This window comes from Leuciscus leuciscus (assembly GCF_965113295.1).
Source record: "Leuciscus leuciscus genome assembly, chromosome: 10".
Classification (NCBI taxonomy): domain Eukaryota; kingdom Metazoa; phylum Chordata; class Actinopteri; order Cypriniformes; family Leuciscidae; genus Leuciscus; species Leuciscus leuciscus.
Genome location: NC_138734.1, coordinates 18,371,839 through 18,443,927, shown reverse-complemented (window position 1 = coordinate 18,443,927; position 72,089 = coordinate 18,371,839). Strand labels below are relative to the sequence as shown.

Here is a 72,089-nt window from a genome sequence, read left to right as displayed (position 1 = left end):
TTTCGCTGGAAGAGATCGTTGAATATACATTAACAGTACAGGAGTGTATTTCATGGAGGAAATTGGTGTAGGAAGTCGAACTGTACTCACCGCTGGTCGTGGGGGACGGACTGGACAGGTGACAAGATGATGACCTGCTGTTCCACAGAGACAGAGATTGTTGTGGATGTGGCGTTGACGTTCAGTTGATGATAGATAGGCAGAGTCAATTTGCATGAGTTGATGATGCTGGAGGGCTGGTGGTGGGATTGAGTAACGACTCCATTCGCATCTCATAGCGCCCGAGCCCAGAGAAGTGCTCGTCCGGTGAGAAGGGATATGACAAACGCAATTTTCGCTCTTTCAGATGCGTGCGAAGTGTGAAGCTTGCATCTCCATAAAGAGTTTGCACTGAAGAAGAAAACCACTGCACTCCCCCTCCTCACCAGAGTAGGTTGCTGGTCAGGCCATGGGACTGACAGAGGCAGACGAGGAAGAACTGATGACGGGTGAATGAATAGCGCGCTGAATTTCTTGCAATACTTCAGCGACTGTGACCAGGGTTGAATCGTCCTCTTCGCCATAATCTGTTGGTTCGTGCATGTTGGTCTGGTCTTCTGTCATGAAACAGAATGACACAAACAGGTAAAGTAAAAGATGGTTTATTTAAAGCACTTAGGAACAGACACAGCAGGTGAGTAGATGAATTGAAGAACGATTTAGATAACAGATGCAGATGTTGGAATTGACAGAGTCTCTTATCTGGTGCAGGTTTGATGATGTCGTGATGGGAAGATGATGGACGACAGGCAGAAGACTGGAGGATCAGAGTGGCTGAAGGATGTCTCATGGACACCAGGTGAGAATACACGATGCAGGTAAGTCTGAAATAACAAGCTGGAGAGGTCCCGAAGGAGAGTCAGGTTGTCGATGTAATAGCGACGAGACCAGACAGTGAACTGAGGGAACTGGGGTGTCTTTATGGTGCTGGTGATGAGAGTGATGATTGCAGACAGGTGGTGATGACAGGTGAAGGTGATTAATACTCAGGAGACATGGAACGAGTGGGTGGAGTGTTGAGGTCTGGTGCTGTTGATGGTGTTTCCGTGACACCAAACTCTGTCAACCACCAAATGAAAACAAATTGGGGACACAAGAAAACCAAAGCAGAGCTCAACTAACATTATCAACTGTTCTGGTCAAATGTCTAAAGACCTGTGTCTGTTAAGTAAATACCTGTCCAGCACTTTGTGCTTGCAGTCCTTAACGTCTTCACTGCCCTGTCTTCACTGCTGTATCTGCTGGTTTTGACCTTTGCCTGTTTGACTACTCTGCTCAAATAAATTAAGCTGCAAATGGATCTCTCTGACTCAGATGCTTCACAACACGAGCCTTCTTAGTGTTTTAAAAATAGTGATTTTGATGCTATCATAGAAGTGCCCCTAGCACTCCCATTCAAAAGGCCATTTGACCGAAAATGAAAATACAGTGAATCTTAAAAGTGGCGCTTCCATCCTAATTATGCTTTTAAACAAAAGTTTGACTTGGGTACATTCCCAAAAAGATCCTAGGTTGCATTTTGGCTTTAACCACCAAGCATTAGCATTAACGTTAACTACTTGTCAACCAGGTTTACAGACTCTGTTTCGAGGTGGCGAGGCCCTTGGCGTGCCCACCTAACGAAATGAAGAGCTGCTCCGAGCGCCTAAAGGCGGCGGAGCGCGTGACGTAAACCCTTAACGCCCTAACAGGGCAAAGGAGGTTAACATCGACTATGTAATAAACCTGCGCTCTGAAGGGAGTGCCAAGCACATTGGGGACAAAACCATGTCTCGGCTCGAGGATGACTTTAGAGTCATTAGGTCCAAACTCGAGACACGCGGTGTTAACAGATAACGCGTGTAAGTCACCCACACGCTTGACTGATGACAGGGCCATCAGAAAAGCGGTTTTGAGCGAAAGGTATGTCAGATCCACGGTCTGTAAAGGTTCAAAGGGATGTGCTTTCATAGCCTCCAGGACTATAGAAAGATCCCAAATAGGAACCGACGGGTGTCGCGGGGGATTCATCCTCCTGGCTCCTCTAAGGAAGCGGATGACGAACTCGTTCCTTCCTATTGACTGGCCGCGCGTCGACTCTGCGAACGCCGCAATGCCCGCAACATACACTTTGAGCGTGGAGGGGGTCCTGCCCTTATCCAGTAGCTCTTGAAGGAAACAAAGCACCCCAGAGACCCCACAGGTTTGTGGGTCTAGGTTTTTGTCGGCGCACCAGCTAGTAAACACAGACGCGTAGAGCCTTCTCGTAGAAGGAGCTCTAGACTGCGTGAGCGTGTTCACAACCCCTTCTGGCAGGACAACGGGTATCCGTTGATTATCCATGCATGCAGAGACCAGCGCTCTGGATGAGGATGCCAAATCGAGCCGCCGGCTTGAGAGAGGAGATCCCTTCTCACCGGAATCGGCCATGGGGCTAAGTCCGTCAGCCGCATCAGCTCCGGGAACCAAATTTGGTTCTCCCATCGCGGGGCTATGAGGAGCACCGAGTGGCCAGTCTCCCTGATTCTCCTGATTACCTGTGGTAACAGCGAGATCGGGGGAAAAGCGTACAGTGGGCAGCTGTGCCATGCTTGGGCCAGCGCGTCCTCGTTCTTCGAAAAGAACATTGGGCAATGAGCGTTGTCTTTTGACGCAAATAGGTCGACTTTCGCTTTGCCGAAAAGGCGCCAAGCAGCTGGACTGTTTGAGAATGCAGGGACCATTCTCCCGGAGGAACGTTGTCCCTGGACAGTCTGTCTGGACCGTCGTTCAGGCGACCAGGCACATGCGCCTGGTCAGCGAGAGCAGGGAGTGCTGAGCCCAAACGAGGAGGCGTTCCGCCAGAGCATTGAGATTTTTGGATCTGATACCGCCCAGGCGATTCACGTAGGCCACCACTGACATATTGTCCGTGCGAACCAGTACATGGTGGCCCCGCAGACATGGGAGGAAGTGCCTCAGCGCATGTGAAGGCACTTTTCCTGGTCTGACCACTGGCCAAAGACCGGCCTGCCCTCGAAGAGGGCGCCCCAACCTAGGTTGGAGGCGTCTGTCGAGATAACCTTCCGGTACGAGATAGCTCCCATTGTCACTCCCAACTGGTATCCAAGGCTCCAGAGCTGAAACGCAGCTCTGAGTCACGCTGATACGCAGACTGCCGGAAGCCCAAGCTCAATGTGGTACTCGTGCATTCAGCCAGCGTTGTAGCGGGCGCATACGTAGCAAGCCCAGCTGAAGCACTGCTGCAGCTGAGGCCATGCAGCCTAACATTCTCTGAAAAGTTTTCAGGGGAACAAGGCTGCCCGTCCAGAATGAAGCGGCCAGGTGTCGAACACGGCGCGCGCGCTGTGTCGACAGGCGGGCCGTCATAGACACGGAGTCCAGTTCTATCCTCAGAAAAGAGGCTGTCTGACTGGGCAGTAATGAGCTCTTGGTCCAGTTGACCGTGAGACCCAAGTTTTCCAGATGGCTGAGAAGCAACGTTCTGTGAGATATTAATTATATCTCGGACTGTGCTAGAATCAACCAATCGTCCAAATAGTTCAATATTTGCATGCCCTGACTTCTGAGGGGAGCGAGAGCCGCGTCCATGCACTTCGTAATTGTACGGGGTGCTAGGGACAGGCCAAACGGGAGGACGGTGTATTGATATACCAGTCCGTCGAAGGCGAATCTCAAGAATGGCCTGTGACGGGGTATTATCTGACGGCGTATAGCGTAGCAGGCACGGATGGCTGAAGGCGGCGAGAAATCGTCCTTCCTCAGGCGCTGTACTAAGCTTGTTCTGTCGCTTGCTTCAACGGCGGCGGCTTCTCTCAAAGATCCAGCGATGCAGAGAGCTTCGCTGAAGAGATGAAAATCAGGTAAGCAGCTCCAGAGCCCGTCTTTTATACGCTAAGCCACGCTCATTCTGGCTCTATGACGCGTGGGGGCGCGAAGCGTGACGTCACACAGGGCTCAGTGGTAGGCTTCTGCAGTTGCCGCAGAGCAGCCAATGAGCGCGCTAGTTAGCTCGCTCTAGGTCTGCTAGCTGCTGCAACGCGTTGACAATAAATACAAAATTAAGGATAAAAGAACCTCTCGTAAGAGAACAACACTATTATCCAAAAAACATCTATGCTTATATCACTTTTTTAATAACATTTTACTAAGCAGCATACAATAATACAATTAACAAGGTAATAAAACACAAACAAATAACAACAAAACAATAGGCTATAAAATAAATTGACAAATTTACCTAAAATTAAAAAGGCTGACATTATTTGGAGGAGTATAATTGTTATGGGTGAAATTGATTTTAAACATTTCACACATATTTGGGCTTGGTCCCATGTCTATTGCTGAAGAGGTCAAGGTGTCAGATGCTCTTTTGGAACCCCAGGCCTTCAGAGAGCACTTAAGGCCCAATATATAAGTGGAAATAGTTACTCGCGGTAAGTTTAAAGGTTCTACTTAAAGTTAAAGTTGCCGGCGAAGCTCACTTCACTGAACGTAGGAAACGTCCAAAGACGAAAATAAAGACAAAGATTAAAGAAAAGAAAAGAAAAACGTAGGAACTCCTTAGGGAGTTGTGGAGCCGGGAACCTCTCTCTGACGAAGTGCAAGGTGTGTCTTCTGGATCGATCTTTTATGTAAAAGATGGGTTCACCCTCTGGTTGCGCGAACAACCAATTAACGTCCAAAGATCTGAAGCGGGAAAAGTTCCTTTGTCTCTTGAGAGACACCCACTCGAATAAGTTATGGTGTTGTCAGAATTTGAGCCTTCCGACTCTAGAAAGATGATTCATATAGTAATAATCATATCATTGCAATCTATTATCGAGATTCAACTCCGTTAAGTCTCAAGATTTAAAATGATATAAAACATGCCATATGAAAGATTATAGGAATACACAATATATAAGATATGCATGTTATAAGCATTTAAAGTTCACTTACATGACTAGAAAAATCATGGCTATGCTATTGTAACATGGGAAACATGCAACACATCACAAAATATATCATATACCTTTAGAAATGACTTTATGATGAGTTTAATGTTCAAAGTTTGGGTGTGTGTGTGTTGGACTGTCTGTGTCAGGAGAAAGTCCTTATCTCTTCTGTGGGTCTCTTTGAAGCTCACCACAGGGGAAGAAAAATGTTGGTTTTAGGTTCTGGAGTGTCTCTGAGAGGATCGCATAGTCGTAAAAGGGTGTCAGAGAGCAATCTAAACCCAGACCTGGTGACACCAGGCCGGTCATTTAGTTTGCAGAGAGTCCTGATTTACCATGCATGAGTTCGGGGGCTAAAAGCTTTGGATTTCAAGAGGAATGTGCATTTGTGTGCAGAAATAGACAGAATCATGATTCTAGCCCATTCGTTACACCAAACAGAGTATTTATGAGCTTTAATAAGTCATGAAGTTGTGTCCCTGTTATATTATGCCTTGCTGCATGACTCATTACCATGAGGAGTGCCTCAGCCTTTGTCGTTGTACCTGCTGACATTAGTACTGAATCCATGTCTGTATCAAAATCTGTCTGAATGGATCATCTTCTTGAATATCTGGAATTTCCGAATCAACTCCAGAAACACTGCCTTCAGATGATGAATCTCAACTAAACTGCTGGTCCATGTCACACATCCAGAAAGCGACCAGATGAAGACATGAGCTACAAAATTACAAAGAAAACACATTTCTGAGTGCATGTGTCTACATACAATGACAGTAAACTAACAAATGTATGACTGACCGGTAGGGCTGTGCGATATGATGGTATATGGTGTTTGAGAGAGCCCAACCGATTAATTGGCCGTCCGATATTATTGGCCAATCTGAGCTAATTGCATTCAAATAATTTAAATCATCAATTAAGCAGTTAAATGATTAGTTCACCTCAAAATGAAAATTTCCTAATAATTTACTCACCCAAATGCCATCCAAGATATCCATGTCTTTCTTTCCTCAGTGGAAGAGAAATATTTTTTTTTTTAACTCATGATATTTTATTAATTTACAGAAAATGTTCTATATTGGGATATGTATCGTTATCGGGATATGAAATGGGATATGACATTTTGGTCATATTGCACAGCCCTACTGACCGGTGTCACAGAACGGGTTGTGCCCTGCCCTGACCTCAAGATTTGCGCAGCTTGAACCTGGTCTGACTTCACTTTCATTTTCACCGCAGTTGGCAGCAAGAGGAAGTACCTGAAAGCACAAAGAAACATTTAGAAAAAAGAATTCAACAAAACATGCACCAAAAATGAAGGCTCATAAAAGCAGGATTAAGCTGTTTAATGAACTAACTATATGATCAGACTAATTCAAGCTTGATTTAAAAGGGTACCTGGTGGAGTTTGACATATAATTGTAATAAGGAATATTTTTATGAGTGGGACCCTGTTTTGTTCTGTTATTCACATGCATGAGGATGCATGTGCCTCTGCCCTCTGGGAGAAACTACATGTCTTTGTCCACCATAACAATCAAGTTTAAGAAACAGCTTTTTATTCCTGCTGCTATAAGGATTCTGAATTCTGCTTCTTACTTTTAAATGCTTGCACTTTGCATTGTGATACATGCAACTTCTCATTATCTAGGAATATTGTGATTATTATTTGTGTGATATTTTACATCTGCCTAGGGCTGTGCGATATGGCGATATATATCGTTTTACGATAGAAAAAACTTTGAGATAGATGTTCTAAAGAATACGTTACAATAGGAAATTAAACCAAGCCATGGTATAAATCAGTTTATACTACAGGGCCGTTGAATGCTTGAATCTGATTGGTTGACGAACGTTCTAAGGTGTGCATTATTTTCAGGGAAACGCACGGCTAAAGTAGTTCCAGGCAGGTCTTGACCGCATTACAGATCCATATCACTTCGCGTAGTTAACTGTAATAATGGAAAATTGTCATGGAAGAGTTGGACACATACAGGTTATTCACAAAATCGGAGAGACGGGGCGCTGACAGGCAAGACGAGGAACCAGGCAGACGAGACGAGACGATATGGGGACCAGACTGGAACGGGAATCCGAATGGTAGGTATCAACACTGGTGAGTAGCACATACTAGAAGTCAGGTAGGTCGAGGTAGTCGCGACGAGACCGGACAGTGAACTGCAGTGAATGAGGAACCTAAATAGTGCTGGGTGAGTGATCTTGCAGAGTGTGAACAGGTGATGAAGGCAGTCGAAGATGATTAGAATTCTGGTGATTGTGAACGAGAGGGGTGGAGTGAACGTGTCTGGTGCTGGTGCGGACGAGGGTGTGTCCATGACAAAAATAGGACATAACAAAAGAGGCCGGTTATGGATGTAATTTGATACTTCTGACTGATCATGGCCAAGCGCGTGTTCAGCACGCTCAGTCTGTGTTCAAAGTCGGTATTTAACCCTCTGAGGTCTGAGCTGTTTTCTGGCCCTGGAGGTGTTCTGACATGCTCTGACATTTGTGCTTATTTCTGTTACTTGTGACATTGTCATGGCTAAAGTCTTATTACACTGTATTTAGCACAAACTCTGCTACAATAATATATCAGCAGCATGTATGTAAAAGTTTGTAGTTTTGAGATAATGACATTTATGCGTGGTTTGTGATAATACCAAAAAAAATTGTCACTGAAATAAGGCCATGAAACCCATACTGATTATTTCTTCACAAGACTTTTGAAAATTGTATCACGTAGCCTAGAATATTTGCTCCAAAACTATGTGAAAATCACCCTGACTGCTCATTTCAGATAAGACAATATATTGATTTAAAATTTCTAAGACGTGTTTTGTGTGAAGAGCCATATGCGAAGAGGCGTGATCATCTCATGAATATGTAAGCCTTCAACACCTGAGAAAGACAAAGACACTCCCCTAACTGCCCTATTAGGAGCGATCAGGCCCTGTCATTCAGAGCAACCTTGCACAAAGAATGAGGAGATTTAAAAAAGAATGGCTTTTAGATTGTTTGGATTTATTTACAACACAACATAATCCAAAAATACACAACAAATGACAAAAGAGCACATTGAAAACAATGATCCAAAGACAGAGACCTTTGTGCCATTCCTAAAAACATTGCACATACCTTTCATTTCCAAGGTGTTTGATTTTCACTTTACCATGTTCATGTACAGAGACTCATGTGAATGTTGAAGTCAGCAGGACTCAGTTGCATATGGTCCCTGAAAGAAAAGAAAAAAAGTGAACATACTGGTATCAAGAGAAACTAGGCCTGCACAATTTTGGGAATACATTTTAGATTTTTCTGGTTAAAATTGCTTTTTAAAATTCACAGAATACACACACACAAATGTTTCCAACAATATATAATATAATGAACACCATGTTTGTTGTGCCTTGTAGGCATACGCTATGTGCAGTACTGCATAAAATAATTATAACAATAACCTGTAGCAGCCTATAAATCTTCCAAAAGATTTCAGTAACAATGCTAGAGAAAAATATATTGATTATCTTATGTTACTTCAAATGTTTCCATTCGTTATGATGATATGAAATGAGATAATAGTAAAAACATAAAGCCTAATGTTTGGTGCATTTTTCCTTTCAAACGCAATCGCCCCAAAATATGATACATTCAAACCCACAGCGCGCTCCAAAATATGATACATTCAAACCCACAGCGCGCTCCAAAATATGATACATTCAAACGCACAGCGCGCTCCAAAATATGATACATTCAAACGCACAGCGCGCTCCAAAATATGATACATTCAAACCCACAGCGTGCTCCAAAATATGATACATTCAAACGCCATCGCGCTCCAAAATATTAAACATTATGGTTATACATATCTATGTTTGAGCAGATATCCACAAACAGTATTTAACAGTAAACACGGGTCTAAATAGTATAATATTCACCATATATCTAGCAACAGTTCAACTGCAATGTGAAGTTTATGCAACAATAGGCTACCATAAACTAATAAGTAAGAATTTCTTACCTTACATCTTTCTTGTCTTCAAATCGCGTTCTTCTTCTGGGGGTAAATCCAATGTAAGCTCAGACGTGTCTTCCAAACTCGACGAAAAGCAGAGACTTGTGAAGTGTTTTGGTGTTTTGTGTTTGAGGTAACGAGGGCGTTCGCATTCCATGTGGAGATTTGCATGTGAATCACTTTTGCGCGAGTGGGCGTGGTCGAATTAAAAGTAATTAGCAAGCGTTTGAGATACTGGACATCCTGTTGGTTTTATACAAATTACTTAAACAGAGAATATTTGTTTTCAGTTTGAATCCGATCATTTAAAAGTACACACTTAAATGTGTATAAAGGTATATGGCTCATAAATGTGTGACAAGTATTCGCTGAGTTTTGTTTCAGTTTATAGACGTGCTCAAGAAAAAAAAGTTCACCGCGACGGAGAGGCAGAACGCACACCCTGTTTATTTTCTTTATTTTACAAAAGCACAATGTTTTGATTTGATTGTAAGTGGACACATACAAAAGTAGAAATATCACAGATTCTTTTTTTTATATTTCTTTTTTCTGTATAACCATAAACGACGGAGTAATTTAAGTTTATTGTACTACAATGTGAAGAAAATCCAGCAAAACGCGGGGGCGCGTTTGCCGACCTCAGAGGGTTCAAATCTGCTGCAGTCGATGGAAACAGTCAGTCTAAAATGTGTCATCTGGTCGTTAAGTGTGTCCCTCTGCTTCGCGTCGTGACCGCATTACCACCTCGGGTGTGCATTATTTTTCTAATAATTCAACGGCCTGTCGTCAATTATTCCTTACTTATCTCACCATATGTTAGACCCTTTAGTAACAAAGCTAATCAAAACCCACTGGTCACTGGTCAAAGCCAAAGCCTGAACAACCAGGGGTAACTTTTAGACAACAACTTCAACAGCAACGTGCCACAAGCCTGCAGGTGTGGTTGGTAAAAGAGCTCACCATGTTGGCCGTTTCATCTGGATCCAGCTGAAGATCGCCAGATGGAGACATGGTCTGCACAGGATCAAGAAGAACAGTATGTAACAATAACGACTCGGGGTAAATGTGAATTAGCTCAAGAATATAGGGAATTTTGGAAATATTAATAAATATGACTCATGGTCATAATTCATAAGTCGCATGTACATTTATTTTATCAATTATCGAGATTACCTTGTTCTGTACTGTCTGATCATTACAGTTAAGAAGGGGGTATCCCTTTTCAAACTCCAAGAAAGTTTTATCTTCTGGCCACGAATATCAAACTTACTGAGTTTCTGAATTAAGAACTACTAAATGTAGTTTATATCGAGCTTGTAGCTTAGATCTTTAAAATTTCATTGACTTTATAAAGTGGGTTTTCAAACACAGAGACAATTAAAAGTATAAATGGATTTATTAATAAAATGGCACACACTAGAGATTATATAAACTACAAACATAAACGTACGTAAAAATGCAAACAAACAAATAAACATTTAACCGAACAAAAACATAAACATGGCGTGATCAGAATGAAAATGAAATGAAAGAAAGAAAGATATAGAGGGAAGATAGAGGGTAACTTAGTTCACAGACCTAAGACCTAGACACCTGGAACAGCTTTTATAGGAATCAATATACTTGCGAGTGCTCTTTCTGGTCAGGCTGAAGCTGATGCAAGAAGCGAGGATGGTGTCCTGTTTCTGCTGCGTCTTCCGGTGTCGCGGGAAGCTTGAAAGGCTCACTGAATGTGATGTTACCGGAAAATAAAGTTCATCTCCTGGGATGGGAGAGGTTTAAGGTCTTTGTTGCAAGGGACGCAGCTACGACTCGAACATGTGCTCGCTCGATGGAGAAGGCCAGGGCCTCCTCCAGATGTTCCTTGGAGAAGCGCTGCGCCGGGGAGAAGGAGGTCCGAAGAGAGGATGAGTTGAGAGGAAGAGAAGAGAGAGGGAAGAGAGAAGATTTTGGACTTTTATCAGTGTCCCATGTGCCGTCCCCTCCTTCGTGTAGGACGAATCAGCTGTCGAGATTTTTCGAGCGGGAAGATTCCTTTGTCCGGTTAGACACGCCCACTCGAATGAGTCATGATTGACTTTAACTTGAGAGGATTTTCTCCAGACATATGAACTTATAAAACAATGCGCATCACTGAATTCTGCTATCGGAATTCAACTCCGTTAGCTGGAGAGGATTACAGAGATATCAAAAATAGAATATAGGCTTTGTAGCGATGCAGAGATACATTATTATGCATTTGTATAGGCATTTGCAGTTCTATTAATGTTACAAATAGGACATGTATGCTTTCCTATGGTTTACACACACCTCTTAACACACAAATTTATATATTTAGTACATTTAAGAGTGACTTTATGGGTAAAAGTCCTTTTCTGTAGGGGGTTTCTGTTTCAAAGTCCAGAGTGTGTTTGTGTGTGTGTGTGTGTTGGAATGTTGCGACCCTGTTATCTCATGCATAGGGCTGGATAGCTCTGTGGTCAAATTTTATGACCTGCCAATGAGATCGGATTACGGGATGCGATTCTACTGGGAGAACATTCTTCAGAAATACATTTCAGAGCCAAACACTCGAAGATCATAACTATATGATCAAAACAACATTAATCACACATACATACAGGAAGTTCAGATACAAGTCTGAGTTACACACATTTAAAAGAATGTTAAGTTAAACACAACATATGTTTGTGTGTGTGTGTGTGTGTGTGTCATGAGGCTGTAAAAGTCACAGGGAGTCCGCGCTGAACTGGGGGGCGACAGACACCCCGGCGCTGGTAAATTGTTCCGTGGGGAATTATTAACCAGCGCTGTTTGGACAAAGAAGATGTGTTCGACATCACATGATTCACTTAATGTGAAAAGCAGATGTCATTGTTGCTACATAATTCCCCCTTTTTGTTAGATGAAGACCGGGGATGGACTTCATCGAACAACAAATTAGCACAATGGATGACAGGTGAATCCTGATGGTCGTGTAGCAGGTGGATCATGATGGTAGGATAGCAGGTGGTCCTTAGAAGCTGAGGATTCAGCTCGATGAGGTTCGGCGTGGTCTCTGACTTGGCACCCCCTTTTCGGGGATTCCCTCTGAGACCTTGGACACGGCTTTCGTGAGCTTGGCTGCAGATGTTCACATCTCGTTGAGTCCTGTACAGGATGAAAGCCAAGACGAGTGTCGGGGTGTGGTCGGTGACCGTGGAGAGACACAGCACAGTGTCAGCTGCGGTCCAGATTTGGACACAGGTGAGGTATTCAGGCTGGGCGGTTGCCCATGCTTGGAGGGCTGTGTTGACAGGAGCCATGTTCATGAGTTGGGACCCCCCCCCCTTTCCTCAAACCAGAGGTCCAGTTCTGGATCTAAGGTGAAGTTGTAGTTCTTGGAGGCTGGGAGTTCCAGTGCTGTCTGGCTCAGGGTGTTTTCGTAAGATGGTACCATGACAGGTCACCAAGGTGTGGGATGGCACCTGTTGGTACTTGAATTGACATACTCTGGTTGAGCATGTTGACACGTGTGGCAGTGTCATGCTGGTCGTGAGTTACAGTGGCTGTGGAAGTTCGGTCTGAATTTCGGCCACAGGCCGTCTTACTGTGACTATGTTTGCTGGTGTTGAGGTAGTGTGCTCTTTCGACGTTGCTGGGTTTGAGTCGAACGTACACTTTCTGAGTGTGGGTCCTGCCTTGGTAGTAAGGAGTCGGGGCTGCTCTCTCTCCATGCGATGCCGGATGCCGGACCTGGTGAGGTGATGTCCGATCGTGGCTGCTTTCTCGCGAACCACCACAGCATCCTGTTCGAGGCAAAAGGGAGAGAGAGAGAGAAAGGGAGGAAAAATTTCAGCAAGGGTCGTCCTTGGTTGGCTTAGGACAGTCTTTTTGGTTCGCTGAGGTTGGTATGCCACATGCTTTGATGTCCCATGCATGGCTTTTTGGCACATGTGGCGTCATTGTTACGCCTGACCCCCCTTGTGCTTTGTGGCTTTACAAGCTGTGGCGCTGTGATGGCAACAGGTGCACAATGCGTATTGAAGTCCTGTGAACGCAACATGTGCGTGGTGGCAGACAGCTGTCTGAGGCACTGGTTGTCAGTGAGCTCAGATGGCCTGCGAGGGCGGTGGAGGGGTAAGTGGTGGCATAGGAAAAGTCTGTTCATCAGAGGCCCGCATGACTTTCTTTGTACACAGCGGAGGTAGCATAAGCGGCTCTGGGGCGTGCAGTGTAGTTGGTAAAGTTCGTTTGTGCTGTGTAATCACTGCAATCATTAGGGTGGGTGGGTGGGTTGTCTGTATGTGGCGCAGACATTGGTCTGGTTACTCAGCTGCGGTTCAGTCATGACCTTGAAGCAGTCGGTGTTAGTGTTCGTTTTCTGTGTCTGTGTCAGACGTGGCTGCACTGTCTTCATCTGTTGTGTAAGAAGACTCGGGCTCACCAGTGTTCTGGGGAGAGTGGTTCCAGTTTCGACGGTCTGGGCTTGGAGTTCTGGACGGCGGGTGGTGCTGGTTCCAGAATCTTTCCGAGCGCTCGGTCCGATGCTTTGGATGAGCACCGTCACCGTCGTGCTGCCATCTGCTGGCCTGGAACGGTGTTGATTCTCTGTGGTAAGGTCTGTGACTGAGGGGTTGTTGGACAATTTCTGTGTCTAACTCTGAGCAGTGCTCAGAGACGGAGTAGATTGTGTGTGTTTTTACAGTCTTTTCATCCATAGCCCTTTGCTTGGTGTAAGCCTTGTGGGCTAAGTCTCTGAGTTTTCGAATAGACATGGTTCGTGGGCAGACGAGCACACCGAGATGTTTACTCACGGTGCTATGCAGATTCCGCAGAAACAAAGTTCTAAAAGGTTATATCATCTTCCATATGTGGTGTGTTGGTTGCTGCGAAGAACGTTTGTCGGAGTCGGCCATAGTAGGAGTGTGGGTGTTAAAGTCGGGCCTGTTTGACGTCAAATGCCGTGATAAACCCTTGGTCTGATTCTGGGTCAGAGAATTCACGGACCAAAGCTTGTCGCAGTTGCTTGTAATCTGCTTTGACAGTCTCTGGTTGGCGATCCAGAAAACTACGCACATCTCTGCTTGAGGTGATTCTTACCAGGTACAATTTGTCCCAAGCTGTCGCGTTGGCGATAGTTTGCAGGTGAAAGTCAATGTCTTGAAGGTACGCATGAACACTGCAGTCTCCGGCAAACGTAGGAATGTTTCTGGCCAGCTTGTCAAGGCTTGTTGGAGGAGAGCTGTTGCTGGGGGCCCAATCCGTCTGGAGAGGATTCTGACCCTTTTAAGCTCCGCACCCTTTAGCTTTTGGTGTTTGGCTGACAGGCGCGGACTCGCTGGAAGGGGGAAACGGTGTGAGATGTTCTTCCCCTTCCCGGTCACTGTTAAGTCTGTAAGAATGTCTCAGTTCTCTGCGAACAATGTCAAGTTCGTCTCTGAGATCGTGTCTCTGCTGAATGAGCTGATGGATTTTAGTCTCTGCTCTCTCAAGGAGAGCTTCAGCCCGTTGGAGCCTTTCGTCGAGTTCCTTCCGGGTGTTTTCCTCCGACTGCTGTCTTTGGTCTGTGTGCCGACGAAGATCGTCCAGGGCATTTTGAAGTCTTTCAACTTCCTGTTGTAGCGTTGTGTCCGTCTCGTCCTCCTCCTCGGTCAGGAAGAGTAGCTGGTCTAGACGACTCTGTGTGTGGGCTCGGTCCTTCCGGGCTTCCGTGGCCTGGAGCTGTAGTGCGGCTGCCTTCTGTTCCATGTCGAGGCTGAGTCTTTCGCTGGCCCGGGCCTTGGTGACGAGGTTGAGTGCGAGTTTTCCGAAGATTTTGGCCAGCTTTTCGTGGTCGTACTTCTGGGTTGGATCGTAGGTCTCAAACTGGTCCAGGTACTGTGGGTCAGCGGCATCCTGGGGCAGAATGGTTGCCATCATTTCTCGCAGCCACGTCTCGAGGTCGTGCCAGCGGACTGCGGGACTGGGTGGGCTTGACATCTCGGCTTACTGTGAGCGAGAGAAGCACAGCACACACACAAAAAGAGACACAATGCAAGTTTGTTTTAGGGTTAATGAGCTATACTCATACGGGCTATGCCGTTTATGAGAATTTCGGGGCTAACTGATGTCGACAGTTAGCTGAGCCAATTTCGTGGGTATGGATGAAACCCACAATAGAGATTTGGACAGGCGGTAGCCTGGGGGTCGTTTTAGCGACGCCCGCTTTGATCGTCACTCTATTATTCAGCTTTCCTGGGGTCTCTCTTAGGTTCTGTGTCTAAGTGAACTGAAAGAAACAAATCACAACAGAATGGAGAAAGAGACAAGGTTGAAGGTAGGGAAGATCAGAGGGAAACACAACACAAGGAAGTGAATTGGTCTGCAATGAAATGTCACAAACAATAACACGGGGAGCGTTATTTAAGGAAAATAAATAAAATGAGATAAAATAAAATAAAATAAAGAGGCCTAAGCCTTATTAACACTGCGAGAGTTCCTGATCGGGCCAGGAGATGCGTGGGTTATCGGGACAGGACCTCGAAAGAAGGTGTGTCTTAGAGAGAGAAAGGTGAGTCCAAGCACTTAAAATACACCCGAAGGAATAGCTAGTATTCTGTGGTTCCTAATAAGTGGATGGGTTCTATCAAATTTTAGTTTACCTGGGGTGAATAGAGGTCATCCAGGCGGAAACCAGCGGGCGCGGTCAGACTCTCCGACGGTCCCAACACCAGACAGAGCGCAGTGTCAGTAACGCCGGACAGATGATCCCCGCCCACCGGAAACCACCAAAGATGACTTTCGGATCACCACAGTGCACTGACTGAGTCCTGCCAATAGATACACAATAAGGGATTAAGAGGTTAGACTTAAAGTGAATTAAGGCTCTCTGTTTTCATCAAATTGAGTAAATATGTATGCAGGGGTCAGAGGCAAAGGCTTTACTAAAATAATGATACAATGCAAAGGAATTATGATAACCGATGGTAATAATTATCCGAATAAGCATGCAAGGAGAGGTCCCGATAATAATAAAGAAGAAAAGAAAATTAGAATGATAACAGTGGAGTATCAATACTAATTATACAATAATTAAACTAAAAACAAAATCAGAATGACTTCCTATAATCCTTACAATAACACTGAAGTTATTAGTATTGATTATAAAATAATCAAATGAGAAGGGTAGCAATGTTGAGACACTTCAATGCAGACTGGGGGTGAAACAGATATTGATACGTCGACCCAAGGTGGCCACACGGTGGCGTGCTTCCTCCTAGGTGGACTATCAATTAACTGAGTGAATCAAATCTAAGTTTTTTAATTCGAAAAGTTTTTTTTTTTCGAACTTCACTTTAAAGTGTGACAGTCAAAAACAGAAAAGAAGAATTGTCTAACTCCAAATAATATCAGCATAAGCTAAGCTTTGAATGCAGGTGAATATTTGAGAGTCAAACCATTCATTCTATCCTCGGGGGAGAGAAAAATGAAAATTGTTAGCAGAAAAATGAAAGCCGGTATTATCTGAGAGCGTCCACCAGATGGCGTAATTGCGCTCGTGCAGGCTGACGTCAGTGGGAGGTGACGCTCACGCAGGATGACGTCGGTTGGGGGCGCGTAATTTGAGAACTGCCACACACCTAAAGGCTGCCCTCTAGTGTTGGTCAGTGGCGTGATTCAGCAGTTTTTTTATTTTTTTTTATCTGTGGAATCACGAGCATTTTGCGCTCTGTTGCATGCGGAAAATGACGCGAGTTTCACAACATGTGACTAACAGGAATTACACATTATACATTATACACATGAGACGGTTTAAAGAAGAAGAACAGGGATTATCATCTGTTTTCTTAATTCATAAAACTGGTCTCCAATTACACATTATATATGGTTTACAATAAAAACAGGAATTAAAACTTCTTGTTTTAATTAATAGAGCTGTGCGCAAGACAGGAATTGAACATCTGTGAACAGGAATTATTTCTTCTGTTTTAATTTATAGAGCTGTGAGCAGGACAGGAATTAAACATCTGTGAACAGGAATTATTTCTTCTGTTTTAATTTATAGAGCTGTGCGCAAGACAGGAATTAAACATCTGTGAACAGGAATTATTTCTTCTGTTTTAATTTATAGAGCTGTGCGCAAGACAGGAATTAAACATCTGTGAACAGGAATTATTTCTTCTGTTTTACTTAATAGAGCTGTGAGCAAACAGGCATTAGACTTCTGTTTAATTACTACAGCTGTGAACAGGAATTATTGCATCTGTTCCACCTCCCATAAACATTAATCAAAATAGCACTTTATTATAATGCATAGGTTTTCAAAATTGGATTGCGAGACCAATTTCTGACCAGGAGTTTATCGTTAACGTATTAATAAGGCCTATTACGACTGAAACTGAGGGTCGGCTCAGTTCAGATTTACGTCCTCGCACTAAAAAAGATTCCTTCGTCTTTATTTAGTCGGTTTAAATCATGTTACATGTATCAACTGCAAAGAGTTTTGCTTCGTCTTTACAGAGACAGATGTAATGTCATGAACTGCAGTTTTAGCAGAGCTGAGCTGGCTTTGTGCCCGCCATCAGCTGGGTGAGTTCGCCTTAGCGACTTATCTCACAATTCAAAACGCGCGTACAATTATTAAATAGCCATAATACACATTCAACTGAAACTGAATTTGTCCACCAAATAAAGTTTGAAACTGCCCGCATCCTCCACCATACTGTAACAATAACGACTCGGGGTAAATGTGAATTAGCTCAAGAATATAGGGAATTTTGGAAATATTAATAAATATGACTCATGGTCATAATTCATAAGTCGCATGTACATTTATTTTATCAATTATCGAGATTACCTTGTTCTGTACTGTCTGATCATTACAGTTAAGAAGGGGGTATCCCTTTTCAAACTCCAAGAAAGTTTTATCTTCTGGCCACGAATATCAAACTTACTGAGTTTCTGAATTAAGAACTACTAAATGTAGTTTATATCGAGCTTGTAGCTTAGATCTTTAAAATTTCATTGACTTTATAAAGTGGGTTTTCAAACACAGAGACAATTAAAAGTATAAATGGATTTATTAATAAAATGGCACACACTAGAGATTATATAAACTACAAACATAAACGTACGTAAAAATGCAAACAAACAAATAAACATTTAACCGAACAAAAACATAAACATAGCGTGATCAGAATGAAAATGAAATGAAAGAAAGAAAGATATAGAGGGAAGATAGAGGGTAACTTAGTTCACAGACCTAAGACCTAGACACCTGGAACAGCTTTTATAGGAATCAATATACTTGTGAGTGCTCTTTCTGGTCAGGCTGAAGCTGATGCAAGAAGCGAGGATGGTGTCCTGTTTCTGCTGCGTCTTCCGGTGTCGCGGGAAGCTTGAAAGGCTCACTGAATGTAATGTTACCGGAAAATAAAGTTCATCTCCTGGGATGGGAGAGGTTTAAGGTCTTTGTTGCAAGGGACGCAGCTACGACTCGAACATGTGCTCGCTCGATGGAGAAGGCCAGGGCCTCCTCCAGATGTTCCTTGGAGAAGCGCTGCGCCGGGGAGAAGGAGGTCCGAAGAGAGGATGAGTTGAGAGGAAGAGAAGAGAGAGGGAAGAGAGAAGATTTTGGACTTTTATCAGTGTCCCATGTGCCGTCCCCTCCTTCGTGTAGGACGAATCAGCTGTCAAGATTTTTTGAGCGGGAAGATTCCTTTGTCCGGTTAGACACGCCCACTCGAATGAGTCATGATTGACTTTAACTTTAGAGGATTTTCTCCAGACATATGAACTTATAAAACAATGCGCATCACTGAATTCTGCTATCGGAATTAAACTCCGTTAGCTGGAGAGGATTACAGAGATATAAAAAATAGAATATAGGCTTTGTAGCGATGGAGAGATACATTATTATGCATTTGTATAGGCATTTGCAGTTCTATTAATGTTACAAATAGGACATGCATGCTTTCCTATGGTTTACACACACCTCTTAACACACAAATTTATATATTTAGTACATTTAAGAGTGACTTTATGGGTAAAAGTCCTTTTCTGTAGGGGGTTTCTGTTTCAAAGTCCAGAGTGTGTTTGTGTGTGTGTGTGTTGGAATGTTGCGACCCTGTTATCTCATGCATAGGGCTGGATAGCTCTGTGGTCAAATTTTATGACCTGCCAATGAGATCGGATTACAGGATGCGATTCTACTGGGAGAACATTCTTCAGAAATACATTTCAGAGCCAAACACTCGAAGATCATAACTATATGATCAAAACAACATTAATCACACACACATACAGGAAGTTCAGATACAAGTCTGAGTTACACACATTTAAAAGAATGTTAAGTTAAACACAACAGATGTTTGTGTGTGTGTGTGTATGTGTGTGTGTGTCATGAGGCTGTAAAAGTCACAGGGAGTCCGCGCTGAACTGGGGGGCGACAGACACCCCGGCGCTGGTAAATTGTTCCGTGGGGAATTATTAACCAGCGCTGTTTGGACAAAGAAGATGTGTTCGACATCACATGATTCACTTAATGTGAAAAGCAGATGTCATTGTTGCTACAAGTACTAAATGTAGTAAAGCCCAATTACATCATTCCCTAATTAAAAAAAAGTAGATAAATCCCTCACCTCAACATCTGCAGTACTCAGGTGTGGACTGATTCTGTCCCCTTGATCTGTGTGGTCACCGGTGAAAGCCAAAGCCTGAAAAACCAGGAGTAACTTTTAGACAACAACTTCAACAGCAACGTGCCACAAGCCTGCAGGTGTGGTTGGTAGAAGAGCTCACCATGTTGGCCGTTTCATCTGGATCCAGCTGAAGATCGCCAGATGGAGACATGGTCTGCACAGGATCAAGAAGAGATGGCACAAGCACAGAGTAAAAAAACTGTACTAAATGTAGCAAAGGCCAATGGGAAATTATGTATTTTTAATTATAAAAAGATATATAATTACTCTCTCACCTCAACATCAGCAGTGTGTGATCCTGAGCCATCTGCCACCTTTAAAGAACATCTTCAGGTAAGACTGAAGTCATACATTCTTTGAATACAATATAATTATATAATATTGATACACTGTAACAGGATTACAACATATTTCTCATGAACTGACTCACATCCAAATGTCTTCTTTTCAGTTTTGCACAGGGAAATGTAACTCTGCTCTTAGGCTCTAAGTACAATTTGTACTTGCGTTTTGACATTCTGTTATGAAGATGCAAGGAGATGAACCCAAATGCAGACAGGGTACAATGAACACAAGGTTTATTGGTACAAAAACAGGAAAACAAAACCCACGAGGGGGCAAAACAAGGACGGGACAAGGAATCTTAGGCTGACAAGACTAAACAATAAACAAACAATACTTCTAATAAATGCTCTCACAATGACAAGACTTTCCACAAGGTACTCACAGGTATGATTAGCACAATGTTTGACAATGAACCGACACAAGACAGCAGACATGAGGGGATTAAATAGGGAACAAATGAAGAGGGCAACAGGTGATAATGGGGAAACAATAATGACTAAACAAGGATAACAAGGAGGGCGGGGCTAGATGACGAGACAACACAAGCACATGGCCCAGCAAAAGGCCATGTGTGTGCACATAAAACATGGGTCTGTCATGTTCCTGCCTCAAGACCAGGGAAAATCAAAGACTAGATGGCAGAATCATGACAGAAGTATTGGAGTACTTAGTACCTAGTTTGGAACTAGATGACTTGACAGGGACTTCAAGGATCTTGACAAGACGGGATAAGTACTCTGACAGGGTTCTTGCAGCAATGACGATCGGCATCTCTTGACTAGCTGAAACTGAGCGCAAAACAGCCTCAGCAGCTGAATCGGCCGCTGCCCTCTCTGCAGCACTCACGACTGCAGGCTCGGAAACAGCCCTCACTGCTGCAGACTCTGGAACCACGCCTTCAGCAGCCGGTTCAGGAACAGTACCTTCGGTTGCAGCGGGCTCTGAGACAGTGCTTTCAGTTGCTGCGGGCTCTTGGACAGCGCCCTCAGCAGCAGCGGGCTCCGGGACAGCGCCATCCATAGCAGCAGGCTCTAGGACAGCGCTTTCTGATGCAGCGGGCTCTTGGACAGCGCTATCCGTAGCAGTAGACTCTGGGACAGCGCTTTCAGTTGGAGCGAGCTCAGGGACAGACAGAGACAGAGGATTGGAGGCTCCCTTCCTCCTCTTCTTTCTCCTTGGCCGCGGAGCAGATGCCATTGTTGGACTAGCGACTGGTTGGGGAAACTCAACAGGAGCTGTGACTGGGGCATGGAGGACAGTCTCAGACAGGGCTGATTCCGTCCCAGAGGACTCTGACGCCGACTCCCATGAGGTCCGTCTCCCTCGCTTGCCGAGGAGACTTTCGGGTACGGCTGATGCCTCGGGAGTGGAAGTGGAGCCAGCTTGATTCCCCTGGGTAACCACAGCCAGGACACGACCCTCCGGGATCACTGACAGCTTGGGTGATGGTGACGACAAGGTGGAACCCCGCGACTCCCTCCGCGACAAACAATCCACCATCTCACCAAACGGGCAGCAGACCAGCTTCTCCCGTTCTGCCAGGGGTGGAGGAGCATTGAGACCCGCAATGAGGTAGCGGTTGAGGAGGATATCAGGTAGGAACAGCCTCCTCTCGTTCGCGACCCGGGCGTACTCCTTCAGGGACCGCTCTCCCTGGGGAGGAATCGGCAGCTTGCCATTCCTTGCATCGGAAATAGTCCTCAGCCACCATTGTGCAAGGTCGTCCGGGTTATGCTCGACAAAAGAGGACACACAGTCTGCTGGGTTCTTTGGTGGTCGGTTCATTCTGTTATGAAAATGCAAGGAGATGAACCCAAATGCAGACAGGGTACAATGAACACAAGGTTTATTGGTACAAAAACAGGAAAACAAAACCCACGAGGGGGCAAAACAAGGACGGGACAAGGAATCTTAGGCTGACAAGACTAAACAATAAACAAACAATACTTCTAATAAATGCTCTCACAATGACAAGACTTTCCACAAGGTACTCACAGGTATGATTAGCACAATGTTTGACAATGAACCGACACAAGACAGCAGACATGAGGGGATTAAATAGGGAACAAATGATGAGGGCAACAGGTGATAATGGGGAAACAATAATGACTAAACAAGGATAACAAGGAGGGCGGGGCTAGATGACGAGACAACACAAGCACATGGCCCAGCAAAAGGCCATGTGTGTGCACATAAAACATGGGTCTGTCATGATCCTGCCTCAAGACCAGGGAAAATCAAAGACTAGATGGCAGAATCATGACAGCTCAGACATTGTAGAGTTCCACTACTACTGCAAAACCTGTAAAGTCTACATTGGCACACAAGAAGACATACAAGACAAAAACATTGCACAGTGTGCAATCTGTAGTGCTCCCATTGAAATCAGTTCCTTGAACAGTGCAAGCTTTTTTTATCAACATACCAATTGCGCCTCAAATCCAGACGCTGCTTGAAAATCCTGAGATTTAAAACTTCCTGAGCTACAGACACCAACGGCCACAGAATGAACATGTTATCTCTGAAATACATGATGGTGAAATGTATCGAAACTTGTCAAGACCAGGTGGAATTCTGCCAGATCCAAACAATTTGTCATATAATTTCAATTCTGATGGCTCACCTGTGTACAAGTCTTCCAAATTTTCTATATGGCCCATACACCTGCATTTAAACGAGCTCCCTCCCAAAATGAGATTTCAGAATGTAGTGCTTGCAGGTCTTTGGTGTGGTACTCAAGAGCCAGTTATGTCTATTTTTCTCAGACCCTTTGTTGATCAGGCCAAAACACTGGCATCCAAAGGCATGTCTTGGAGAAAAAATGGCACATGTGTGTACAGCAAAATTGTTGGAATATGTTGTTATGTAGACTCAAAGGCAAGACCAACCATGCAGAATACCACACAGTTTAATGGGTACTTTGGTTGTGGCTTCTGTTTACATCCTGGTACTCTAGTAGAGAAACAGGTGAAGTACACTGTGACTGACACAGAATATCCTGACAGAGAAGCAAAGAAAATTCTGGCAGATATGGAGCAAGCAGTAACACAAAACAGAAGTGTCAGAGAAGTGAAAGGTCCATCACCACTCATAAGCATGCCCTATTTTGATATAGTGTGGGGCTTTGTTCCAGACTATATGCATGCTGTCTTACTGGGTGTCATTAGACAGCTCACAGAGCTTATTTTGAACAACAGTGATCAACCCTATTACACTGGGAGTCCCAACACTATGAGGGTGCTAGAAAACAGGATCAAGGACATAAAGCCACCACACCTAATAACACGACTACCCAGACCCCTTGCAGAATTCAAGTACTGGAAAGCCTCAGAGTGGCGAGCATGGCTCCTGGTTTACAGCTTGCCAGTCCTGAATGGTGTACTTCAACCACGTTATGTGAAGCACCTAGGCCTTCTGGTATCAGCAGTATTTCTACTTCTGAAAGAGAACATTACCTTCCAAGACATCAACAAAGCAGATAACATGCTTTTCGAGTTTGTGGCAAGGTTTCAGTTGCTGTATGGCGAGGCATCTATGACATTTAATGTACACCTGCTAACTCACCTTGCAAAACCAGTGAAATTGTGGGGGCCACTCTGGGCACACTCAGCATTTGTGTTTGAAAATGCAAATGGTGGTCTGTTGAAACTGGTGCATGGAACAAAGTGTGTAGCTCTGCAGATTGTGAACAAATTCCTGTTGCACAGAGCAATACCACTCTTTACCACAAGGTATGCAGTTAGTGAGCAAGTTAAGGAGTTCTGTATGGAAATGACAAATGACCGAAGAGTAAAGAGTTTCACAAAATGTCAAGACACAACTGTTCTGGATAGTGGCAGAGTGACAGAGACAACTGATGATGAAAAAAGAGCCTTCATTTCTGCACAAAAACATGCACCAGATGAAATGGTAGTGCACAGGAGAATGGTGCATAAAGGACTAGTTTATACAAGCAAAAGCTATAGCCTTAGTAAGAGACGCAGAGACTGTTTTGCAAAGATGAGTGATGGTGTTTATGGAGAAATCCAGAATATCATATCCTTTCCTTCAGAAGGGGGTACATAAATTGCTGTTCTTTTTAAAAAGCTTTATACAAATGCCTCCTTTCCTTTATCACAAGGTTATGGGTTTGTCTCACATATCCGACTTGTAAGTGGAAGCCTTTTTTCGCCAGTGTGTCTGATTTCAGTAGACAGGTTAGAGCAGAAATGCATGGTTTTAAAAATGGGTGATCAGACGTACATTTGTGACTTTCCAAATGAATATGAGAGAGATTAGTCTTGAACATGGTCGTTGGTGATAAGCCCTTTCTGTTCAAAGATGAAGGGGGGGGTTATAGTTTCATGGTGATTATAGTTTCAGCATGGAAGTTCACTGACCTTAGGGATCAGTATTGTCACAGAATAATCTAAATGTATAGGTCCACTCACTAGCCCATGGCAAACCCACACTTGTGATTTCGCAGGGCCTTTCCATGAATGGAACTGGTTAAAGTGTCATTAAATTAATGCCTAAATGTGAACTTGGGTCATGTGATAACAGGAAGCGGTGGTGGAGTGGTGTTTGATAGTGATGATAAGCCCTGTCTGTTTTTTCTTTTCTGTTTTTTTTTTTTCTGTTTTTTTTTTTTTTCTGGCCTTGAGTCCTCCTAGGAATGTCCTCCTAGATATTTATTCGGCCTTTGTACTTCTTTTTTCTTTGGCAATGTATTTTTTGATTAAACATCCTCCACAATACATTGTCAGTGGATGCTTGTAGGAACACTGTTAATGTAATCTCTTATATTATAGTCATACAATGTTTGTTAACTGACTGTTACAGGCCATATTGCCACAAAGGTTAAAGAGGCATAATGTGCCTCTTTAATCAAAAATGTAGATGGTTAAAGAGGCATGTATTCATCTCACACATTAAGTATCAAGGGAGATGAAGCATGATCATTTATTAATGTGCATACTGAATGCACTGTATATATTGTCATGGTATCAAGTAATTCCTACAAATGTGAATGTAACGTGCAAATATTCTGTTGCAATAAAACTTATTTCAAACAGATGTTAATGTTCAAGAATCTTTATTTAATTTTTTTGTTTATTTATTGTAATGAATTTGTATGAAAATGTATATAGTGGTATGTGTTGTATTGCAGGCCAAGTTTTTACAATATATTAATGTACTGCCCATAAAGAACACCTTGATACCTTGGCTAGCCTAATTTCTATTTAATCTATTAATAGATTACATCATTTAAACGTAGAAATAAACAAGTAACTTATTAAATGGCCATTGTAAGTACTGGCTGAATAAATGTTTACAAAATAATGAGCTAAATTAAATCAAACAAAGACCATGCTGTTAGACCAGCATCATTAACCCTCTGGAGTCTGAGCGGTTTTTTGGGCCCTGGGGGTGTTCTGACATGCTCTGACATTTGTGCTTTTTTCAGTTGCTTATAAACATATTAATGGCAAAGGTGTAAATTCACTCTATATAGCACAAACAGGACTACAATAATATGTGAGCCACATGTATGTACATGTTTTCATTTTTGAGAGAATAATGTTTATGCGTGGTTATCGAAAAAACTAAAAATTAAAGTTTTTGAAATAAGGCCACAAAACACATAGTAAATATGTGGCAATAAGACTTTTGACTAATGGATGTCCTCGCCTAGAGTTTTTTCTTCAAAATTATGTGAAAATAGTCTTGCTTTATCGTTCACATAAAACCATACATTGATTTAAATTGATGTAAAACAGGTTTTGCTTGGAAAGCCAATATGCGAGGGGGCGTGAACGAGGAGTGGTTTACACCTTAGAATACACCCACTCTGCATAATGATGAGCCATTCACTCAGGTGTGACACTGACTGAGCCACAATGCAAGGACAAAAGATATATTTAGAAGAAGACTTATATTGACCATTTAAGATTTTGCTTACATCTATCTTGTAAATATGTTTTGCTATTTTATTAAAACGGTTACAATTACAACAATAATTACAATTTCAACAATATTTCAAGTGTACTCTTTCTTTGTAAAAAAAAAAATGATTATAGGCCTACATTTTATCTATGTATTCATTAGTTTGAATATAGCCAACATTGGAACAGCTAACATCTTAGTTGATGACTTTATTTTTGACAAAAATAGTATTTTATATATAGAAATTGCTAAACAAAAGCTTATTTGATGTGGCAGTATATTCTACAGTAAAAACTGTACCCAAATCTAGTCAACAAAATGTTGTCTTTCATATTTCGTCTGACTGTAACGTTGTTTTCATGAAATATTAGGGCATATTGTTAATTTGCAGTTTAATACGTTGCTTATACAAATAGCCTACATTTTATTCCAACATTCAGTCGATTTTTTACTCATCTCAGTATAGCAATACAGTTTGCTAAAACATCATCATTCATTCACACACGCGATTTAAATTTAAACTGTCTTTGCCAGCTGTGGTAAACAGCGCGCATCTCTGCCGTTTATTCATTCATAAACAGAAACCCACGTGAAGAAATTCACGTGAGAAGGAAAAAACTTACTAGTATTCCGCAGCTCGCTCCTCGATATACCCGCACTTCTGAGGGACATTTTCCATTTGTAGCCTATTATTCCTCACAGCGCTGCAAGACGGTGTAAACAAGTAATGATCTAAATAAACTTTTCTCGAGCTGATGGGGGCGTTCACAGGATTGCCTCAGCCATTTGCGTTTGAATAGCGCGCGCTCTCCGTGGGCGGAGTCACATTACATCTGAATTAGCTGTAATTAGGTCGACTGGAATCGCTCTCTTTTAATACAGATTTCACAAGATGAGAATATTTGTTTTTTATATAAATTACTTCATTTAAAAGAAGAGAATTCAAGCTTCATGCCTGTGTGTCTGTATGCCTGTTTGACTGAGTATTCGCTCAGTTATTGTTCATTTTCGGACGCGTTTCAGAATGGACTACACTGGCAGAGAGAAGGCAGAACTCGCTTCGTGTTTATTTTTCTTTATTTGGCAAAAAGCACAACACTTTGTTTTTATTGTGAGTATACACAAAAATAATACACATTTAACAGAATCGATTGATGTATGAAACTCCTATGGAAAATCAAAGTCAACAGAGTATTTATGAGTTTCTTTTACACTAATAAAAAAAAAGCGAGCTGGTATCGCCGGCGATACCGTAGACCTCAGGGGGTTAATGAGACCTTGCTGGTTGACCAGCATCACCAGCAAGACCATGCTGGTAGACCAACATCATTAATGAGACCTTGCTGGTTGACCAGCATGACCAGCATCACCATGCTGGTTGACCAGCATCACCAGCAAGACCATGCTGGTCGACCAGCATGGTCTTGCTGGTCCACCAGCTAAACCAGCACCAAACCAGCATAGACCAGCATAAACCAGCACCAAACCAGCATAGACCAGCATAAACCATCATAAACCAGCATGGAAATGATGCTGGTCTATGCTGGTTTTTCCAGCAGGGATAAACACTGCACATTAATGCGTGCACGCAATATGATCGCTCAACTGGAGTAACTTAGTGAATAGGCATACACCAAGTCCGTACGTGCTGAGAATGCTGCACTACGTTATTTGCGTACAACATATGTATAGTCTAAACAAAATTCAGTGAAGATTGGCAAAAATGGTTTCCTGAGAATGACCCAGCCATGCACATGTATTAATTTATTTTCATTTTCATTTAAAGAAACTTTCATTTAAAATTTTATTTATTTATTTTTTATTTTTTATTCTTATCTTTTATTGTTTCTGAATGTCACAAACCCTCTGTTTAAGGGACTTTCCCTTCTTGTTCTCTTATTGAATATTATAATGGAAATATACTGTTTTGAAGAGATTGGAGATTCTACCAAAGGCTCTTTGTTATTTTATTGGGTATCATTTATTATGAATAGGTTGGATTGATGCCGATATTAGGCTAACACACTGTATATTGTGTGTACGCATGGCTTTGTCCACATTTGTGTATGTGTGTGTGCCTACATTTTATGTCCCTGTAGAGAGCATCTTCACTACATTACCTCTATAAAGTCCTTCACCCAGATCCCCAGTTTCCAGTTGTGGTTTAGAAGAACACTGTGCAGAGATCGAGATGAAGATGTCATTTCTCCAGGTTGTACATTTGGTATTTTCTTTTCTCTACCCTGTTCAAAGCAATTCAGAGGCAGACTGTGAACTCTGGAAGGACCTAGACTCAACTGTGGTCTATAAGGAGGGCCATGTAGTTCTAGCTGGTATGTTTCCCATCCACTCCAAAGGCATCGACCAGGAGCTGAACTTTAGAAGTCAGCCAGACCAGAGGAAATGTACGGGGTAATGAAAAAATCTGAAGTAGTTCCTATTTATATCAGACAGCAAAACTGATTGTTGCTTATTTTAGTTTGTGTCAAATATACATTTTGTTTAGACTAAATGCTCTGTTTTTGTATTAGCCTGTGATTGAATAATCTATTTTTGAGTTTTGAAATTAACTGAAGGTTGATCTTTCTTTCAGGTTTAACATGCGAGTGTTCCGCTGGTCTCAGTCAATGATCTTTTTCATTGAGGAGATCAACCGAAACCCTACCCTTCTGCCAAACATCACACTGGGCTATAGGCTGTATGACACATGTGGGCTGACTGCTCTGTCTCTGAGGACTGCATTGTCTGTAGTCTCTCAACCCATGAAGAGAAGCAGTTTGGGGGAATGCTCCTCCCCAAGAATCCCCATCATTATTGGGGACTCTGGATCCACCCTGTCAATGGCCATTTCCAGAATACTCAACCTGTTCCGTATTCCGCTGGTGAGGGCAGATCAGCAAGACAAAATTATTTGAAATTAAGGAATTCTGTATTTGTGTACTCTTTGCCACAGAAAATCTTTATGTGTTCACTCCTCTTTCAATCTTTTTCTAAACCTCTGTCCACATCTCTGCTTCAGGTGAGTTATTTTGCCTCATGTGCTTGCCTGAGTGATAAGCACCAGTTCCCTTATTTCTTTCGCACAATTCCCAGTGATGTTAATCAGGCCAGCGCTCTTGCTCGTCTGGTAAAGCACTTCGGATGGACTTGGGTGGGCACAATAGGAGCCGATGACGCTTATGGGCGCACCGGCATAGATCTGTTCACCACTGCAGTGGCAAAGTTGGGTGTGTGTGTGGCTTATCGAGTGATCATACCCAAACTGCCAACTCAGCAACAGCTGCAGGATATCGTCAAGACCATTCGAGATTCTACAGCACGTGTTTTGGTGGTTTTTGCCATCGAGGAGGACATCAAGCCAGTAGTGGATGAAATAGTTAGGCAAAATGTGACCGGGAAGCAGTGGGTGGCCAGTGAAGCCTGGGTGACTTCCACTCTCATCTCCACTAAAAAGAACTACCTCTCACTAAGTGGAACCATCGGCTTTGCAATCCGCCGAGCTGAGATACCCGGCTTAAAACAATTCCTTGAAAGCATACAGCCCCTGGCTGAGCCTTACAATGCATTTGCAAGGGAGTTCTGGGAAACACAGTTCCAGTGCTTATTAAACACAAGTCTTCCTGCTCCCTCCACAACTGAACAAGTGCACTACACCCATAGCTGTACTGGCATGGAGAGGGTCCAGGACATTCACAGTATCTATAATGATGTGTCAGAGCTCAGGGTGACATACAACATTCACAAGGCTGTTTACACGGTGGCACATGCACTGCATAACCTGCTTCTGTGTCAAAAAGAGATTGGGTCTGCCTTGACACAGCAGTGCCCTGATATTCATAATCTACTGCCCTGGCAGGTGTGCATTTCAATAAATCAGTGTTAATGTAACCTTAAGAGAAACATTTATGTGGCATAATATTGTTATTGTTATTATTATTACTATTATATTTTAACTTTTCTGTAATATATATATATATATATATATATATATATATATATATATATATATATATATATATATATATATATATATTAAAAGAAAAGTTAAAATATAATCATTCATAATATATATATATATATATATATATATATATATATATATAAACTATATTATTATACATTATGCCAAGGGTAATATTTTCTGTGCATTAATCTTCTCCAGGTTGTTGAGGTCCTGAGGAAATTGAACTACACAAACATGTTTGGAGATTTGATCCACTTTGATAAGAATGGAGACCCCGTCGGGTCATATGACATTGTGAACTGGCAGATAGGGTCGGATGAGGGTCTGGTACAGTATGTTAAAGTGGGTCGCTTTGACTCCTCTCTTTCGACAGCACAGCAGTTACTGCTGAACCAGGACAAAATCATCTGGCATGGAGGAACTAAGGAGGTAAAATTATGGAGTCTCATACTCTGTTACTAATAATCAGAATTATTATTTTTTTTGAATGGACTATTCTACTTATTTTAAATAGTGTCTGATAATAATTGTTTTCATTATTACATTTATTTCATTTGGCAGACATTTTATCAAAGGTGATATATATTTTTTTATCAGTTCTTCAATTGCTTAGAACTTGGGAATTTATTTTTATCAGTTTTTTTATTTTATAATTTTTTTGTAGGTTGTGGCTATCTAGTCTCTATAATCACACAGATATTTTGATTATAATGTCTTGTCTCTCTCTCTTATAGATACCAGTATCTGTGTGCTCTGCTAGTTGTCCACAGGGATACAGAAAGGTTACACGAGAGGGTCAGCCTGTATGCTGCTATGACTGTGTGCTTTGTGCAGAGGGCAGCATCAGCAATATTACCGGTATTATCAGACTGATACACATATACATACAATGACTGGTACTACTCACGGATGACATCACGGTTTTCTCCAGAGTTGCTATATATATATATATATATGAACTAAATTAATAACTCTTTTACAGCAAAATGAAACATCACTGAACATCACTGACTGTGACGCTATTTTCTTCTGGAAACAAACTTTGTTGCATTTTCCTGTTATCTCTGTAAAGCTGCTTTGAAACAACCTGTATTGTAAAAAGCGCTAAATAAATAAATGTGACTTGACTTGACTTGACTTGACTTGACTTGACTGGACTGTCTGTTTGCATCAATTAACCTTTTTTTAAACAATTCATTACAAATTACCAATTAAAGTTCTTTCCCTTGAATTAATTTTAGGTGAATGTCCCTTTCTGTGTGTTTATGCGTCCATTTTTAGATCAACCTGAATGCATGCTTTGCCCTGAAGACTTCTGGTCCAATCAACATCGAAACCTTTGTGTTCCCAAGCAGATTGAGTTCCTATCCTACTCTGAGACTTTTGGCATGGCCCTGGCAGTTATAGCCATTCTGGGTGTGGTTGCTGCGATGACAGCTGCTGCAATCTTCTTTCGCCATCGCGACACACCCCTGGTCCGAGCTAATAATTCAGAACTGAGTTTTCTGTTGCTGATTTCTCTCACTCTCTGCTTCATATGTGCGCTAACCTTCCTCGGTCAGCCATCACGCTGGGCATGCCCTCTTAGACGGACTGCTTTTGGCTTGAGCTTTGCCCTCTGCCTCTCATGTCTCCTTAGTAAGACTCTAGTGGTGCTTATGGCCTTTAAAGCAACACTGCCTGGTAACAACACTGTACGCTGGTTTCGCCCCCCTCAGCAGAGACTGGGTGTGTTTTTATGTTCAGTCCTGCAGGGGGGGGTTTGCGTGGCTTGGCTTATCACAGCACCACCATTTCCAGTAAGGAACACCTGGCTGTACCGCGATCGGATCATTTTAGAATGTCACCTGGGTTCAGTTGCCCTTTTCTGTTGTGTGTTGGGTTATATTGGCTGTTTAGCTGCCTTCTGCTTCATCCTGGCTTTTTTAGCCAGAAAATTGCCTGATAATTTTAATGAAGCCAAATTCATCACATTCAGTATGCTCATATTCTGTGCTGTTTGGGTCACGTTTATCCCAGCCTATGTCAGTTCCCCTGGGAAATTTACTGTAGCTGTGGAGATATTTGCCATTTTAGCTTCTAGTTATGGAGTACTTTTGTGTATTTTTGCACCTAAATGTTACATCATTATTTTCATGCCTGAGAAGAATTCTAAAAAGTTTCTCATGTCCCAAAAATGATTTACCATGTCATGATGTACTCTCTCATGTTTTTTTTTTTTTTTAATGCTTTTTAACATTCACTTATGTGTTCACTTTGAAATAAAATTTTGGTATGTTTTAGCTTACCTCAAGGGCATCCAAGATGTAGGTGTCTTTTTTTCCGCAGTAGTTTCAATTTTGATATTTTTAGGTCAAACCGTTCTGGTCTGTCAGTCATATAATGCAGGTCTATGGTCATTATCTCAAAGAGCATGCACAGAGTCCAAATTAAAACAATTCCCCATCGTCCAAATTAAACAATTCCCCATCGTAAGTACACATTGATGGCCTAAGACACGAAACGAGCGGTTTGTGTGAGAAAACGAACAGTATTTATATCGTTTTTACCTCTTGAACACAGCCACGTCCAAGTGATTTGAGGGCGCGCGCGCATCCTGCTGTGTGACGTGTGCGCAGACTGGTGCATAGATATATACACTAGATGTCGCCTTGGCTACTGCAGTTCATTGGAAAGAAACCGTAGCCAAGGCGACATCTAAAAATATCAAAATTGAAACTACTGCGGAAAAAAAGACACCTACATCTTGGATGCCCTTGAGGTAAGCTAAAACATACCAAAATTTAATTTCAAAGTGAACTATCTCTTTAACATACTTAATGAATGTAATAAAAAAAAAGAAAAACTGTGTGTTGAATCACTTTATGAGGTGATAATCTGTCTTGGCCTGTGACAATGAATGGAAGTAAATATTTTATCAATCTCTGACATTCTCACTCCCAACTCGTCACATATGGACGCTTGGCCAGGACCCCTTGGCGTCATTTTTCAACGATCTGGGTATACCTTTAGCGTCAATTTTCAACGTGCAGGGTAGTCCGATAGACTTCTATAGAACTCTGAACTGGAGCCTGCGGCGTTGAAATTTGACGTTTTGGGTAAGCATAACACAGCCCGTTGTCTGCGATGAATGGGTCGAGACTACAATAAATACAAAATTAAAAGGAATAATCTACAATAAATGATCTATGCCAGGGCTAGTCAAATGGCAGCCCCCAGATTATCTTTATCTGGCCCTCCAACTAGTTTGTGATGTTCAAAACCTCTCGCAATCTGATATCAAAGTGCCCTCTGCGCAAAGGTTTAGCGCGTTCATAGGCAACTGCATTCAGCGGTGAGTTTAACAACGCATATGGTGAGCAACAGCATTCAGCGTTGAGTTTAACAACGCTCATTGTGGTGAGCAACAGCATTCAGCGGTGAGTTTAACAACGCACATGGTGAGCAACAGCATTCAGCGGTGAGTTTAACAACGCAGGTATAACGGCATTCAGAGGTGAGTTTAACCAAAACAACGCTCAACTGCAGGTAAAACGGCATTCAGAGGTGAGTTTAACAACACTCCATGGCGCGTTCAAGTAAGCATTTAAGCGTTTTCTTGCCATAGGTAACGTTAAGTGACACTGCTTTAACTAGAGCATGCTGGATAACGTATTTTTATCGGAGGTTGTTTGTTGATGTTAATAAATATAATATGCTACGATTGTGTTCAATTAATCAAAGTTTTGTTTATTTATTTATTTATATTTATTAAATCCTCTTAATTAATAACGCTGACGTCACTGTATGGGGCGATCCCAAGGTCCATTGCGATTTTCCACTCGGTAAGTAGAAGAGTTAATTAATAGAGATGGATACTATTCTTAAATGTACACATCAAAAACTTTTGAATCAGGACAATAAGTTGTGTTTAGAACCTTTAGACGTGTAAGGTGGCAATTTTTTCGTATGACGGAAAATGATAGAAGACATTATTAAAACATATCATAGCTTGCTACACCACGTGCAGGCTAGCAAAGTTAGCTAATCAAATACTGAAATTTAATTTTTGTCGCATATAATCATGCAAGGTACAATTATAGGGGAATGTAAGATTTCCAGTATTACATTGGCCCACAATTATTATCCAACATTATAAATGTTCAGATGAAGAACGGTGTTGCCAGATTGGTTTGTTTTACAGCCCAGTAATTGTTTAAAATCCACACAAAATTATATAATAAACACCCAAATAAATCTATAATAAACAATACAGATTAATTCATAACTACAACCTTGTGGCTCATCACAAGTTTTCAATATGAAATAAAACAATTAATGTGTATAATTAATGTAATAAGTATAACTTATTGACTGATTCATATATATATATATATATATATATATATATATATATATATATATATATATATATATATAAAAGTTCTGCTGTGGCTTTTTTGGCGAAATAGAGCAAAACTTAAATTATTAATTTTTTTGGTCTAAAATGTAATTAACAATATTAACTTCTTGTTTATTGAACTGTATAAAATCAATACACTCTAGCCCATTCTGGCAACACAGATGAAGAGAATACTGGTGTAAAATGTTCAAATCTGTTGTTGTTTTTTCCTTTAGGTCCTACAAATTTGGCAGCTTCAATTTCATTTTATTCTAACCCCACACCACATATACATACACACACACACACACACACAATCAAAGGCACTTTTAAGAGCCACGTCCGTCTTGTTAACCTGTACTCATCAGTCTCTCTGTAGCTATCTCTCTCTCTCTCTCTCTCTGTCTCTCTCTCTCTCTCTCTCTCTCTCTCTCTCTCTCTCTCTCTCTGTTTACATCTATATTTGTTTTATCTGTCCATCTCTTCGTTGTGAGTCTTTCTGTCTGTTTGTGTTTCTGTCCATCACAATGTCCAAGAGTGATTCAGAAATCCAAGAACACCTCATGATCTTGGATAACCTGGTTGATGACCAAGAACTGAAGGATGAGCTCCAAAGTCTTGATGACCTTCTTGGTGAGCTGCAAGAAGAGGAGGCAGCAGCACCAGTGAAGACGCCTGAGCCGAGGGTGGAATGGAGAAAAAGAGACATTACTGGAAATATTGTCTATGCGAGGCCAAGATCAAGCAGGAATCAGTCAAATAAGGGTCAGTATTGTTTTTCATTCAAGATATTTTGAAGATTTACATTGTTTAGGCACTTACTGTATGAGTGTATAAAATCAAGGAATATATGTATAGCTTGATATGTCAGGAAAACAATCAAACCAGAACCAATCATTTGATTTTTTTACATAAAAAGTAGATTTATTAAATATGTCACTAGTCTTGGATTAAGTGAAAGAGACAGATTAAGGCTAATATTACATAGTTGTGTAAAGCAGTATAAACTAGCAAGTTAGCGCATAAAAATTAGTTTTATTGTGGTTATTTTTCATTGTCAGAAAATCTTGTCAATATGGTTATGATGTCAAATGAGCTAGCTTGCACTAAATCTCTTGCAAGTTGTTGGTCTTGGCAAGGCTGTGTTTGAAACAGTTTGTTCTTCAGAGTGTGTTGTCAATGGCCAGCCAGCTTCCTTCTATATAAGCATTCCTATTTGTTGTCATCATCTAGTGACACCTTGTATGCAGATAACCGATAGTAATTGGACTGTCTCTGTTAGGGTTTGGGAAATAAAAAGTGTACTAGTATTTCTCTCTAGCTATATGTTAAACAGTGACCTTGCACCAATTTAGGCTGGTAACCAGGCCTTGGGACAAGTTGGAAATTTGAATGTTATAAATGCTGATTTGTGTTGTTTTTATCCTCTACAGCTGATCACATTCGGAAGACTGATCCTCCCTTCATTGCTCCTGACACTAACTGTGAAGTGGCCTTTACTCCAGAGACTGTTGGTGTGTACTTCATTGTGTTTCCATTAGCCCTTGTATCTGTGTGTGTGTGTGTATATATATATATATATATGACAGTGGGTTAAAATGTAAATAAATGTTTCTATTTTAAAATTTGCTAGAATACTGATCCTTTCGCAGACAAATAATGAAGTACACTTTAATATTGTAAAAATATATATGTACATAGAAGGAAATTATTGTTTTTTAATATTCCTTACCATTTACAGAGTGTTTTCTACAAGATCTCCAGCACTCACTAAGCGAATCCTCAGGTGATGAGGCATCACCTCTTGAAACCCCAAAACTTCTGGCTTCCTCGAACTGGAGCACACGGCAAAGTCTCTTTTCAGAGAGGTGGAGGGCAGAGAGACCCCGTCTGGTGAACACTGCTGCGGCACAAGAAAATGTGGCAACACGCATCTGCCAACAGTGTGGGAGAAATCCTGCTGCTGTCCGGTGTTGTGACTGTCGACCACGTCCCTTCCTCTGTGCTGATTGTGACGTCAGCATGCACACCAGACATGTCCTCCACAACAGAGATGCCATGACTGCTGGATTCTTCCAGCCATTGCCTCCAACAACTTTCGTGGTGGATAAGGCTCTTTCCCACTGTGGTAAGTTCTGGTTTGTGTGTACAACATATATATCATTCTTAGAATAGTTAAGCTCATAAGCTTTACTATTTAAATGATGCCTTTTTGTCTCTTATTGCTTTATCTTGAATGTATGTGGATATTCTGTGTTTTCAGTTCGGCTTGTACCTGTGGAGATGCCTGACAAAATCTGTGGTTGTTCACCAGAGTCACTGAGGGTTAGTCCAGGCAAGATTGTTGCTGTGGTCACAATGAATGGTAAGAATGTGAAGAACTTTATTTTGTCCTGTTTGAGAAGCATCTTAAAAATAAATATCTATCCATACGCGACTCCCTACACGTTTGACATAGATATAAAACTTAAAAATATATATATGAAGTATACAAAGTAATGTATAAATTGTACAAATAACCCAAACCCTGATTAATCAGCTATGGTTTACATTACAGTGGATGTGTTTTTGATATTTCCAGGATGACATGATCTAAGCATGCCAGAGTTAGTTTGTGAGGCATGCCAAGCCACTTGGACTGCTGGAGTCGCTGACCTAAACCGAAGTGACTACTGGCCTGCAACCCTTCAATTTGCCACAGTTTATGCCACAGATGTCTTTTTTTCATTTGAAGAAATGAAGATGGCGGCACCAGGACTGTCCTGCCAAGCATTTCTAAGAATGCTGAATCAGCGAACTGTCCGCTTTGGTCGTGTGAGTATTGAATTTATCTATCCTGCAGTGTTGTTGATATCTTTGAGTTGTGGGTTGATAAGCTGTTTGATGCTTATGTATTTGTTGTACATTAATAGCTGTTGGTTTCCTTACTTTTAATAGACTGGCAAGATCTCAGCAGACAGTTTTCAGAAAAGTTTTTTTGAGTGGGAGGCTGTGCGATTTGAGGTGGACAATATATGCAAGGAAGAGCCCTTCAACTGTCCTGCATGCACCCCAGATATTCTTGCAGTTTCAGTTGATGGAAACCGCAAGCATTACCGTTTCAAGAATGCTGCTAGGTACACCAAACTGTATCACAGTGTTTGTATTAATAAGAAAACATAGCTGTGAACCAAGTAATCTCAGATTCTAAGTTATCATAAATTGTTGTCAATCATCAATTGTTGTTTTTTGTTGTTTTTTAGATCTGAGGAACAGGCCATCTTTGAAGGCGTCTTCATAGCCAAGGACGAAGACGTGAAAAGATTTGTGGACCACATTCACAACACAACCAAACATGTAAAATTCTAGATGATAATTAGACTACAGCACTATAATAACCTCTTTCTGAAGAGTTTGTTTAGGAGAGTCTTATTTTCATCAACCATTTTCCATATTGTAGGTCAGTGGAAGAGGTGTTTGTGGAGGGGAGTGGTCAGCAGCCAGAGAGACCTCCCAAAGATCTGCCAGCAAGGTTGACGAGGAGGGATTGGAGCTTGCGGTGTGTCGGCACGGAGTCCTGCTCTCTGCCTTAAATATGTATAGGGGGGAAATTTTTGCCTATCCCCTGTACCTGCAAGAAAAGCTGGCCAGTAGGCAAATCACTTTTTTTTGTATGGATGTGACCTGCAAATATTGGCCTTACCTCCAAAGAGTTGCAAAAAGCTGTCCAGAGCTCCAGCATCTTCTTAACATGAAGCCATTTCTTTCGGTATTTCATGCCAAAGCCCATGATTTTAAATGCGAGGTAAGGAAATGTTGCTATGTGATAAATGGTAAACGGACTGCATTTATATAGCGTTTTAACAGACCCATGGCCACCAAAGTGCTTTACATATTGCCTCACATTCACCCATTCATACACTCATTCATACACTGACGGCGGTGTCAGCCATGCAAGGCGCCATCCAGCTTGTTGGGAGCAGCTGGGGTTAGGTGTCTTGTTCATGGACATTTTCATTTTATTCTTAACCAGGTGAAATGGAGTGGGGCTTATCAGGACGGTGCTGGTTTAACTCTAGGGGAGGAGGTGGAACAGTGCAATGCCTTCCTCTCTAGGATTGCAGTAACCACTAAGCATATGTCAAAAGCAGGTAAGATGACCACATACTGCACTAGTTACATCCTTACATAATAAGTAGGGGGATATGGTAACATCATATTTTCTGTGTTTGCAGGACGCACAGACATGCTGACTCTCATGGCCATGCGCTGGAATCAGCAAAAGTTCGACAATTTGGCTATCTCACTGACCCGTCGATATCAAAAGGTAATGACATCAGTAGAATTCATTTTAGATGTTCAGTACTGCATGTTAGCAGTGTATGAAACTGTGCATTGAACATTTGGTTCTTGTTTCTTACTATTGTTTGTTATTGTAGACCACTAAATCTCTGCAAAGCCAGTTACAAAACCTAGAGTCCATGAAAGCCCAACTGACAGTGACAGCGAGCCAATTGGAAGACTGGTGAATGATGTAAAGGATTGGGCTGAAGGTGAGGAAATTATTACTTGTAATACATTTAGTCACAAATAATTGTAATTGTTACTGGTATTGTAAAGTGCAAACCACACCTATTTATTCTCAGCATCAACAACAACAACTACAAATGATGCTGATGCCTTGGCCAGCAGAATTGAGGTGCTGGTAGCCAGTATCAAGAGACGTTCCCAGCGTCTCTATAAAGATGCCGATGGCAACAAAGGTCGTGCCAGAATGCGCCGCAAGATCAGGGAGGAGAAGGGACATCTGACATCTGTTGTGGAGAAATACAACAGAATGGTTCCAATCACAGAAACTCTTTGCCTGGAAACCATTCTGTCTGGTGAGACCGCCTGGCCATGGCAGCTTCCACACAGTGGTATGTACACTAGTCTGTTGACTGCTTCTGACAAATCTGATACATAATGACACATAACCCGCAATGCTTTAAATCTCATTCTGTAACCCCATACAATTTCAGAGTTTCTTTTAAGGTTGATGTTTAATACAAATTATTTATTTATTTATCATAAATGCATCCCAGAATCTGTCGATCTAAGGACAAAGAGAAGGGCGTTTGACATCATCATGTCAGTAAGCAGACTTGAGGAGGAGCAGAAGATTCTTGTTGCAGAGATGGACCACCATTGGAAATCTCTTTCAACTCGTTCCGATACCCTCAGAGAGCTGTCCTGCTTGTTTTCCAGTGAGACAATGAAAAGTATGTATTTGTAATAAATTACATAAACATAGGGTTGCCCCGACCAAAGATTACTATTAGGGGGCAGCCCTAATAAATATACACAACAATGATGACTGTTTATAAAGTTTCTAAGGCTGGTCTTATATTCTTGTTTTCCTCTTTTAAGATTCGCAATGTGGCCTAAGTGAAGAGGGTTTGAAAGGTCTGCAGAGCATCATCCTCAGAAAGCGGCATCAAATCAAAGAAATGAAGGCGCAAGCAAGAGACTTTTACCTGCAAGTTTTGTCTGGAGCAGAGGACATCAACTTCTTGTACAGTGATTCAGCTGATGAGTACGACAGTGACTACGAAATATCTGATGATGGACTGTAATCAACAAGAGTGTAGCACCTTTCATACTTCTGGACAATGACCTTTACTATGAATATAAAGCATGTAATAACATCTGCTTTTTATCACCATATAAATATAATGGTAACACTTTACAATAAGGTTCATTAGTTAACATTAGTTAATGTATTAACTAACATGAACTAACCATGAGCAATCCATTTGTTACTGTATTTGTTCATCTTTGTTAACGTTAGTTAATAAAAATACAGCTGTTCATTGTTAGTTCACAGTGCATTAACTAATGTTAACTAACGAACCTTATTGTAAAGTGTTACCAATATAGCCAAAGTATTACCTCTTCTTTCACATATATAGAAATGTGTGCATGCATGCCTCTACAACCAGTCAGTGGTGGAAATAAATTGCATTAATTAAAGTACTGTACTGTGTGGGGTACTTTTGTTGAACTCTAGGGTACTCTGACTCTTCTGCAAAATCAAACAATTGCCTCAAAACCATAAATTAAACAATGCTCAGTCTCAATCATACACACAGTGAGTCAATATTATAAACACTACCGATCATTCGTTAGACACTACAGTACATCAAAAAATTAAGAACACAGAATCCAAAGCACGCAGTTACCGAAAAAAAAGTGTATCGTAACTAAGTAAACAAATTTTGCAATTACATAGCAAAAGTATAGTAATTACAACTTACATAAGGTGAATAACTTGTATACTGTATGCACTGCAAGTATAGTATCGTACTGAATATTGTATAGTATTGAATGTCTGTATATTCAACACTTGCATACTGTGAAAATATAGTGACCCAACTGTAAAAGACAAAAAGGTTACAGTAAAAAACTCTAAATGAAAAGCATTGTAGTCACTCAGAAGAGATGTGCAACTGCAGAATCAAGGTAAGTGAGAGAGATTGATTCTGCTTCAGCATCACGTCTTCATGTTGGGTTCAGACTGAGGACTTTATTCACATCACAGACAATATCATCTCTGCAGGCAAAGGGAAAAACCCTAAAGCTGATCCAGCCTTGACAACATTCTCCACACTTGCTCTTTCTCATATTCCTCCTTGTTCACCATCTCTTACACACATACTCTTCCTCCTCTCCCTCTTATATTGTTTCCATTCATTGTTGGTATCAACATTCAGTGCAACATTTTGAGTCAATTTTGGCACTCTGAACTGACTTGTATTATGTACAGTTCGACAAATTAGATTAGGCTATTGAGAATTTGGGGGGTTTAGTGTTTTAGCAATTCAGAAAAAGTGTATTTTACAACGTTTGTAAAATATTACTGTATTTTTGTATTCCGAGTTCAGAGTCTTGCAATATAATCAAAACCTAACACAAGCATGATGTAAATATAGAAAAGGGGGGGAAAGAAAAAAAAAAGTTCAGATATAAATGTGCCTCAATACAGTTTGTTGTCCATGATGAAGAGAGTACATCTGTGTAGGTTTTACTGCCCTTCCTCCCCCAGGGGTCCAGTAGCACCCCTGGAAGAGCATACAAATGCACATTCTGCAAAGTCTGCAAATGCAAAGTCTGATAAGCGTATCAAAGTTAAAATTGGTAGGACAATTATTTAGGTTATGTTTAATACATAATGTTGGACAGAGATGTCTGGCATACATGGAAAGGTGTTATAAAAACATTTTAAATAGTGCCCACAGTAAAATACCAAATTTCAGTCTGGCTCTCAAATATGCCAAAGAGGTTTGTATAATGAACATATTTGGATGTCCCTTTGTTCATTAAAGATTGTATTTATTTAATTATATTACTAGACGTTTTTAAACTACATTACCCATAAGCCTCTATTACTGTGTCGATAGGACGGGTAAGTAAATTGTAGTTCATTGAAGTGTGTAGTTACACTATAGGGTTAGGGTTAGGATCTCGGTAAACGTGTAATTTCTTTCAATATAGAAATACCTCATTGATAACTGACAGTATTACTGACGTCATAACGACAGCAAAACATAGTTTGCGATATGGAGCGCTTTTTATTCTGACCTAAACGTTAGTCCAACCACAGTTTGTCCTTCTGGCGCCATGGAAACGTCAAAGCCTCGTCACACTTGTCCATATATGGTATTTACAGGCTCTTCCGACTTTTGATGTACGCAAGTCCAGGATATTTATTTATTTTGTTGTTGTTGTTATTTTTCACTGAAAGAAATACAACAACGCTTAATTTCCCTGATCATGTATGTATAAGTTCTGCAATAAATAATTAAAAAAACAGGCTCTTCCGACTGAAGATAGGATGTAACCCTACATGGATATAATTACAAAAAGTAGCCTACTAGTTATTCTAGCATGCAGTATTTTGTTTTAAACAGATGTAAGTTAATCTCTTAATCAAATAAAATGCGTCTGTAACATTTAAAGATGATTGCACACACTTTGTACTAATTTCCCAAAATGTATTGATATGCCAAACTATTTAAAGACTTTAATTTTTCTTTTCTTTATCAAACCAGGAGCCACCAGAAAATACATTATTTTCTTCCCTTTGAAGAACACATTGTGCAGTTCTACCAGTAAGACTCGGGAGGCAAAATAACGTAACAAGTATGCATTTATTAACAGCCCAGCAAGCAAGTATTGAGATATAAAGTTCTTTGGCATTGGCCCCATGCGTAGCTCGCAATCCTCTGCATTTCCTGCCTGAAGACGAAGGCAGGGGCGCAGCCGACCCCCTGTGAGGTATGGGGAGAGACCATCCTGGTGGTGGTGGGGAGGATGGAGGTGAATGTAGGCGTCAGCATCTGTGAACTCAGACATGTGTAAGTACAGATTTTTTTTACTACAAGTTTTAGAACACGATTGGATAGATGAGAAGGTAATAAGTGACGTAACAATTGAGTCTTCCCGGCAGAACTTACGCTAAAGCTTTCATTTAATGAAAAATGCTAAAGTTTTTTTTTTTTTTTTTTAACACCATTAAGAAAATAAACACAAAAAGAGACTGGGTATTGTGCAAAAAACTTTAATGAACAAAAGCAAGAAAAAAATAAAAAAATAAACTCAAAAATAAACTTCTAAGTGAGAGTACAGGTGACTAGGCTGTCATGCTGAAAGCTGGTTGGGATCTGGGGACTTAGGCATAACATGTAGGAATTCACTGGCAGGCTCCCATGTGTCATCCCAGGTTTTGCCACTGTAAAATATCATAAGTGCACAACATTTCATTAGAACACAGAGGAAAAAAATAATAATAATCACTGTTGGGTTAAATTTAGAGAGTTTCTTGAAATGTATTGATGCTTGTTAAAGTAGCATTAACTCTGGTTAAGCCCAGTGGTGTAATGTAACTGAGTACATGTACTCAATTTACTTAATAACAAATTTGAGGTACTTGGACTTAATTGATGTATTTTCATTTAGCACTTTTTTATACAACATTGCATCTCACAGGAAAATATGGTACTTTTTCCTAAACTACAATTGTCTGGCAGCTCTAGTTACACAATTTTCCATTCAGTTTCTGTACATTGAAAGCCATGTATTTCCAAATTTACTGATTTCAAAATGTTTCTGATAAACTGAGGGATTAAGTTGTCATTAGTGGGATGAGGAAAATGTTATGTCATCTACAACAGTTTAGAACACAGATCTTATGTTTGATGTTCTTATGTTCCTTTGAAAATAACATTTCCAGCACATACAACAGGATTCTCCATCTTAGAAAAACTAACTTTTGACACATAAGAGTTTCAGATGCTGAAAAATTACCTTATGTGTGCATGAATCACTGCTACTTTTGTAATGCATTACCGAGTGGATGTCCTGCAGGCTCAATAAATAAGCTAGTTCAGAGCTAGAGCTAGCCGCTAGAGTACTTACTAGAAACAGAAAACATGATCACATCAGGACCATTTTATTGTCCATAAATTGTCTGTCTGTCAGCTAATTTTAGAATTCTATTAATTACTCAGAAAGCACTGAATGGTGCAGCTCCTCATTACCTATAATCCATTGTGTTAATCACAAAATTCCAGGATATTACAAATAGAATATTCTAAATGAAGACAAGGAGGTACAGTAGATCATTCTCCCATTTGTCTTTAAAATTATGGAATAGTCTTCCGAGCATTCCAAATTAGGACACACTCTCTCAGTCCAGACTAAAGACAATCCAGAGATATTTGTCTTTAATTCAAATTTCAATTCAATTCAAATTTATTTGTATAGCGCTTTTCACAATACATATTGTTTCAAAGCAGCTTTAGTCTGGACTGAGAGAGTGTGTCTGAATTTGGAATGCACGGAAGACTATTCCATCATTTTTCATCATCGGAATGCATGTCCTAAAGGTTACAAGGGCCTACCTGATGGATCTAGCTCTTCCAAATGCCTCTACCACATCGCTATTTGCTTCTGAGTACTGACAATCGACCTCACTCCAGTTTCTCTAAAGACTACCTCAGAGGATGATTTACTGACGGGATCAACTACAGGACCAGGGAGTTTTCTCTTGCCACAGACAACACTGACATGAACATCCATGCTGCTTGCAAGAAACCAGTTGAACTTTGCCTACATTGTATTAGTCATGGAATGGACTAATTTGCATTGCAATGGAATTAAATAATTAATAAAACATAACTTACCACACAGTGCAAGGCAACCAGTGGACTCTCAATTCGGCTTTCCCCTACACACACAAACACAAGTAATAAGTATTCTAACTGTTTAAGCAATCAATGAATAGGGCATAACATATTGTTGTATTATCCTTGAAAGGTCAGAATCAGTCATTGAGATAAGAAAGCAGCCTAACAGAACATATTTTACCTCATTTATCCGTTCCCCAGTTATACGATCAAAAAGGAACCTTCTGCCTACTACATTTTCGGCAACCTGAAAAAATGAAAAAACAAGGAAAGCTTATTAAACCATGAATGCCATGCTTTGTAGCTGAATCAGTCCATATTTATAATTTCACATGTGAGGCGATATGCAGTCCTTTCCATTCATGTCAAAGTGAATTTGTCCCTGAATTTATGTCAATCAAGCAAAAAGTACAGGATTGGTTTTCCCAAAGTCCTCTTAGCTTAAGTCAGGGATTGACATTAACCACCGCCCTTGGACATTGGCCACAGCTAAATAACTAGATACTGTGAACTGGCTACCAATGATTCGGTAAGCCGATGAATCTAATTTACATTAAGTCAACTGTGACTGGGAGCAAATTTATTAACAGTGTAGAGCAGTGGTTCTCAACTCCAGTCCTCGGGACCCGCTGCTCTGCACATTTTGTATGTCTCCCTTATTTAACACACCCGAATCAGATCATCAGCTCGTTAAGAGAGACTCCATGAACTGAACTGAACTGAATGTGTCAGATAAGAGAGACATACAAAATGTGCAGAGCAACAGGTCCCGAGGACTGGAGTTGAGAACCACTGGTGTAGAGTAAGTATGTACTATGCAAAAAGTTACCTTTTCTTCTGTTCTTCACACGTGGCCCCTCCGGACTCAAAGACGTGGGAATGGAAGAGGCAGATGGATGAGAGACAGAGGCAGAATAGTGTGAAGAGGTAGAGGTGTTTGTCCTTTTCATTTGTCGCAAAGACAGTGGAGGTGGCGAAGAAACTGAAGGAAGAATAGTTGTAAAAGTAGAAGAGGAAGTAGGAAAGAGAGAGGTTGGAGAGAGTTGGGAAGACAGAGGAACAAGGTCAAGAACAAATACTGTCTCAGACTCCTTGAGAGTCACGGTTTGACTCTCCTCCGCGGTTTGACTCTCCTCAGCGGTTTGACTCTCCGCCGCCGCGGTTTGACTCTCCTCCGCAGTTTGACTCTCCTCCGCGGTTTGACTCTCCTCCGCGGTTTGACTCTCCTCCACCGCGGTTTGACTCTCCGCCGCCGCGGTTTGACTTTCTGGTTGCTGTGCTGTGGAGGTTGCTATAATACAAATTTACTTTCATTTAAAATCTGTACATATTAACAAAGAAATATAGATGTATTCTAAATATTCATAATTTCTAAACCAAAACATTACTTACATTTTGTCAAGATAAATTCATAGGCCCTCCGCATCTTCTCCAAAAGAATTTTAGTGACAGGAGTGGGGTCCAGATGGGTAATTATTTCTGCAACCCATTTATTCGAAGCCCTTTTATCTGGCTTGCCAATAAATAAAATCGGCTTGTATCCCACAGCTTCAAGTTTACTCACCTGAAATGAACAAAAGCAGAAATAACACATTAGTTAAACAAACCCACTGAATTATTCTAAACATCAATACTGTATAAAGCAATTTTAATTTAAGGACATTTAATGGAGTTGGAGTACAATGCAAGAAAATGTGTCGTAACCTGTTTCATTATAATTATTTTAGAAGAAACATTACTGAATAATGAACTGTATACAATCAATGGCCAGTTTCAGATAAAGCCAGAGGTACTCCTGCAGTTTCTGCCATTGCCATCATGACTTACTTACTTGACAGAGAACACAACTTATTGTTTCTCTTTAGCACAATTTATAGGTAAAGATGGATTCTTCTATGTATTAAATAATAAGACTATGTTTTTAAAGGCCAGATCACATTGGTACTTGTCTGATATTCAGTATGAGAAAAACACGGGCTTTCAACTTCACTTCACGTAACACTAACTTGTGAAATATTAATACTTTTACTTACTGCAATACGGGCAGAATCAATTATACGCCCAGCATTTCTGCATTTAAGGACAGATTTCCCCCATTGGCTATCCAGTGACACCACTTTTTCTTTAATTTTCTTTTTGGTGGACAGGCTTGCAAAACAGACATGGCAAGTTTTCCTGCTTGCCTGATTGGGAGTCTGGCAAGAAGGGCAGGGCCTGAATTTGGGCCTTGTCATGACTAGACACCAAATATACACAAAAACAGACAGAAAGACTCACAACAAAGAGATGGACAGATAAAACAAATATATATGTGTAAACAGAGATAGAGAGAGAGAGAGAGAGAGAGAGAGAGAGAGCGAGAGAGCGAGAGAGAGAGAGACTGATGAGTACAGGTTAACAAGACGAACGTGGCTCTTAAAAGTGCCTTTGTTTGTGTGTGTGTGTGTGTGTGTGTGTGTGTGTGTGTGTGTGTGTGTGTGTGTGTGTGTGTGTGTGTGTGTGTATATGTGGTGTGGGGTTAGAATAAAATGAAATTGAAGCTGCCAAATTTGAAGGACCTAAAGGAAAAAACAACAACAGATTTGAACATTTTACACCAGTATTCTCTTCATCTGTGTTGCCAGAATGGGCTAGAGTGTATTGATTTTATACAGTTCAATAAACAAGAAGTTAATATTGTTAATTACATTTTAGACCAAAAAAATTAATAATGTAAGTTTTGCTCTATTTCGCCAAAAAAAGCCAAAGCCACAGCAGAACTTTTAAATATATATACCCATATATATATATATATGAATCAGTCAATAAGTTATACTTATTACATTAATTATACACATTAATTGTTTTATTTCATATTGAAAACTTGTGATGAGCCACAAGGTTGTAGTTATGAATTAATCTGTATTGTTTATTATAGATTTATTTGGGTGTTTATTATATAATTTTGTGTGGATTTTAAACAATTACTGGGCTGTAAAACAAACCAATCTGGCAACACCGTTCTTCATCTGAACATTTATAATGTTGGATAATAATTGTGGGCCAATGTAATACTGGAAATCTTACATTCCCCTATAATTGTACCTTGCATGATTATATGCGACAAAAATTAAATTTCAGTATTTGATTAGCTAACTTTGCTAGCCTGCACATTTGGTGTAGCAAGCTATATGTTTTAATAATGTCTTCATTATCAGTTATCTTCAATATCATTTACCGTCATAAGAAAAAATTGCCACCTTACACGTCTAAAGGTTCTAAACACAACTTATTGTCCTGATTCAAAAGTTTTTGATGTGTACATTTAAGAATAGTATCCATCTCTATTAATTAACTCTTCTACTTACCGAGTGGAAAATCGCAATGGACCTTGGGATCGCCCCATACAGTGACGTCAGCGTTATTAATTAAGAGGATTTAATAAATATAAATAAATAAATAAACAAAACTTTGATTAATTGAACACAATCGTAGCATATTATATTTATTAACATCAACAAACAACCTCCGATAAAAATACGTTATCCAGCATGCTCTAGTTAAAGCAGTGTCACTTAACGTTACCTATGGCAAGAAAACGCTTAAATGCTTACTTGAACGCGCCATGGAGTGTTGTTAAACTCACCTCTGAATGCCGTTTTACCTGCAGTTGAGCGTTGTTTTGGTTAAACTCACCTCTGAATGCCGTTATACCTGCGTTGTTAAACTCACCGCTGAATGCTGTTGCTCACCATGTGTGTTGTTAAACTCACCGCTGAATGCTGTTGCTCACCACAATGAGCGTTGTTAAACTCATCGCTGAATGCTGTTGCTCACCATATGCGTTGTTAAACTCACCGCTGAATGCAGTTGCCTATGATTGCCTATGATCAGATTGCGAGAGGTTTTGAACATCACAAACTAGTTGGAGGGCCAGATAAAGATAATCTGGGGGCTGCCATTTGACTAGCCCTGGCATAGATCATTTATTGTAGATTATTCCTTTTAATTTTGTATTTATTGTAGTCTCGACCCATTCATCGCAGACAACGGGCTGCGTTAAGCCCTCATTATGCTTCTGCGTCAACTCCACGGCGTAGCTACGCCGTCACTCCAACGGCGTCGTGACCGTTTTATGGTTCTGCGTCGGGTTGCGTTGCATCGCGGTGCATTTCACCGCCAGAACGCTAGGGGGGTGGTGTGGTTCGCGAATCTCTTTCCTAGTTTGTTTTGGTTCCATGCGCCGGTTCCGCTTTTTCATTTCCGACAATGGCGAGGGAAAGAGAGAGAGTGTTGTTGCAGCTGGAGCTAATCAACGTTGAACAACAAATGATTTTGTTGCAAATGTTTAATCGTAGAAGAAAAAGAAGACGTCAGCAAAGGTGGTCTGTACGACCAGTGCACGAAGACAGGGGAAGGATTGGCGAATTTGTTACGGTTGTTCGACCGCTGAGGGACTTGGACGAAGAAATGCACTTTAAGTATTTTCGGATGTCGAAAGGTCGATTTGACGATCTTGTTCATCGTTTAAAGCCGTTAATACAGCATCAGACTACACACAGTATGCCTATTGACCTCGCTCAGAGACTGGCAGTGACTTTAAAGATTTTATCTTCGGGTGCAAACCAACAGATCACCGGGTTGGGCTACAAAATGGGTGCGACCACGGTGCCATGGCAGGATAATGTAGTGTCCCGTGGCAGACTTGGTTAATTACTTGATATCCATGATGTACCCGTGAACATTGTATTGTAAATAAACAACAAACTTTTTTTCAAAACAAACATTGATTTGATTGATTGAAGTTTATTTCTAGCAACAACAAAAAAAAGAAAAGAATATATATAAATATATACATATACACTACCGGTCAAAAGTTTTAGATCGGTAAGATTTTTAATGTTTTTAAAAGAAGTCTCTTCTGCTCACCAAGGCTGTGTTTAGTATATAAAAAACAATAAAACAAAACATATTTTATGACAATTTAAAATGACTGTTTTCTATTTTAATATATTTTACTCCGGAAATGATGTATAATCTGACCAATCACAGCCCCTGCGGTCTGCGTCACCGCGACGCGTAGTTACAATTTTTTGGAGGTGCACGTCAAGCTACGGCGGAGGGGTCGCGTCGAGGTTCGCGTCGACGCAGAGGGGTCCGCGGGGGTACGCCGTCGATTCGACGCAGAAGCATAAAACAGGCTTTATGCTTACCCAAAACGTCAAATTTCAACGCCGCAGGCTCCAGGTCAGAGTTCTATAGAAGTCTATCGGACTACCCTGCACGTTGAAAATTGACGCTAAAGGTATACCCAGATCGTTGAAAAATGACGCCAAGGGGTCCTGGCCAAGCGTCCATATGTGACGAGTTGGGAGTGAGAATGTGTTGGACATACATGTAAGTATATTGTTCTGCCACTAGAGAGCACTAATGTTCCAGGAAAACTCTTCAGTTAGACATCACAATGATGTGACTAGCACCAAACTTTAATAAAGTACAACAGATGAATCTCTCTCTATAGTCTGTGACAAAGCTGAAACTTCTGCCTGCAGATCTGGGCTGCGTTTCCCGAAACCTTCTTAACACTACATCATTGTTAAGTTACACCTTAAGCTGTACCTTATCGTTAATACGTTTCCCGAAACGTTCTTAGTTAAGTATACCTTCTGTAAGTCATACATTCGGAAGGTTGGTCTGGACCACTCTTAGCTTTTCCTTATCACTGTTGCAGGTCTATACGAATATAATTCTGAAGTTTTAATACACCCAGACAGTGTTAAATTAGGCTAATTCAAGTGTTTTCATGCAAAGAATAAAATTGTCATTACACTGATTGTTGTTAGATTTTGAATTATATTATTATATATATTATATTATTAATTTAATTTAATTAAAGAGCGCTTTTAAAGGCCAGTGAAAGGCTACTGTCAATTAAGTCCTAGGCCTATTCGGACGGTAATTATTTCTCATGGGCTCGTACGGTATTTTAAACATTTAAAGGAGTAAGTCTGTGATTTTAGTGCCGTTCGAATCCATAATATCAGTGTTTTTTCTCACCCAACCCGCGTAAAAATCCTTGGCCAAATTAGTACCTACTGTTTTTTTTTGACAAACAGGTCGTGTGGTAATTTAATTGCCATCTGAATCCACATCTCTGAGTTTACAAGAAGAGATTCAAAATCCACTGTTTAAATCCTTTTTGATCACTGCCGAGCACCGTACGTACACTTTTATTACTGAAATGCTGGAAAGTATTTACAAGAACAATATTTCATCGCAGCTCCACCTCAGTGAACAAAAATGGGAAAGAGAAGAAAGCACGTAAAAATTTTAAATGGTTATTATGGCAGCAATATATGATACTATTAAAAAATATGTAGGCTAAGCTATTATAGGCTATTATAGTTTGGATTACTTTTTATAACATCCTATGAGTCTTTATAAATGCAATTTCAACTATTTCTGAAGTGCTTCTTTTATAAGAACACCGCTTTCTCACATAATGCAGTGAAACAGCCCCTGCACAAGTGAATAATTGATTCTCGAGCCATCGATATCAACCAATTCAGCACCATCGCCACGGACAGCACCTGGTAACGTCGCACGTAAGAAGGTATATCTTAAGCAGCTTCCTAAGGTATGGTTCGGGGAACACGCCTAGAAATTCTATACCTTTAAGTTATACCTTAAGAGTCTTCGTAGTGCGCTATAGAGACAACGTTATCGGGAAACGCAGCCCAGAAATGTTTAGTTAAATACTGTTGAGTAAATAATGTTGTTCAAAACACTAAGCATATATTCAGAAAATGTGCATTCCTTGACGGGCATGAATTGTGTAAAAAAAAAAAAAAAAAACATTTCCACCATTCACAAAAAAAAACGCAAAATGTGACATGTGCAGAATGTTATAGTTGCCTAACTGTTTGATTGAAATGTATCCATAGGACAGAAGTTTGAAAAGTTATTAAAGATATATTTGATATATAAATACTGCTCTCTATGTAATAATAAAAACCTCAGTTATGTTGCCAGACCTCATGTGATAACATAGAACAAAAATTATAATCTCACATTGAGAGATTGCATTATGCATTAATGTAATGCATTAATGTAAATATAAAAATGTAATGATTTTCTGTGAACCAAGGGACCTGCACATTCATAAGTCTGTTCTTATTGTCCCTTGCACTGATCAATACAACATTACAGAGATGTCCTCTATGCCATCCCTGGCATGTTGAAGCACGCACAGGAGGCAGAGAACAGCATCCATTTCCACACATCTCTAATGTGCTGGAAAATGACTGTAAATAGCCGGAGGACTCTTAAACTCAATCCTGTGCCACTAATGGCTGGTAATAACTTGTTTCTTCTTCAGTCATACTGATTATCGCATCCACTTTGTATAATTTTTCACAACTTAAGTACTCTTGCTTTTTTTTTCTTTGAAAAAAGTAAAATAACTGATTTGAAAAAATCATTACTCTAACGCAGGGGTCGGCAACCTTTTTGTCATAAAGTGCCATTTTTAAGTTTCCAAGTTCATCACTGTGCCACAACACACACATAGCCTATATATATATATATATATATATATATATATATATATATATATATATACACACACTCTCATATAAATACACAAACATTTTACATTTTCATAATGGCTTACACAGAAATAGTACAGAAATTTTAATATTTCTCTTGAAATTTGTTTTAGATTTAGATAGACAATTTAATCATATTTATAACTCCTAACTAGAGATGCACCGATTACAATTTTCTAGGCCGATTCCGATTTTTCATTGAGTTTGACCTGCCGATACCGATTTTTTTAGCCGATTCCGATTTAATTTTTTCTAACTACTTTACAGTACACACAAATATTTATTTTCTATATATTTTTTTTTTTATATATAAAATACCATATCCTTTTACCCAAACTGAATTATAAAAACAAGTTTAAATGGGTAAATTTTATATAAATATTTTTGAGTCTTAATTTTCTTTTCTGACATAACCTAATCCAGTTCTTGTTAAAACACACTAGACATGCACATTCTGTGCATTTTGGGCACTTTTGTTTGGAATCATATTTATTTTGTCCATCAAAAGTGTGCTTTCACTTTAGCACCTTTCACACAGCGCTTTGAACCCAGCGCTCAGCGCTTTGCCTTCTGTGTGAATGCAAACACGACCCGGGATTGATGCCGGGTTGGGGACCTAGTAACATTGCCGTGTTCAGTCCCGGAACGAAAAGAGTCCTGTGTGAACAAAAGCCGTAATAATGCCGTGTCGTAGTGATGACGCTGAAGCCAGGATCGTTCGCCAGCTGTGAAACGATACGTTATGCGCAAGTTTATGATCGAATCAGAGAGAGAAATCGCAGCTCATAGGCAAACTTAAGACATTTTAAGTTACATCGATGTCACGTGTCTTTACGGGATTTGTACGGCTTGTGTGAGAACGCACTCTCTGATTCCGGAAAATCACTGGCAGTGTGAATGAACCAAAATCAAACGAACCCGGGTCAAATAAATCTCGAGTCACTTTATCCGTGTATTTTCTGGAATCTCTGTGTGAAAGGGGGCTTTAAATTGAGCGTGAGCAGCGCAGACAAAATAGACTCGGCGGCGAAACCCCTGCTTCACTGCTGCTCACGCGACGCTCCTGTTGGGCGCTCGCGTGCTGCCCCTGCTCCCGGTGTGGATTAACATGTACGCCGAAAAAAATATGCGTGAAACGGCCGTAATTCACGAGGTTTCCTACATGTGCGTTCCGTGTGCACGTGTGATGCTGATGTTGCGCGATGTTAATCATGGGGAGCCCGAGTGCATTTGACCGGCATAAAACTAGACTACTTTATCTGAATGAAATACATACACTTCTTTCGCATTTGCTTGTGTGCCAGCGATTAACCCTCCGCGTGCCAGTGTTGGCACGCGTGCCTTAGGTTGCCTACCCCTGCTCTAACGGATTGTTAATATATTGTTTACAACTTAGAGATTTGCAGTCTCCGTAGCATGGCTGTAAATGCAGACCATATGTAAGCTGGCCACTCTCTGTTATCTCTTACGATTTCCAATCGAGAGAACTGGTAAACACTTGACCAGATTGAAAATTTAAACTGGAAAAGACTGCACATGTGCAATGACGTAGAAATGGCATAATGACATATGATGCACGGAATGAGCTACAGTTATTGTTAAATAAAATGTCATAAATTACTCATGTTATTCTAAAATTCTCCAACCAATCATCGACTGTGAAGTGGAGCAGAACAACATCCCATCAGCCAACGTCCCAACTTCATGATCTCAACCATAGACACTTTATTTTGGGCGCGAGAAGGGGAGTTTTTATTTTTGATAAACATAAGCAGCACGGCAAACTGTTCATGTGCTCGTCGTCTCCTAATCAGGACCCCAAAATAGATTCATATTAAAGGTGTCCTTGATTATATTTTAACTTTTTAACTTTAGTGTGTAATGTTGCTGTTTGAGCATAAACAACATCTGCAAAGTTACAACGCTCAAAGTTCAATGTAGAAGGAGATATTTTCTTTTAAAGAAATTGCTTTTAAGGACTACAACAAATGGCTGGTAGGGACCACAATGAGCTTCTTCCTGGGTTGGTGACATCACAGACTCCAACTTTAAACCTAAAACTTAAACCCTGCCCCTGGGAACACGTAAAAAAGGGGGTGAGGCCATGTTGGGCTGCTGTAGAGAAGAGGAAGAGTTGTTGTAGTGGAGTGTTGTTGCCATGCCATTTTCACCCCCCGATTGCAGGTCCTCTTTGTTCAGCCTTCCTAGGGATGCTGGACTTAGGGAACAATGGCAAAGAAATTAGCTAAATTCTTATGTTTGTGTGAATCATTGTACACTGGACTGCTTTGCAAACGAGGGTCAGTAAAAAGCAGAATTTGCACAAAGGTGGCTCCTACCAGATGGATCAATAGCAACTCTTCATGATTCAACTTCAGAACACACAAGTACCACACTTTATAATGTGTGTGTTTGCAAATCACCTTTACTGTGGCTAAAGTTACCATTGTCTCTTACTGTATTCACACAGAGACCAGAGCTTGTTATCTTTAACCCAAACATGCTCACCGCCTGTACAATTCAGAAGTGCACTTTTATTACTTAAAAATTACATTTAAAAAATAACATAGCATTTTTCCGTTCCGATTACCACAACAAATAGATTCTCCCCACTCAGTGAAACACCCACTGTGAATCCTGTTGAATGTGCCCTAGTTATTGGTGATTCTATTACACGGAACGTGAAAATAGAGACACCAGCCACCATACTCACGTTTGCCGGGAGCCAGAGCGCCTGACATCAGAGCAAATTTAAAAGTGCTGGCTAATGCTTATCGTAAATTCTCTAAGATTATTATTCACGTTGGCACTACTGATGTTCGACTTCACCAGTCAAAGATCACTAAAATTAACGTTAAAGAGGTGTGTGAACTCGCAAGTACTATGTCAGGCACTGTAATTTGCTCTGGCCCCCTTCCTGTTGCAGGAGTGATGAGATACTTAGTAGATTGTCCTCACTCAGTGGCTGGCTGTCTAAGTGGTGTCTGCAAAACAATATAGAATTCATAGACAATTGGAAAGGTTTTTGGGGCAGACCTGACCTGTTGAAAAGAGATGGTATTCATCCCTCCTGGGATGGTGCTGCTCTTCTCTCTAGTAAAATGGCACATAGTCTTAGAGTTCAAACATGAATTGGGGCTCAGGTCAGGAAGCAGACAGACTGGCTAAACCGACCGTCTGCTAGCTCTCATGTCACTGAGGTCAGTGTAACATGTTAGCTCAGAGGGGAAATATGAATAATAACTCATAACTTGTGATTAATTATTAATATTTGGGTCAGTTAATTGGATTAACATGATGTAGCTAAATTAATATTACAATCAATTAATCAGTTCGTCCAACAAACTCTTTTGATTATTCATTTATTCTAAGAAAAGCGTATATTTCATGGCCACCGAAAAATAATTATTTCTTAGCCTGTACAGCGCTTAGAGCATGTAACAAGATCAAGATCGTAAAATAGACTTTGTTGCAAGCAGAGAATCAGAACCAAATACATATTGTGCACAAGTTTTATTAACTAAATCACAAACATAACTAAACTAAACAAACATACATACATACATGCATAGGTAAAATGGTGAGTGAAACGGAACCGGAAGCGGGAAATGGAACTATGGAAAAGATCCATTTAACTATGAAAAGAACCATCAGCTTATCATTTTCAGTGTACCCCATTAAATGTATATACTTGCATGGCATTTGCAGCGGACACATTTCTTGAAGATCGTGGAAAAGGATGTTGATGTTTCCTTTGAGTGTCAAACATTGAAGTGGCAATCGTTTTCTTCTCCGTTGGATGAAGAAGATATGATGAACTTGCATGGTTAGTTCGACTCTGTTCTGGTTGGAGTGCAGATTGTGGCCTTTGGGCCCCGGTGGGGGGGGTCCCCACAGACATCAACCTGAAGAAGCAGCAGTAGAGAGCCAGAAGAAGAGAGACCGAGTCACTGTGAATTTGTCTCTAATAAAGCCTGAGAAAGGCCCCACCTCTCCGGGTTTGCTTGACCAATGAAAAGGGTGGAATTTCCAAGCGGGAAAATTCCTCTGTGGTTGATTTATGAATCTTTGTTTTAAGCGTGCTCATTTGCATGTGCAGCTGGATTGGTTTCTGATGAAGATACTAAGAAAGATTCTTGTAATACTAATATGTTGCACAGCTATCAGCATATCATGTACACAATCATTTCGATCTTCAAAGTACCAATTTATAGAGACCAAACATGGTATAGGTGAGGTTACATTGACCGTTGGTTCTATCATAAAATACACATTATCAAAAAAATAATAGAATTAAAAACACTACACAAGACAGTAAATCATTGTAGCGAATATGCCTCTGGGTAAATATGAATTAGCTCAAGAATATGGGGAATCTTGGAATATTAATATTTATGACTCATGGTCATAATTCATAAGTCGCATGTACATTTATTTTATAAATTATCCAGATTACCTCGTCCTGTAACTGGTCTGACCAACCTTTAACTCGGCCAGCGAGTAGATGTAAGGTCAGTACAGTTAAGAAGGGGTATTCACAAACTCCACTAAAGTTCAGGTTCTGGCCGCGAACATTAAACTTTATTGAGTTTATTAATTAAAACTACTGAATGTAGTCTAATATCGAGCTTGTAGCTTTATAGATCTTTTGTTTCATTGACTTTATAAAAGTGGGTTTTCAAACACAGAGACAGTTAAAAGTATAAATGGGTTTATTAATAAAATGGCACACGCTAGAGATTATAAACTACAAATATAAACGTACGTAAAAATGCAAACAAACACATAAACATTTAAACAAACATGACGTGATCGGAATGAAAATGGAATGAAAGAAAGAAAGATATAGAGGGAAGATAGAGGGTAACTTAAATCACAGACCTAAGACCTAGACACCTGGAACAGCTTTTATAGGAATCAATATACTTGCGAGATGTGGTACTCTTTCAGTGTGATACTGAAAAGGGGACGCGCGTGCGCGTGTCCGGCTGGTTTGCGTCTAGCTTCTTCTTCTGGGTCGTTTCGAAAAACGATGTAAAGGCTCACTTGAATTTAACGTTACCGGAAAAGTTCAGATTCGTCTCCCGGGATGGGAGAGGCTGGAAATCTTAGTTGCAACGAACGGCAGCTACGATTCGAACATGTGTTGGTCCGAGGAGAAGGCCAGGGCCTCCTTCAGATGTTCCTTGGAGAAACGCTGCGCCGAGGGAGAGGGTCCAGAGAAGTTGGATGAGTTGAGTTGGAAGCGAGAAGAGAAGAGAGCGAGATGAGGGGGCTTCTGACGTTTTATCAGACCTCTGTTTACGCCCCCTCTTGGAACGACAGCGAATCAGATTGTCTTTTCTGAAGCGGGAAAATTCTCTTTGTGTGAAGAAGAAAACGCCTACTTTCACCATATGTCTTATGAGAGAAAGAATTCATATTTCTTCTTAAGATTGTACACCTGGAACAATACATCTTACTGTAATACTATGTGCGGGACTGGCTGAATTAAAACAGGACGGTCAGACAGATACCAAGAATTACAGGTAGATATTGGACACACATAACATTACGTTCATATGCCTCATTACACACAAATAAAGCTTGATTAAACACACAATAAAATTGTCAGTGTTTCCGTTATGGCAAATGACGACACTTTGAGAAACATAGGAATACATATCAAACATTTAGTGGCTTGTTATGTGGAAGAATATCTGTTTCCAAAGTTCCAGAGTGTGTGTGTGTGTGTGTGTGTGTGTGTGTGTGTGTGTGTGTGTTCTGGAATGCCTTTGAGGCTTGGGTCGTAAAGTTTTATGGTCTGAGTTAGGGTTACAACAAGACACGACTGAGGAATTCCCTTCAATGAACATTTAGAATTCAAAACTATACTCTAGCAAACCAAACCTCTATCACACGTGCATATAGGAAGGTACACACATTATAAAGGAAAATAACAGATATTTCTCTTATTCTCAGTTATACACAAAAGGGTGTTTGTGTGTGTGTGCGGAATGCCATGAGGCCGTAAAGTTGGGGGATACGAGTCACATGGGCGCTGGTAAATGGGTCCTCGTGGGGCAATTATTAACCAGCAAGGACACAAGACGATGTGTCTTCCCATATGATCACTTAACGCGAGAAGCAGATGTCGTTGTGGCTACATCATTCACACAATTTTCTGGAATGCATGTTCATTTATAGATCAGATTAATGCAGCAAAGTCTGTTTTAAAGTCTGTTTCTGTCTTCCCCATTGTCTCTGTCTTGACCACATGACCATATTTATAACAGCAATAAAACCAACTTACCTGATCGTGGTCATGGTAACTAAGACCATCTTGTCCTTGTTGGGGGGATGGGACCACAGATCCCAGAGTGAGTTTTAAATATTATTTGTTAAACTATAACAAATACTTGTGTCTGATTTGTCTCAGTCGTTACATCAGATAAATCACATCACATAGAGACTCTTTCACCTAGATATCATCATTTAGAGACTGTGTCAATTCCCCGAATTAGGACACCAGTTAAGGGTAAAATTTTTATTGATGTTCAACAAATAAAAAACAGATATAATACGGATGAACAAATGATAGAGCTCGGGTTGCTGAATATTTGATCCCTTACTTCAAAAGCACTTATTGTTAATGATATGATTACAGATTATAACCTAGATGTGCTTGACAGAAACCTGGCTAAAACCAGACGATTACATTACTTTAAAGGGATACTTCACCTCTGGAAAGATGAATGTGTATTTAAAATAGGTAATTTATGTAGAAGAAATGTGAAGAAATTTTTGAATTTGGCGCTTTCTAGACTGAGAAAAGCCAGAAAATGTATTTTTGGCTTATGTGGATGAAAGACAACAACTCCCAGAATGCACTTGCTTCGCTGCCCTAGGAGGCCACTCCCAAGCCACGCCTACCGGTAAGAGAGCACAGTTGAAAACAAGGCTTGGCTACTATTTGAGACTCCAATCCGTTGTTAAGGACAATCCGTCCTCTAGCTCATAAATGCCAGAGGAGAACTGGCCCCCGACTGAGCCTGGGTTCTCCCAAGGTTTTTTTTCTCCATTAGGTCACCTGATGGAGTTTTAGGACACCAATAGGTCACTTGATGGAGTTTTTCGGTTCCTTGCCACTGTTGCCTTTGGCTTGCTCAGTTGGGGATATTTTGGGGATATTTAATCTAATTTTATCAATCAATAAATTCCTCTTGAAACAAACTTTGTTGTATTATTTTAATTTAATACTGTGAAGCTGCTTTGATACAATCTGTATTGTGAAAAGCGCTATACAAATAAACTTGACTTGACTTGACTTGACTCCGTGATGAGTTTGCCAGGGATTTCGAGATCGCCCAAAATGTCCGGGATTCGGCTTTTGCGTTCTACAGTCGCCATTCATCATGTTTACTGTGGCGAGCAGGATGAGGCTGACGGCCGCGGGAGAACGGCGCGAGGCCGGTGGCGTCATTACTGAGACGCGCCGGTCTCGCATCTCTCACGGAGGAGCGGGAATTTTCTTAGCAATGGTAAAACGCACATCAACCGATCACTTGTTTAGCGTTCATGTAAACACTACATTCAGATTCACCAATCGGAATGAATTCAGTTAGACTGTTTACATGCATGCACACCTTTTGTTTCAATGAATGGCGACTGCAGAAAGCAAAAGCCGAATCCCGGACATTTTGAACGATCTCGCCCGCCGGACAAGTCCGGGAAAAAGAGGATGGTAACCCCTACTACTCAGCTTTCTCCTACTACTCAGTTTTCTCCACAAAACAAAAGCCTGCTAGCTTAGCTTCCAAAGAAAGACGGCTGACACTGTGTGTACATTCTGTGAGTGAGATCCCACCCTCTATGGGCGGGCTGAAAACATGCGGAACAGCCCCTACTACTGGCTGTAGTCTTTAGCCTCTGGCCAGAAAATCCTCCGATGACGCAAAATGGCGATTTTTGCGTCATCGGAGGATTTTTTCCAGACAAAAAATATATAAATCTCTTGTCTCAGGGGGATATGAGGGTGGAAAGCACGGTAATTTGAAAATACTACAGGTTTTCTACTAATACAAAGCTTAATGCTAAATCCTGAAATATCCCTTTAAATGAGTCCACCCCTGCAAGATTACTGTCATAAACATGAGCCTCGTCTGAAAGGCAAAGGTCGGAGGTGTTGCTGTAATTTATAGTAATATCTTCAGAATTACTGAGAAGTCTTGTTTTAAATATAATTCTTTTGAAGTGTTGGTGCTTAATGTAACACTATCTAGTGTAAAAGATAAATCACGTTTGAGATTTGTGCTGGCTACTGTCTACAGGCCACCAGGGCACCATACAGACTTTATCAAAGAATTTGCTGATTTTCTATCAGAGTTAGTAATGGCTGCAGATAAAGTCCTAATTGTTGATGATTTTAATATACATGTAGATAACAAAAAAGATGCATTGGGATTGGCATTTAAAGACATTCTGAACTCTATTGGAGTTAGACAACACGTGTCGATATTGTGACAGAAACGTTTCACTTTCTCTTTTCCAGCAACTTAGACACAGTTGCTCCTTTGCGCTTAAAGAAGACTAAAGAAAAAGGTCCAACGCCGTGGTACAACGAGCACACTCAGGCCCTTAAGAGAGCAGCCAGAAAAAAGGAGCGCAACTGGAAGGAAACAAAACTAGGAGTTTTTTCGCATTTCATGGAAAGAGAACACGATTGCGTACAGAGGCCTTAAAATCTGCTAGATCTGCTTATTTTTCAACCCCATTTGAAGAAAATAAACAAAACCCTAGGTATTTATTTGAAACGGTGGCTAAATTAACAAAAAATGTATCTTCAACCCCAGACGTTTCCAAGCAGGACAGCAGTAATGACTTTATGAACTTCCTTACTAACAAGATTGATAATATCAGGGAGAAAATTATAACTATGCAACCGTCTACTACAGTATCGCATCAGGCTGTGTATTGTAGTCTCATTGAGGAAAAATTTGATTCATTCATTGCTATAGGAGAGGAAGAATTTTCTAAACTCATTAAATCATCTAAATCGACAACATGTATGTTAGACCCTATACCGAATTAGCTATTAAAAGAGATGCTTCCAGAGGTCATAGATCCTCTTTTAATATCATTAATTCATCTTTGTCATTAGGGTACGTACCAAAAACTTTTAAGCTAGCTATGATTAAACCGCTTGTTAAAAAAACGCAACTTGATCCTACAGAATTAGTAAATTACAGGCCGATTTAGAATCTACCTTTTCTGTCAAAGATACTAGAAAAGGCAGTATCCTCACAACTGTGTTCCTTTTTAGAAAAAAATGGTATCTGCAAGGATTTTCAGTCAGGATTTAGACCGTACCATAGTACTGAGACTGCTCTCATTAGAGTCACAAATGATTTGCTCTTATCATCTGATCGTGGTTGTATCTCGCTATTAGTGTTACTCGATCTTAGTGCTGCATTTGATACTATTGACCACAACATTCTTTTAAATAGACTCGAAAATTATGTTGGCATTAGAGGAATTGCATTAGCATGGTTTAAATCATACTTATCTGACCGTTATCAGTTTGAAGCAGTAAATAAAGTGATGTCTTATCGATCAAAAGTTCAGTATGGTGTACCACAAGGCTCAGTACTAGGACCGTTGCTGTTCACTCTGTACATGCCACCCTTAGGAGATATCATTAGGAAGCATGGCATTAGTTTTCACTGTTATGCTAATGATACTCAGCCCTTCTTCACGCCCGTACAAAACTTACCAATTCACAAAATTAACTGAATGCATAGCTGATATAAAAAATTGGATGACTAGTAATTTCCTACTACTAAATTCTGAAAAAACAGAGATTTTAATTATTGGACAAAAAACATCCTCGCGTAATAACCTAGAATACTGTCTAACACTTGATGGCTGCTCTGTCAAGTCCTCGTCGTTGGTTAGGAACCTGGGTGTGCTCTTTGATACCAATCTTTCATTTGAAAGTCACGAAAGTCTAGTATCTGTAAAACCGCATTTTTCCATCTTAAAAATATAGCTAAATTACGTCAAATGCTCTCATTGACAAATGCGGAACAATTAGTTCATGCGTTCATGACATCAAGGCTAGATTATTGTAATGCTATTATGGGTGGTTGCCCTGCATGCTTAATAAACAAACTACAGCTGGTCCAAAACACAGCAGCTAGAGTTCTTACCAGAACCAGGGAATATGACCATATTAGCCCCGTTCTGTCAACACTGCATTGGCTATGGGATCCGGTTAAACATCGTATACATTTTTAAATATTGCTGATTACTTACAAAGCACTAAATGGTTTATCTCCGCAGTACTTGAGCGAGCTCTTAATGCATTATAGTCCTTCATGTCTATTGCAATCTCAAAATTCCGGCCAGTTGATAATACCTAGAATATCAAAATCGACTGCTGGTGGTAGATCCTTTTCCTCTCTAGCACCAAAACTCTGGAACAGTCTTCCTAACATTGTCCGGGAAGCAGACACACTCTGTCAGTTCAAATCTAGTCTAAAAACACATCTTTTTGACCTAGCATACACATAACACATTATAAACTTCTATAATTCAATGTTAGGCTGCATAGATTAGGTCAGCCGGAACCAGGAAAACTTCCCATAAATTCTGATGTACTTGTTACATCATAAGAAAAATGGCGTCTATGCTAATATAAGTCTCTCTGTTTATCCTGAGGTTTACTGCAGTTTACTGCGAATCCAGGCCGTATCCATACGTCATCAGCGTTCTCACAGGTTCGCGTTTTTAAAGTTTGCACAGAGAGAACTTAAGAGTTTTCTGTTAGAACAGTGTCATGTTAGGCCCCTAAGTTAATAACTAATGATCATTGCAATGGAAGTGAATCAATCAAAACTAACTTTAGCTGGACAATATCTTTATTCTAGAGCTGCTATAAAGCCAAAACAATCTACATTACTTTAATTTCCTATTACCACTGTAAAGCTGCTTTGAAAAAGGTGACTTGACTTGACTCCATACACCCACGACTTCTGTACTATGATCTTGCAGTTCATTATCATCTGTTTTCCAACTGTCTTTATTTTTTTGCTCTTCATTCCTGCATGCTATCATTAAAGCTCCGTCATGTAGCACTTTTGCGAATGCCATCTCGCCTACCAGCTTTTTCAATTCAAACGTCAACGTAAATGGATTAACTCCTGAAACTCCTACCTCTCCTTTATAAAACTTATAAAACCAAGATTAAAACTTCAATATTATCCTAAATTCACTCTTGATACTATTTCGTTCATCCTCATGTTCCTCAATAGCCATCAAACTACTTTCCGATCTTTCCTCCTTACCTTTTTCTCTCTTTTTATTAACCTTCTTTTCTGTTCTAACCAGTGTCCATCCTACCTCCATATCATCCTCCTCTTCACCTGTATCTTCCATTCTTAGAGTCTCTGATGCATTCCCAGTTCGATTTGCTCGAGATCTAGTATGTGTATTTTTTTTATTATTTGAATTGGCCGCCATGCACCGCGTTCCAAGCAGCCCCACGCAGTAGGCTATTAACCACACCAAGACCAGTGTGATGACCACGGAGTTAATAATTGAACTCGTTTAACGTGTCAGAAAACGGAGAAATGGCAGTTGTCATCAATAAACAATAGAATACAAAATGAACGGCGATCTGCTTGTATGACTCTCGGTTCGCTAGCCCAACTCCCCTCAGTGCATGTCGCTCCGTGTTGCATGCCCTGACATGCATTGTTAACTGTGGGACCTTATATAGACAGGTGTGTCCCTTTCCAAATCATGTCCAATCAACTGAATTTATTACAGGTGGACTCCAATCAAGTTGTAGAAGCATCTCAAGGACGATCAGTGGAAACAGGATGCACCTGAGCTCAATTTTGAGTGTCATGGCAAAGGCTGTCAATAGCTGGGTTTCAGTCACGTGATTATGATGACGCGCAAAGGCGGGGCGATTTCAGATGGAGGGCAGGAAGTAAACACGGAGAATATGTCTATGGAGGAAACCGTTGCAGAGTGTCCGTATTGTACCTTTATTCGATTTTTTTGACCGTCCGTTTACATGTTCTTTCAACTCTGAACCCATATCCAATTCATGTGTTTACACTTGCCATACTATCTGAAACATCGCGCATGCTTAAAGGATTAAATTCTCTTGCATAGATGGGCGGACGCGAAATATGCTTGAGTCTAGCTCTGCGATGTATGCGAAGTTCGCCAAACATCACCATGATTATGAGGCGGGAGAGAACGAAAAGTGCCATCATTGCACACATGCTTCAGTTATTGTGTGTGAGAGAGATCTCAGGACTGGTGGGAGCATATTGTGTTTAAATATTGGCTTTAACCCTCTGGGGTCTGAGCTGTTTTCTGGCCCTGGAGGTGTTCTGACATGCTCTGACATTTGTGCTTATTTCTGTTACTTGTGACATTGTCATGGCTAAAGTCTTATTACACTGTATTTAGCACAAACTCTGCTACAATAATATATCAGCAGCATGTATGTAAAAGTTTGTAGTTTTGAGATAATGACATTTATGCATGGTTTGTGAAAATACAAAAAAAAAAATATTTGCTCCAAAACTATGTGAAAATCACCCTGACTGCTCATTCAGATAAGACAATATATTGATTGAAACTTTCTAAGACGTGTTTTGTGTGAGAAAGCCTTATGCGAAGAGGCGTGATCATCTCATTAATATGTAAGCCTTTAACACCTGAGAAAGACAAAGACACTCCCCTAACTGCCCTATTAGGAGCTATCAGGCCCTGTCATTCAGAGAAACCTTGCACAAAGAATGAGGAGATTTTAAAAAGAATGGCTTTTAGATTGTTTGGATTTATTTACAACACAACATAATCCAAAGATACACAACAAATGATAAAAGAGCACATTGAAAACAATGATCCAAAGACAGAGACCTTTGTGCCATTCCTAAAAACATTGTACATACCTTTCATTTCCAAGGTGTTTGATTTTCACTTTACCATGTTCATATACAGAGACTCATGTGAATGTTGAAGTCAGCAGGACTCAGTGGAGCATCTGGTCCCTGAAAGAAAAGAAAAAAAGTGAACATACTGGTATCAAGAGAAACTAGGCCTGCACGATTTTGGGAATAAATTTTAGATTTTTCTGGTTAAAATTGCTTTTTAAAATTCACAGAATACACACACACACACACACACACACACACACACACACACACACACACACACACACACACACACACACACACACACACACAAATGTTTCCAACAATATATAATATAATGAACACCAGGTTTGTTGTGCCTTGTAGGCATAGGCTATGCGCAGTTCTGCATAAAATAATAATAACAATAGCCTATAGCAGCCTATAAATATTCCAAAAGATTTCAGTAACAACTATGCTAGAGAAAAATATATTGATTATCATATGTTACTTCAAATGTTTCCATTCGTTATGATGATATGAAATGAGATAATAGTGAAAACATAAAGCCTAATGTTTGGTGCATTTTGCTTTTCTTTTTTTGTTATCAAATTTTTATTGTTTTAACATCGTTTAAACATGACATATCGAAGACAAACAATCAGCAGTTACCCCAGTATGAAAAAAAAAAAGCTGCAAATAATAATAAATAAAAATGAATAAATCAATAATTAAGATAATAATAAAAAAATATATAATAATAATAATAAATACACATAATAATAATAATACACATACATACACATAGGGCACTATATCAGTGGAATAACAAAGATACATAAAATTATATATAATGAATAAATAAACAAACATACAGAATATACTTCAAAATATACACAAAAATATATAAGTACTACAGATTATTAGAATTGTTAGAAAAAAAAAAAGAAAAAAAAAAGAAAGTGGAATAGGGCTGAAAGAAATCTACGACAGTTGGAATATATGATTAATAATAAAAAATAAAAAATAAAAAAAATGTAAAAAAATTATACAAAAAAAAATTTATAAAAAAAATATATAATAATTAACCAGATGAACAAGAACAATAAAAATAAAATAAAATGACCATAAAACCAGAGAGGGGGAGGGGGGATTAATTCAACTCAGTAAACCCTTGAGTTTTTCCAATGTTTGGGCCCAGAGTCTAATGGTGTCCTCTCTTGTGCCATGAATGCGTGCAGTGGACAATTCGAGATACACCACATCAATAAATGTGAGAACCCAATACTGCTTATTAAGAGAATGTGGAGGTTTCCATCTCGTTGCTACTAATTTCTTAGCGGCTGTCAAACCAGCTAAAAACACTCGTTTCTGAGTTTTGTTAAGTTGGATATCAGAAAGATCATCTAAAATAAAAACAGATGGGGACAAAGGGGCCGAAACATTCAATAAAGTGGACAAACTTTCTTTAACCATATTCCAAAAGTAAGCAACCCCAGGGCATTCCCAAATCATGTGAAAAAAGGTACCAATTTCCCCTGTATGGCACAGTGTGCAGTTAGGATCAGGTTTAAGCTTCATACTATAGAGTTTACGTGGAGTCATATAAGTCCTATGAATAAAATTAAAATGGATTTGTTGATGATCCGGATTCCTTGAGGCATGCATTACCATCACCCAAACACTGTCCCAATTAAAGCTGGGGGAAAGGTCCGGAATATCTGCCCGCCATGAAGAATCTATTGTCAGAGGAGGATGCATTTTTTCCAGAAAAAAATTATATAATTTAGAAACCAAACCTCTTGTTCCCTGAATCTCACGTAACACTTTAAGTAAAGGGTGGTCTTTAAGAGGAGCCAACCAAGGAACCCCATAAGCCTTCATGGCTGCCCTCAACTGTAAGTAAAAAAAAAAGGTAGAGCTCTGAAGGTTAAATTGAATAGAAAGTTCTTCAAAGGAGTGAAGGCCTTTATCACCCATTAAATCACCCAAGGAGTGAATTCCTTTGTCGAACCACTGTCGACACTGGCCAATCTTTATTGGGTGCTTACCAATTAGCAAACCATCATTATTAAAGATAGGAGAGTAGGGATTCCAATTAGAATGGATATTACAAGCTTTTTCTGCTGCTCTCCAGACCAACAGAGCGTGTGACACTAAAGGACCGAAACGGAGCGTACACTTTTTTGGAGGAATATTGGCAAATAAAACTTCATCTAACTTCAGAGGAAGAACTAGATTTCCCTCCAAGGAACGCCACGAAACATCCATTTTGTCATTATACCAGCTAAGCAGGGGACGTAGTGTAAAAGCCCAATGATATAGCTTAAAATTCGGAAGAGCAAGTCCACCCGCGAATCTATCTCGTTGCATCGTGGAAAGTTTCAGACGTGGACGTTTGCCATTCCATACAAATTTGGTAATTATGCTCTGTAGCTTATCCCAAAAACGAGAAGGGGGAGGCAAGGGCAGCATAGAACTCACAAAGTTAATTCGAGGGAGTACATTCATTTTGATAATCGAGATGCGCGATCTAAGAGAATTTGGAAGTGATGACCAATTATCCAAGTTACAAGAAATTTTTGACAGGATGCCCTCATAGTTGGTCTTAATTATATACTGCAATGAAGCACCAATCATAATGCCTAAATACTTAAATTGTTTGACCACTGGTATACCCAAGGGTAGTGGTAAGTTTCTCATTGCGTCATTTAGTGGAAGAAGTGCCGACTTTGTCCAATTTATTCTATATCCGGAAATCTCGCCAAAACTGCCAAAGATAGTTAAAATGTTTGGAATGGACTGCAGTGGATTGCCTAAAAAAAGAAGGATGTCATCTGCATACAAAGAAATATGATGGTTGGTCCCACACATTGTGATTGGGGTGATACCTTTATCTATGCGTATTGTCTGGGCCAGTGGCTCTAGCGAGAGTGCAAAAAGAAGCGGACTTAGAGGGCATCCCTGTCGAGAACCTCTGGCTATGTTGAACAGTGAAGAACAAGTCTTGCCTGTCAAAACCATGGCTGTGGGGTTCGCATACAGCAACTTGATCATATGAATGTAGGAGGACCCCCCCAGCTAACAGGGAACGTTCCCAGAACTTTCACTAACGTTCTTTAAAAGTTGTGTAAATGTTAGCACAAAACGTTATTAAAATAATGTTTTCGGAACGTTCATACAACGTTATTAACGTTCTTGTAACGTTGAGTAAAAAACGTTCTTAGAACAACGTTCTTGGAACGTCTTTATGACGTTATTTGTGATTGATGAACGTTCTCATAACGTTGTTAGAAAACGTTCTTAGAACAAGGTTCTTGGAACGTCTTTATGATGTTATTTGTGTTTAATGAACGTTCTCATAACGTTGATAGAAAACGTTCTTAGAACAAGGTTCTTGGAACATCTTTTTGACGTTATTTGTGATTGATGAAAGTTCTCATAACGTTGATAGAAAACGTTCTTAGAACAAGGTTCTTGGAACATCTTTTTGACGTTATTTCTGATTGATGAAAGTTCTCATAACGTTGATAGAAAACGTTCCTAGAACAAGGTTCTTGGAACGTCTTTTTGACGTTATTTCTGATTGATGAAAGTTCTCATAACGTTGATAGAAAACGTTCTTAGAACAACGTCCTTGGAACGTCTTTATGACGTTATTTGTGATAGATGAAAGTTCTCATAACGTTGATAGAAAACGTTCTTAGAACAACGTTCTTGGAACGTCTTTATGACGTTATTTGTGATTGATGAAAGTTCTCATAACGTTGATAGAAAACGTTCTTAGAACAAGGTTCTTGGAACGTCTTTATGACGTTATTTGTGATTGATGAAAGTTCTCATAACGTTGATAGAAAACGTTCTTAGAACAAGGTTCTTGGAACGTCTTTTTGACGTTATTTGTGATTGATGAAAGTTCTCATAACGTTGATAGAAAACGTTCTTAGAACAAGGTTCTTGGAACGTCTTTATGACGTTATTTGTGATTGATGAAAGTTCTCATAACGTTGATAGAAAACGTTCTTAGAACAAGGTTCTTGGAACGTCTTTTTGACGTTATTTCTGATTGATGAAAGTTCTCATAACGTTGATAGAAAACGTTCTTAGAACAACGTTCTTGGAACGTCTTTATGACGTTATTTGTGATTGATGAAAGTTATCATAACGTTGATAGAAAACGTTCTTAGAACAAGGTTCTTGGAACGTCTTTATGACGTTATTTGTGATTGATGAAAGTTCTCATAACGTTGATAGAAAACGTTCTTAGAACAATGTTTTTGGAACGTCTTTATGACGTTATTTGTGATTGATGAAAGTTATCATAACGTTGATAGAAAACGTTCTTAGAACAAGGTTCTTGGAACGTCTTTTTGACGTTATTTGTGATTGATGAAAGTTCTCATAACGTTGATAGAAAACGTTCTTAGAACAAGGTTCTTGGATTGTCTTTTTGACGTTATTTGTGATTGATGAAAGTTCTCATAACGTTGATAGAAAACATTCTTAGAACAAGGTTCTTGGAACGTCTTTATGACGTTATTTGTGATGGCTGAACATTCTCATAACGTTGATAGAAAACGTTCCTAGAACAAGGTTCTTGGAACGTCTTTATGACGATATTTGTGATTGATGAAAGTTCTCATAACGTTGATAGAAAACGTTCTTAGAACAAGGTTCTTGGAACGTCTTTATGACGTTATTTCTGATTGATGAAAGTTCTCATAACGTTGATAGAAAACGTTCTTAGAACAACATTCTTGGAACGTCTTTTTGACGTTATTTTGTGATTGATGAAAGTTCTCATAACGTTGATAGAAAACGTTTTTAGAACAACATTCTTGGAACGTCTTTTTGACGTTATTTTGTGATTGATGAAAGTTCTCATAACTTTGATAGAAAACGTTCTTAGAACAAGGTTCTTGGAACGTCTTTATGGCGTTATTTTGTGATTGATGAAAGTTATCATAACGTTGATAGAAAACGTTCTTAGAACAACGTTCTTGGAACGTCTTTATGACGTTATTTGTGATTGATGAAAGTTCTCATAACGTTGATAGAAAACGTTCTTAGAACAAGGTTCTTGGAACGTCTTTATGACGTTATTTGTGATTGATGAAAGTTCTCATAACGTTGATAGAAAACGTTCTTAGAACAAGGTTCTTGGAACGTCTTTTTGACGTTATTTGTGATTGATGAAAGTTCTCATAACGTTGATAGAAAACGTTCTTAGAACAAGGTTCTTGGAACGTCTTTATGACGTTATTTGTGATTGATGAAAGTTCTCATAACGTTGATAGAAAACGTTCTTAGAACAAGGTTCTTGGAACGTCTTTTTGACGTTATTTCTGATTGATGAAAGTTCTCATAACGTTGATAGAAAACGTTCTTAGAACAACGTTCTTGGAACGTCTTTATGACGTTATTTGTGATTGATGAAAGTTATCATAACGTTGATAGAAAACGTTCTTAGAACAAGGTTCTTGGAACGTCTTTATGACGTTATTTGTGATTGATGAAAGTTCTCATAACGTTGATAGAAAACGTTCTTAGAACAATGTTTTTGGAACGTCTTTATGACGTTATTTGTGATTGATGAAAGTTATCATAACGTTGATAGAAAACGTTCTTAGAACAAGGTTCTTGGAACGTCTTTTTGACGTTATTTGTGATTGATGAAAGTTCTCATAACGTTGATAGAAAACGTTCTTAGAACAAGGTTCTTGGATTGTCTTTTTGACATTATTTGTGATTGATGAAAGTTCTCATAACGTTGATAGAAAACATTCTTAGAACAAGGTTCTTGGAACGTCTTTATGACGTTATTTGTGATGGCTGAACATTCTCATAACGTTGATAGAAAACGTTCCTAGAACAAGGTTCTTGGAACGTCTTTATGACGATATTTGTGATTGATGAAAGTTCTCATAACGTTGATAGAAAACGTTCTTAGAACAAGGTTCTTGGAACGTCTTTATGACGTTATTTCTGATTGATGAAAGTTCTCATAACGTTGATAGAAAACGTTCTTAGAACAACATTCTTGGAACGTCTTTTTGACGTTATTTTGTGATTGATGAAAGTTCTCATAACGTTGATAGAAAACGTTTTTAGAACAACATTCTTGGAACGTCTTTTTGACGTTATTTTGTGATTGATGAAAGTTCTCATAACTTTGATAGAAAACGTTCTTAGAACAAGGTTCTTGGAACGTCTTTATGGCGTTATTTTGTGATTGATGAAAGTTATCATAACGTTGATAGAAAACGTTTTTAGAACAACATTCTTGGAACGTCTTTATGACGTTATTTTGTGATTGATGGAAGTTCTCATAACGTTGATAGAAAACGTTCTTAGAACAACGTTCTTGGAACGTCTTTATGACATTATTTGTGATTGATGAAAGTTCTCATAATGTTGATAGAAAACGTTCTTAGAACAACGTTCTTGGAATGTCTTTATGACATTATTTGTGATTGATGAAAGTTCTCATAACGTTGATAGAAAACGTTCTTAGAACAAGGTTCTTGGAACGTCTTTATGACATTATTTGTGATTGATGAAAGTTCTCATAATGTTGATAGAAAACGTTTTTAGAACAACGTTCTTGGAACGTCTTTTTGACGTTATTTTGTGATTGATGAAAGTTCTCATAACGTTGATAGAAAACGTTCTTAGAACAAGGTTCTTGGAACGTCTTTATGACATTATTTGTGATTGATGAAAGTTCTCATAATGTTGATAGAAAACGTTCTTAGAACAACGTTCTTGGAACGTCTTTATGACGTTATTTTGTGATTGATGAAAGTTGTCATAACGTTGATAGAAAACGTTCTTAGAACAACATTCTTGGAACGTCTTTATGACATTATTTGTGATTGATGAAAGTTCTCATAATGTTGATAGAAAACGTTCTTAGAACAACGTTCTTGGAATGTCTTTATGACATTATTTGTGATTGATGAAAGTTCTCATAACGTTGATAGAAAACGTTTTTAGAACAACATTCTTGGAACGTCTTTATGACGTTATTTTGTGATTGATGGAAGTTCTCATAACGTTGATAGAAAACGTTCTTAGAACAACATTCTTGGAACGTCTTTATGACGTTATTTTGTGATTGATGGAAGTTCTCGTA

At 39.9% G+C, this 72,089-nt stretch overlaps 3 protein-coding genes and 3 long non-coding RNA genes across 6 annotated transcripts in view; 3 read left to right on the top strand and 3 right to left on the bottom strand.

The window, feature by feature from the left end:
• Nucleotides 1–28,239: 28,239 nt before the first annotated feature.
• On the top strand, nt 28,240–32,048 carry LOC309508354 (extracellular calcium-sensing receptor-like; the record flags this gene model as incomplete). Its single annotated transcript, XM_082182944.1, has 6 exons — nt 28,240–28,316; nt 28,498–28,786; nt 28,924–29,760; nt 30,067–30,297; nt 30,603–30,726; nt 31,150–32,048. 6 exons carry the CDS (start codon nt 28,240–28,242, stop codon nt 32,046–32,048), a joined length of 2,457 nt encoding a protein of 818 aa, XP_082039070.1.
• Nucleotides 32,049–32,813: 765 nt separating this feature from the next.
• Nucleotides 32,814–36,835, top strand: LOC309508165 (uncharacterized protein; the record flags this gene model as incomplete). Its single annotated transcript, XM_082182691.1, has 5 exons — nt 32,814–35,014; nt 35,683–35,763; nt 35,991–36,377; nt 36,513–36,614; nt 36,831–36,835. Exons 1-5 carry the CDS (start codon nt 34,777–34,779, stop codon nt 36,833–36,835), a joined length of 813 nt encoding a protein of 270 aa, XP_082038817.1. The 5' UTR covers nt 32,814–34,776.
• A 16-nt stretch (nt 36,836–36,851) lies between these two features.
• Nucleotides 36,852–40,223, top strand: LOC309508440 (uncharacterized protein). Its single transcript, XM_082183078.1, has 10 exons — nt 36,852–37,063; nt 37,187–37,365; nt 37,492–37,585; nt 37,689–38,033; nt 38,262–38,379; nt 38,464–38,555; nt 38,668–38,781; nt 38,875–39,147; nt 39,313–39,489; nt 39,638–40,223. Exons 1-7 carry the CDS (start codon nt 36,986–36,988, stop codon nt 38,755–38,757), a joined length of 996 nt encoding a protein of 331 aa, XP_082039204.1. The 5' UTR covers nt 36,852–36,985; the 3' UTR covers nt 38,758–38,781; nt 38,875–39,147; nt 39,313–39,489; nt 39,638–40,223.
• Nucleotides 40,224–42,398: 2,175 nt separating this feature from the next.
• Nucleotides 42,399–45,660, bottom strand: LOC309508561. Its single transcript, XR_014209550.1, has 4 exons — nt 45,284–45,660; nt 44,636–44,701; nt 44,452–44,495; nt 42,399–42,998 (listed from the first exon to the last, which is right to left on the bottom strand). It is a non-coding gene; the product is annotated as an uncharacterized lncRNA (long non-coding RNA).
• Nucleotides 45,661–45,703: 43 nt separating this feature from the next.
• LOC309508534 lies at nt 45,704–48,301 on the bottom strand. Its single transcript, XR_014209514.1, has 3 exons — nt 46,488–48,301; nt 45,847–46,018; nt 45,704–45,745 (listed from the first exon to the last, which is right to left on the bottom strand). It is a non-coding gene; the product is annotated as an uncharacterized lncRNA (long non-coding RNA).
• A 16,857-nt stretch (nt 48,302–65,158) lies between these two features.
• Nucleotides 65,159–72,089, bottom strand: part of LOC309508678 — a 145,143-nt gene continuing 138,212 nt past the window's right edge. The window contains exon 2 of the long non-coding RNA XR_014209668.1: nt 65,159–65,386. This is a non-coding gene — a long non-coding RNA (uncharacterized lncRNA). The remainder of the gene's footprint in view (nt 65,387–72,089) is intronic.

Bases quoted from the DNA above. Each gene is read 5' to 3' on its own strand.
- LOC309508440 (XM_082183078.1), top strand. From the start codon at position 36,986: ATGAAGATGGCGGCACCAGGACTGTCCTGCCAAGCATTTCTAAGAATG. The intron at 37,586-37,688 runs GTAAAATTCTAG...TCCATATTGTAG, and splicing joins TTCACAACACAACCAAACAT to GTCAGTGGAAGAGGTGTTTG. The intron at 38,556-38,667 runs GTAATGACATCA...TTGTTATTGTAG, and splicing joins TGACCCGTCGATATCAAAAG to ACCACTAAATCTCTGCAAAG.